At 39.2% G+C, this 72,089-nt stretch overlaps 1 pseudogene; it reads left to right on the top strand.

Annotated features, from left to right (window-relative positions):
* The first annotated feature begins 42,355 nt into the window (after nucleotides 1–42,355).
* On the top strand, nucleotides 42,356–43,725 carry LOC131506181 (heterogeneous nuclear ribonucleoprotein A1-like; annotated as a pseudogene).
* Nucleotides 43,726–72,089: the final 28,364 nt, after the last annotated feature.

Here is a 72,089-nt window from a genome sequence, read left to right as displayed (position 1 = left end):
AGGGTTCATATCCAAAATATATAAAAATCTCATACAACTCGGTATCAAAACACCAAACAATCCAATTAAAAAATGGGCAGAAGATCTGAAAGCCTTTACTCTAAAGGAGATATTCAAATGTCCAACAGACACATGAAAAGATGTTCATCATCACTAATCATCAAGACCCTGAAAAGTTTATGCCATGGCAGAATGGAACAGATAAGAACATGTCTTCTCCTTATAGATGGGAAGATCAGAGAGAGAGAAAGAGAGAGAGAGGAGCTGAAGTGTCTGCCACATCCTTCCCCAAAACTCATCAATCACAGGGTGGAATCCCCACCCCTCCAGCCAGGTGGAGGAGCTTCCACTTTTGGGGTAAGTGTTCCCTCTACTTTCCAAACTGTACATCTCATAACTTACCTTAGTCATCTCAACCAACTAAACTGCTTTTCAAGGCTTCTTACACTTTTTTTTGTCCTCTGAATTATTTTTCTGGGAACAAAAACAGTGACTTGTCTAAACTATTTCAGTTTTATAAAATAAATTGATTTTCAGCCCTGATCAACGATAGGCATAGTGGATGGTGTCCTGTACCACCCAGATATTTCTTCAGGAGTGAAATGTTGTTTCTCCACTGCTGAGTGCTTATCTGTAAGTCTTCACATCTTGCCTAAGAGGCACACCTTGCTTGAGAGCACAGCCCCTTCCCAAGACAGTCCACATTCAATGGTTGAGGGCTGATTATCCTCATTGAAGCCTCTGCTTTCTTGACCCAACTCAGAACAATGGTAAGGGATCCTCTCAGCTTCAGAGATTCCTGTGGGATCTGGCAAGGTCTGTTTAAAGTTTATGATATAGTCCAACTTCCCCTTATGCCGCATCCTGCTTTCTATCCATCCTTTCCATATGTGTTCACTTTAAGAGCAGGGCTCAGTCAGTAGAACATGTGACTCCTTTGACAGCATTGGCCTTCTTGGATCATTCCTGGCACTAAGATGGGACTCTGAAACTGGATTATCACCAATCAGCTGGTAATGAGGACCCTGTAGTGAATCAATAATACCCCCTAAAATTCATGCCTACCCAAAACCTCAAGATGTGATCCTATTTGGAAATAGTGTTTTTGTATATGTAATTACTTCAGCATCAAAATGAGATTATACTCGAGTAGGGTGAGCCCTAAATTCAATAACTGGTGTCTTTATAAGAAGAGGAGACAGATGTACAGAGGAAAAGGCCATGTGAAGGTGGAGGCAGAGATTGGAGTGATGCTGCCACAATCCAAGGAACTTCAGGAGCTACCAGAAGTTGGAAGAAGCAAGGAAGGATTCTTTTATAGAACCTTCAGAAGGAGTACAGACCTGCTGACACACTTGATTTTCAACTTTTGGCTTCCATAATTGTGAAAGAATAAATTTCTGTAATTTTAGGCCCCTCAGTCTATGGTAATTTGTTGTGACACCCTAGGAAACCAGTACAGACCCCATCAATGATGGTAGGCAGTGTACTGATATCTCCTGGCACAAGGCTAAATTATTAACGGACTAAAATTGTTAAAGTGTTCACTGGTGGTGAACTAGAAGGAAATGAACTAGCAGGTACACTATACCAAGCATTTCTGAAACATGAGAAATACAACATAACTACAGTGGAATGAGGTTACTCTTGCTAAGGACAATCGGCACCTTGGACAAATAAAAGTTAAGAGTGTTTAATCAGTAATTAAAAGCTAAGTGTGAAAGCCAAAGACCTTCTTGATAGCATTTAAAGAGGCTCTTATCTCCTACAGCCAGAGGGCAGAGGACCAGACCCTGGATTCAATCATAAGAATAGCAGAGCTATTGTGACACCTAGGTGTCTCAGTCGGTTAATCTGACTTTGGCTCAGGTCATGATACTACGGTTAATGGGTTTGAGCCCCATGTCAGGCTCTGTGCTGACAGCTCAGAGCCTGGAGCCTGCTTTGGATTCTGTGTCTTCCTCTCTTTCTGCCCCTTCCCTGCTTGTGCTCTGTTTCTCTCTGTCTCCCATAAACAAATAAACGTTAAAACAAAAATAATAAAAGGAGTAGCAAAGCTGCAAAGAAGGTTTAATTCTCAATGAGGTTTAATTCTCAATAAGGCAAATGTTGCATGTCAACATCTGTTTGGGACAGAATGGGGTCACTTTCAAATCCCCAGATCCCCCAGAACCCAGGCACCAACAGAACTGATCCAGTCTTCCCTATTAAAGATTAGTTGTCTCCTTGTTCATGACAATGTAGACCCCCCACCCCTGCCACCATATGTACACTCAGTCAATAACTAGATTTTAGTCACAACATAACCCAGCTAAGGATGTGCTAGGCTGATTAGGGAGGAAAGGGACTCTACCCCAAGGGAGCTGAGGAGGTTTTGGGGTGGGAAAGAGGACATGTGGAGTTCATGCAAGCCTCAATGGGAGAATCACAATGCAGACTGCCAGGGTTCTAAAGCAAGGTCATTTGCAGCAGAGAATTATACACTGTTTGCAAAACGGCTTCTGACCTGCTGTTTGAGCCTTGCTGCAGACGAAACATCTGAACATGGTATGCCAAGTGACTTCGAAGCCTTCATAAATTGGGTTAAATCAGAACCCACAAATCTTTAGATTGGGTGGTCTCAGTAATAATTCTTCATTAGATGTAATGTTACAACCAGAGTCAAGCATGAGCAAGGCTGGAGGACAAAACAGCAAAGCATATAGCCCAGACCTCCAGGTCATTTACCACTGTTGCACTTGTATCTTTCCTCAGGCTGCAGTGGGGTACCTCCTAACTGGATAATGAAATGGAACTTCTGAAGGGTTCCAGCTGACCTAAACTGCTCCATAGGAAGGCATGGAGGAGACATTGTCTAGCAAAGAGTGAGTAATGTGCTAATGAGAGAAGCATTATCATAATGAAGCAGTTCAGTGGTGTCTGTCTTCTCTGTGCCAGAGCTGACAGTAGAAACTGACACTGCAGAACTGGAGCCACTGAAAGCAAAGGGAATGATCAGATTCTGAAACTGTAGAGGCAAGTGACAGTGGATGACCATTAGAAGCCAAGTGGGCACAACCATTATAATCAGCAGTGAGATCAGAATGGCAGCCAGAGGGTGGCAATCTTGTTGAAAGAGATCTGAACCATGAGGTGACAAGCGTCCATTATATCAATGACATCATGGTGATCTGACTAGATGAGCAAAAAGTGGCTAATATTTTGGAGGCCTGTGTAAGGCACATGCATATGGATGAGGGTAAGAGGTAAATTCTGAAAAGTCAAAGGTTTACTGCATCAATAAAAATTTTAGGGTTTTAGTGCTATTGGATATTCCAGCATGTCCACTTCCCTTGGCTTCTATATTCCTTCCTCTACCTAAAAGCAACTTGGGCTTTTCTCACTTCATTGGGAAAGCCAACCACCTTTTCTAGGCTTCTAATTACTATCTCAGCAGAGTGTGCGCTCCATCCCCTGGGGTCCTTGCCAGTGTCTTGAGAGCGTACCCTGAAATCAATGAATTCTTGGTTTCCCAGGCTTATATTATAGCCCCACTCTTGATTAGGCACCCTTGAAATCCAAACCTAAGTGTATTCTCCTGACCCCGGATGGTATGTGCTAGCTACTTCTTGCAACGGATGAATAGTTTTCTCCTCTCTTATCAGGCCTAACACACCCCCAGTTGGGTTATGCTGAGATTTAACTCTAATTACCACCCTACAAGGCAGGAAAGGAAATGGGTTTAGCTCCAGGGGAGAAGGTGTTGTCTTGCGGAGGAGAGACTCCTGCAGCATCTTCCAGCCCAGGGAAAGTTCTAGCTCTCCCTAGGGAAGTTGGGCTACCTCTGCAAACTCAGAGGGTTTTATAGAGCCAAGATCTTCAGGGGTATCCATCCATATATCCAGTTGCGATGTTTTCAAGTTCCAGGTTTTACCCACCAGGGTCTTGATCTTTGCTTAACAAAAATACCTTGGCTAAGCATTCCAGTGTCTCTAGAGCTCTGTGATAGTAATAACTTAGGTTTGAGATTGTTGTTTAGTTATGCTTGCCCTTCCACTGCAGAAGCTCAGGCCTCTTTGTAAGTGACCACAGAGGCCCTGTGAATCACATTTACCCAGAAACTGCTTGTTAACAACCCAGTCTCTCCTTTATCTGCTGCAGGGCATCAGTGCAACTCTGAAATCATCAACTCTGCTGTCTTTGTAGGTTTTCTCCCTCTGTATTTTCAAAGCCTGCATCATTGCACTTGTAGCATTCCCTTTCGGCAGGGCATTTTTCAAGCTTCCTTTGGTGAAATCTTTATCAATTAAGCCAGTATCTTGTGACAGGTTCTATTCATGCTCAGTCTACCAAGTATGGGATCCTCTTTACCTATTAGGCAATGGATGAGCACATTCCAAATCCCCCCATTATCATATTTTTCCTCAGATGACTCATGGTATCACATGAGAAGCAGATGCCAAGATAGACAGGATTAAAAATGTAGAAAATATATTAGAGAAAATACCTATGACATGGAGAGGAAGCCAGGTGATGCATGTCTACTGTAGTGCATGTCTAACCTCTGATGGAAAGAAGTAAGGTTGTAGGAAACTTCTTAGACTAAGTGCAATTCTGATAAAAGTTTGGCAAAATCACTAGAGTCCTTGAGCTACTTCACTTCCTTGCTTGTCCTGCTAGAATGCCCAGTGTGAGGAAGACCAAGGGTTATGTGTCCCAGATAGTAAGAACAAGATGACAGCTCCACTATGGATTTGGCTTTGGAGGAATTCCAGTTCCATACCTATGTATATTTTGAGAGCACATTAGTTTGGTTGCCAATTCATTAGATGGTGGGGGATTGCTTTTAATCATCATCTGGCATACCTTTAAATCTAGTGGCTTGTTTGGGATTTAATCAGGCAATAAAAAATTTTTGATAAAAATTACATCCCAAGTTGTTGTTTTATGTTACAAACTTGAGATATTAGAGTGATTTGAGGTAAACTAAAGTTGAGCAGTATTCTTTTGAATGAGCTCTATGAATCAGATGTATTTTATAATTATTGTTTATTTGATTATTAAGCCCTAAGGGTACGTTTAAGATTTTAATTTTCTGGGAAATGTATGCCAAAGCTTGACATTGGGAAGATTGCTATAAAACACAAAGGATATCTAAATGATGGTGCTAACACAACTGACCAGTTCATAAATAATATTTGTATGATTTTATAGGCTGCCCGCCAATAATTATGTTAGTTACCCTTGCTAAGGAAATATCTCATTCCAAGATACTAAAGTTAGGCTTTACTGCAGAAAATTCATAAATATCATCATAAATGTATAGGATTTTAATAAAAACTCTTAATCAAATTGTATAGACACGTGGAATGATGATACCCTCTGGTGAGGGGCAGGTCATGGTGGTCAAGACTATGAAGGAGACTGATAATGTTCATTCTTGTGTTAGAATTTATTTACTATGTCAATGTAACAAATTTAATAATTATTAATTAAATCGAAGTTACAAATCATAGTATAGTCATCATTCTGAAATCACACAGTATTTGGATACTATGATATATTGACTGTAAGAAGTATTAACATAGATTTACATATGAACATGCTTACATACTATGGGTTCCATTCTGTTAGGACCCTGACCCTTTATAGGATGACAACCTGACCTTAGCCAACATGGAATGACCTAGATTTGGAGAAATATACCAAAGTACCACTAATATCACAAGACCACACTATAGTAATCTACACCACGAATCCTGGAAACTGGGAAAAGACACCTCCACATTAATTCTAGAGTAAGAAATAATAGGCATTTTGGGACTAGGGAGAGTGAGGAGGCTCAGCATAGTTTTGTTCATGGGGTTAATTCCATGTGGAGACAGGAGTGAAAGGGAGCACCCAATCTCCTCTTTGTTGAACCATGTCACTGTAGAACCACCCCTTTCTGAGAAGTTGGGATTCAGGATGGCAGCTTCTAGGGCAAGCCTCCAAACTCAAGGGGGCAGGTCTACATTCCAGTCCTGCTATTTAGTGGCAAGGCTGACATTTTGGAAGTGTAGTTATAAGTCTTGTCTTCCTGAATTTGAGAGGGGGACATCAATGAGGGTCACTACTAGAAAGAGCTGTGTGAGCTCATCAGGATGAGTAACAGAGAGAAGCAGCTTATAATGGCCAGGAAAGAAAGTTGTAGTAGGAAAATCTGAGACAGTCATTCCAGGGTACATGTAAAATTGTACCTTTGCAAATATCTAGAAATCAATGTCCCCTTCCTACCTGATTTGAACAAAACAACCCTGTGAGGTTTAATTTGGCCTTTAAAGGAAGTGTAACAATAGCTACAAGTTAGGGACCTCAGTGGATTACCCTGTAGAAGCTCTAAGTTTAGCAAAGTCAGAAGCTGGCAGATAAAGCTTCATCCAAAAAACTCAATGCTGGCCATTTACTTCAGAAGCTCCCTACCTGGGTGGCTCAGTCTGTTAAGTGCTCGACTTGGCTTTGGCTCAGGTTATGATCTCATGGATTGTGAGTTTGAGCCCTGCATCAGGCTTCACACTGACAGTACAGAGCCTGCTTGGGATTCTTTCTCTTTCTCTCTGCCCCTCTTTCACGCATTCTCTCTCTCTCTCAAAATAAATAATAAACTTAAAAAATTTAGAAACACATCGAAGCCACATGGACTGAGATTTCATTCTGGGTAGCCTGGGACTGCCTCTTCTGGGTCTGGGATCTCCACCCCCATCTAGGAAACAATTCCATCAGCTCTAGATGAGCTATGTCCTCCCAGTGGAGCCTGAATCTCTGACCTTTGAATATGGTTCTAAGTACCTGATAGGCAAAGTACCAGAAAAGACAGTTACTATACTCTTATCAACTAAGAAAAAATTAGGCTGTTGCTCAAGGGATATAAAGCCTTTCCTAGCAGCCAACTTTGTCAGAAAATTTTCATGAGGGGCTTTCTAGAGCAAAAGCTGAAGGATGTAGTGGCCAATGTCTTCCATGTTCCTAGAACAAAGTGAATAGTGGATTTCATTAACCTGTTTGTTTGTTTTTTAATAGCATCCCTGATGAAAGCTGAAAGCATAACACCAAAACATAGCACAGCAAATGTGATTGTGTGTGAGTCCAAGAAAATATTGTCCAAATAATTGAGGGTCCTATTCAATCTGAGTGTGAAATGTGGAATAACAAGAATTGTATGTGTTGTATGAGCTCAAATCAGTTCTTCTCAAACATGAATTAATCTTTGGAAAGAGGCAGCAGATGATTTGAAATTAATCTCTATTAAGGGTTTAGAAAATTGTTTTGCTTGTCCAAACTTAACACAATACTTTAAAAAAATTAAATGACTATGTGGACTAAAGTTAATATACAACATTACAGTAATGAAGCAGCTTAACCAAGGCTTTTGATCCAGATGAATTTCCATCTCTCTTTTGTTTGGGGGTAACTTTGAAAGTTCACAAAGGCAAAACTAGATGTTTTTAATGTCCCAAGTCTACTGAATACCCAGTTATAAGCTGAAGCCTAGTTCCTACACACTTAGATGTTAGGCTACAGGCTCTTTTTACCCATTTTTAAAAACCTACCTCTGGCAGTTTCTTTCAACCCCTAAAGGCCTGGTTGGTTTCAGGGCCTATACTTGCACTCTGGTATCTGATATCTGGCCAGAGGAGCAGATTGTTCTCTTTTGTGATCCTGAAGGAATTCCTAAAGCAAAGCTGGTTATTTCATAGGCCCCGGCAAATTTTGCAGGTAAGAGCCAGCTCCACCCAAGAGGATCTTGTGTGCCATTAGGATCTGGGGATGAGGAATGGAAGGGGATACTATCCACAAGGTCAGCTGGTTTAGAATTTAGACTAGAATGGGTAACTCCTTAGCTTTGATAGAAATGTTGAATACATCATTTGGGAAAATAGGCTCTTTATGCCTGCTGGAGTTCATCTACCAAAGATTAGTAACTCAACAGGACATTTTTATATTTATAGGGAGCTCAGGGTGCCTCAGTCAGTTAAGTGTCCAACTTCAGCTTAGGTCATAATCTCATGGCATATGAGTTTGAGCCCTTCATTGGGCTCTGTGCTGATAGCTCAGAGCCTGTAGCCTACTTCAAATTCTGTCTCTCTCTCTCTCTCTCTCTCTCTGACCCTCCCCTACTCATGCTCTGTCTCCATCTCTCAAAAATGAACATTTAAAAAATTTTTAAAAACCCAGAAATCTGTAGGGATAGGAGGATCATACCTCAAGATCACAAAAGCCATATATGAAAGACCCACCACTAATATCATCTTCAATGGGGAGAAACTAAGAGCTTTCCCCCTAAGGTCAGGAACAAGAAACGGATCTCCACTCTCACCACTGTTATTGAACATAGTATTGGAAGTCTTAGCCTCAGCAATCAGGCAACACAAAGAGATAAAATGGATCCAAATCAGCCAGGAGGAGGTCAAACTTCACTCTTGGCAGATGACATGATACTCTATATGGAAAACACAAAAGTTTCCACCAAAAAACTGCTAGAACTGATTCATTAATTCAGCAAAATAGGATGTAAAATCAATGCACAAAAATTGGTTGCATTCCTATACACCAATAATGAAGCGACAGAGAAATCAAGGAATTGATCCCATTTATAGTTGCACCAAAACCTATAAAATACCTAGGAATAAATCTAACCAAGTAGGTGAAAAACCTATATGCTGAAACTATAGAAAGAAATTGAAGAAGACACACACAAAAAAGGGAAAGATATTCAATGCTCCTTGATAGGAAGAAAAATATTGTTAAAATGTCAGTACTACCCAAAACAACCTACATATTCAATGCAATCCCTACCAAAATAACACCAGAATTCTTCACAGAGCTAGAACAAACAATCCTAAAATTTGTATGGACCCAGAAAAGACTCCAAATAGCCAAAGCAATCTTGAAAAAGAAACCAAAACAGGCATCACAGTTCGGGACTTCAAGCTGTATTACAAAGCTGTAATCGTCAAGACAGTATGGTACTGGCACAAAAACAGACACTCAGATCAATGGAACAAAGTAGAGAACCCAGAAATGGACTCGTAAATGTATAGCCAACTAATCTTTGACAAAGCAGGAAAGAATATCCAATGGAATAAAGACAGTTTCTTCAGCAAGTGGTGCTGGGAAAACTGGACAGTGACATGCAGAAAAGTGAACCTGGACTACTTTCTTACACCATACACAAAAATAAACTCAAAATGGATGAAAGAGTTCAATGTAAGACAGGAAGCCATCAAAATCCTCCAGGAGAAAGCAGGCAAAAACCTCTTTGATCTTGGCCGCAGCAACTTCTTACTCAACATGGCTCTGGAGGCAAGGGAAACAAAAGCAAAAATGAACTATTGGGGCCTCATCAAAATAAAAGCTTCTTCCCAGTGAAGGAAACAATAGGCAAAATTAAAAGGCAACCGATGGAATGAGAGAAGATATTTGCAAACGACATATCAGATAAAGGGTTAGTATCAAAAATCTATAAAGAACTTTTTGAACTTAACACCCAAAAAACAAATAATCCAGTGAAAAAATGGGCAAAAGACATGAATAGACACTTCTCCAAAGAAGACATCCAGATGGCCAACCGACACATGAAAAAATGCTCAATATCACTCATCAAGGAAATACAAATCAAACCACAATGAGATACCACCTTACCCCTGTCAGAATGGCTAACATTAACAACTCAGGCAACAACAGATGCTGGCAAGGATGCAGAGAAAGAGAATGTCTTTTGCATTGCCAGTGGGAATGCAAACTGGTGCAGCCACTCTGGAAAAGAGTATGGAGTTTCCTCAAAAAATTAAAAATAGAACTACCCTATGACCCAGCAATTGCACTACTAGGTATTTACGCAAGGGATACAGGTGTGCTGTTTTGAAAGGACACATGTACCCCTATGTTTATAGCAGCACTATCAACAATAGCCAAATTGTGGAAAAAGCCTAAATGTCCATCAACTGATGAATGGATAAAGAAATTGTGGTTTATATACACAATGGAGTACTACGTGGCAATGAGAAAGAATGAAATATGGCCCTTTGTAGCAACGTGGTTGGAACTGAAGAGTGTTATACTAAGTAAAATAAGCCATACAGAGAAAGACAGATACCATATGGTTTCACTCTTATGTGGATCCTGAGAAACTTAACAGAAATCCACGGGGGAGGGGAAGGAAAAAATGAAAAAAAAAAAAAAGAGGTTAGAGTGGGAGAGAGAGCCAAAACATAAGAGACTGTTAAAAACTGAGAACAAACTGAGGGTTGATGGGGGGTGGGAGGGAGGGGAGGGTAGGTGATGGGCATTAAAGAGGGCATCTTTTGGGATGAGCACTGGGTGTTGTATGGAAACTAATTTGACAATAAATTTCATATAAAAAAAACAATAGCCAAAGTATGTAAAGAGCCCAAATGTCCATCGATGGAGGAATGGATAAAGAAGATGTGTTATATATATACAATGGAGTATTACTCGGCAATCAAAGAGAATGAAATCTTTTCATTTGCAACTACATGGATGGAACTAGAGGGTATTATGCTAAGTGAAATTAGTCAGAGAAAGACAAAAATCATATGACTTCACTCATATGGGGACTTTAAGATACAAAACAGATGAACATAAGGCAAGGGAAGCAAAAATAATATAAAAACAGGGAAGGGGACACAACGTAAGAGACCCTTAAATATGGAGAACAAATAGAGGGTTACTAGAGAGGTTATGGGAGGGGGATTGGCTAAATGGGTAGGGGGCATTACGGAATCTACTCCTGAAACCATTGTTGCACTATATGCTAACTTGGATGTAAATTTTAAAAATTAAAATTAAAAAAAATAAAAGATATTCCATTTGTTAGGACTATGACATTATCGAGGCTGAGTGGTCTCTGTAGGTTTTATTTTTTTCATCTTGAACTGACTCCAACTGACTTGTAAGAACTAATTTTGTGAACCTCTTCTAAACTCTGATTTCAGTGACATTTTGGAAACTGGAATCAGCCATGATGGGAATATTTCACCATAAAAATGAACAATTATCCTAAAAAAAACAATAGCCAAAGTCTGGAAAGAGCCCAAATGTCCATCGATGGTTGAATGGATAAAGAAGATGTGGTAAGTTCCGGAAGATGGCGGCGTAGGAGGACGCTGGGCTCACCGCGCGTCCTGCTGATCACTTAGATTCCACCTACACCTGCCTAAAGAACCCAGAAAACCACCAGAAGACTAGCAGAACGGAGTCTCCAGAGCCAAGCGCAGAAGAGAGGCCCACGGAAGAGGGTAGGAAGGGCGGCGAGGCGGTGCACGCTCCACGGACTGGCGGGAGGGAGCCGGGGTGGAGGGGCGGCCCGCCGGCCAAGCAGAGCCCCCGAGTCTGGCTGGCAAAAGCGGAGGGGCGGACGGACTGTGTTCTGACAGCAAGCGCGACTTAGCCTCTGGGAGGTCATAAGTTAACAGCTCTGCTCAGAAAGCGGGAAGGCTGGAGGACAAAGGGAGGGAGAGCTGCTGAGCCCCCGGACGGCAGAGCTCAGCTTGGCGTGGAACAAAGGCGCTCGCCAGCGCCATCTCCCCTGCCCATCCCCCAGCCAGAATCCCAAAGGGAACCAGTTCCTGCCAGGGAACTTGCTCGCTCCGCACAAACACCCAACTCTGTGCTTCTGCGGAGCCAAACCTCTGGCAGCGGATCTGACTCCCTCCCGCTGCCACAGGGCCCCTCCTGAAGTGGATCACCTAAGGAGAAGCGAGCTAAGCCTGCCCCTCCTGCCCCCGTGCACCTTGCCTACCCACCCCAGCTAATACGCCAGATCCCCAGCACCACAAGCCTGGCAGTGTGCAAGTAGCCCAGAGGGCCACGCCACCCCACAGTGAATCCCGCCCCTAGGAGAGGGGAAGAGAAGGCACACACCAGTCTGACTGTGGCCCCAGCGGTGGGCTGGGGGCAGACATCAGGTCGGACTGCAGCCCCGCCCACCAACTCCAGTTATACACCACAGCACGGGGGAAGTGCCCTGCAGGTCCTCACCACTCCAGGGACTATCCAAAATGACCAAACGGAAGAATTCCCCTCAGAAGAATCTCCAGGAAATAACAACAGCTAATGAACTGATCAAAAAGGATTTAAATAATATAACAGAAAGTGAATTTAGAATAATAGTCATAAAATTAATCGCTGGGCTTGAAAACAGTGTACAGGACAGCAGAGAATCTCTTGCCACAGAGATCAAGGGACTAAGGAACAGTCACGAGGAGCTGAAAAACGCTTTAAACGAAATGCAAAACAAAATGGAAACCACGACGGCTCGGATTGAAGAGGCAGAGGAGAGAATAGGTGAACTAGAAGATAAAGTTATGGAGAAAGAGGAAGCTGAAAGAAAGAGAGATAAAAAAATCCAGGAGTATGAGGGGAAAATTAGAGAACTAAGTGATACACTAAAAAGAAATAATATACGCATAATTGGTATCCCAGAGGAGGAAGAGAGAGGGAAAGGTGCTGAAGGGGTACTTGAAGAAATTATAGCTGAGAACTTCCCTGAACTGGGGAAGGAAAAAGGCATTGAAATCCAAGAGGCACAGAGAACTCCCTTCAGACGTAACTTGAATCGATCTTCTGCACGACATATCATAGTGAAACTGGCAAAATACAAGGATAAAGGGAAAATTCTGAAAGCAGCAAGGGATAAACGTGCCCTCACATATAAAGGGAGACCTATAAGACTCGTGACTGATCTCTCCTTTGAAACTTGGCAGGCCAGAAAGGCTTGGCACGATATCTTCAGTGTGCTAAACAGAAAAAATATGCAGCCGAGAATCCTTTATCCAGCAAGTCTGTCATTTAGAATAGAAGGAGAGATAAAGGTCTTCCCAAACAAACAAAAACTGAAGGAATTTGTTACCACGAAACCAGCCCTACAAGAGATCCTAAGGGTGATCCTGTGAGACAAAGTACCAGAGACATCACTACAAGCATAAAACATACAGACATCACAATGACTCTGAACCCGTATCTTTCTATAATAACACTGAATGTAAATGGATTAAATGCGCCAACCAAAAGACATAGGGTATCAGAATGGATAAAAAAACAAGACCCATCTATTTGCTGTCTACAAGAGACTCATTTTAGATCTGAGGACACCTTTACATTGAGAGTGAGGGGATGGAGAACTATTTATCATGCTACTGGAAGCCAAAAGAAAGCTGGAGTAGCCATACTTATATCAGACAAACTAGACTTTAAATTAAAGGCTGTAACAAGAGATGGAGAAGGGCATTATATAATAATTACAGGGTCTATCCATCAGGAAGAGCTAACAATTATAAATGTCTATGCGCCAAATACCAGAGCCCCCAGATATATAAAACAATTACTCATAAACATAAGCAACCTTATTGATAAGAATGTGGTCATTGCAGGGGACTTTAACACCCCACTTACAGAAATGGATAGATCATCTAGACACACAGTCAATAAAGAAACAAGGGCCCTGAATGATACATTGGATCAGATGGACTTGACAGATATATTTAGAACTCTGCATCCCAAAGCAACAGAATATACTTTCTTCTCGAGTGCACATGGAACATTCTCCAAGATAGATCATATACTGGGTCACAAAACAGCCCTTCATAAGTTTACAAGAATTGAAATTATACCATGCATACTTTCAGACCACAATGCTATGAAGCTTGAAATCAACCACAGGAAAAAGTCTGGAAAACCCCCAAAAGCATGGAGGTTAAAGAACACCCTACTAATGAATGAGTGGGTCAACCAGGCAATTAGAGAAGAAATTTAAAAATATATGGAAACAAACGAAAATGAAAATACAACAATCCAAACGCTTTGGGATGCAGCGAAGGCAGTCCTGAGAGGAAAATACATTGCAATCCAGGCCTATCTCAAGAAACAAGAAAAATCCCAAATACAAAATCTAACAGCACACCTAAAGGAAATAGAAGCAGAACAGCAAAGGCAGCCTAAACCCAGCAGAAGAAGAGAAATCATAAAGATCAGAGCAGAAATAAACAATATAGAATCTAAAAAAACTGTAGAGCAGATCAACGAAACCAAGAGTTGGTTTTTTGAAAAAATAAACAAAATTGACAAACCTCTAGCCAGGCTTCTCAAAAAGAAAAGGGAGATGACCCAAATAGATAAAATCATGAATGAAAATGGAATGATTACAACCAATCCCTCAGAGATACAAACAATTATCAGGGAATACTATGAAAAATTATATGCCAACAAATTGGACAACCTGGAAGAAATGGACAAATTCCTAAACACCCACACTCTTCCAAAACTCAATCAGGAGGAAATAGAAAGCTTGAACAGACCCATAACCAGCGAAGAAAATGAATTGCTTATCAAAAATCTCCCAACAAATAAGAGTCCAGGACCAGATGGCTTCCCAGGGGAGTTCTACCAGATGTTTAAAGCAGAGATAATACCTATCCTTCTCAAGCTATTCCAAGAAATAGAAAGGGAAGGAAAACTTCCAGACTCATTCTATGAAGCCAGCATTACTTTGATTCCTAAACCAGACAGAGACCCAGTAAAAAAAAGAGAACTACAGGCCAATATCCCTGATGAATATGGATGCAAAAATTCTCAATAAGATACTAGCAAATCGAATTCAACAGCATATAAAAAGAATTATTCACCATGATCAAGTGGGATTCATTCCTGGGATGCAGGGCTGGTTCAACATTCGCAAATCGATCAACGTGATACATCACATTAACAAAAAAAAAGAGAAGAACCATATGATCCTGTCAATCGATGCAGAAAAGGCCTTTGACAAAATCCAGCACCCTTTCTTAATAAAAACGCTGGAGAAAGTCGGGATAGAAGGAACATACTTAAAGATCATAAAAGCCATTTATGAAAAGCCCGCAGCTAACATCATCCTCAACGGGGAAAAACTGAGAGCTTTTTCCCTGAGATCAGGAACACGACAGGGATGCCCACTCTCACCGCTGTTGTTTAATATAGTGCTGGAAGTGCTAGCATCAGCAATCAGACAACAAAAGGAAATCAAAGGCATCAAAATTGGCAAAGATGAAGTCAAGCTTTCGCTTTTTGCAGATGACATGATATTATACATGGAAAATCCGATAGACTCCACCAAAAGTCTGCTAGAACTGATACGTGAATTCAGCAAAGTTGCAGGATACAAAATCAATGTACAGAAATCAGTTGCATTCTTATACACTAACAATGAAGCAACAGAAAGACAAATAAAGAAACTGATCCCATTCACAACTGCACCAAGAAGCATAAAATACCTAGGAATAAATCTAACCAAAGATGTAAAAGATCTGTATGCTGAAAACTATAGAAAGCTTATGCAGGTAATTGAAGAAGATATAAAGAAATGGAAAGACATTCCCTGCTCATGGATTGGAAGAATAAATATTGTCAAAATGTCAATACTACCCAAAGCTATCTACACATTCAATGCAATCCCAATCAAAATTGCACCAGCATTCTTCTCGAAACTAGAACAAGCAATCCTAAAATTCATATGGAACCACAAAAGGCCCCGAATAGCCAAAGTAATTTTGAAGAAGAAGACCAAAGCAGGAGGCATCACAATCCCAGACTTTAGCCTCTACTACAAAGCTGTCATCATCAAGACAGCATGGTATTGGCATAAAAACAGACACATAGACCAATGGAATAGAATAGAAACCCCAGAACTAGACCCACAAATGTATGGCCAACTCATCTTTGACAAAGCAGGAAAGAACATCCAATGGAAAAAAGACAGTCTCTTTAACAAATGGTGCTGGGAGAACTGGACAGCAACATGCAGAAGGTTGAAACTAGACCACTTTCTCACACCATTCACAAAAATAAACTCAAAATGGATAAAGGACCTGAATGTGAGACAGGAAACCATCAAAACCTTAGAGGAGAAAGCAGGAAAAGACCTCTCTGACCTCAGCCGTAGCAATCTCTTACTCGGCACATCCCCAAAGTCAAGGGAATTAAAAGCAAAAGTGAATTACTGGGACCTTATGAAGGTAAAAAGCTTCTGCACAGCAAAGGAAACAACCAACAAAACTAAAAGGCAACCAAAGGAATGGGAAAAGATATTTGCAAATGACACATCGGACAAAGGGCTAGTATCCAAAATCTATAAAGAGCTCATCAAACTCCACACCCGAAAAACAAATAACCCAGTGAAGAAATGGGCAGAAAACATGAATAGACACTTCTCTAAAGAAGACATCCGGATGGCCAACAGGCACATGAAAAGATGTTCAACGTCGCTCCTTATCAGGGAAATACAAATCAAAACCACACTCAGATACCACCTCACGCCAGTCAGAGTGGCCAAAATGAAGAAATCAGGAGACTATAGATGCTGGCGAGGATGTGGAGAAACAGGAACCCTCTTGCACTGTTGGTGGGAATGCAAATTGGTGCAGCTGCTCTGGAAAGCAGTGTGGAGGTTCCTCAGAAAATTAAAAATAGACCTACCCTATGACCCAGCAATAGCACTGCTAGGAATTTATCCAAGGGATACAGGAGTACTGATGCATAGGGGCACTTGTACCCCAATGTTTATAGCAGCACTCTCAACAATAGCCAAATTATGGAAAGAGCCTAAATGTCCATCAACTGATGAATGGATAAAGAAATTGTGGTTTATATACACAATGGAATACTACGTGGCAATGAGAAAAAATGAAATATGGCCATTTCTAGCAACGTGGATGGAACTGGAGAGTGTGATGCTAAGTGAAATAAGCCATACAGAGAAAGATAGATACCATATGGTTTCACTCTTATGTGGATCCTGAGAAACATAACAGAAACCCATGGGGGAGGGGAAGGAAAAAAAAAAAAAGGTTAGAGTGGGAAAGAGCCAAAGCATAAGAGACTGTTAAAAACTGAGAACAAACTGAGGGTTGATGGGGGGTGGGAGGGAGGGCAGGGTGGGTGATGGGTATTGAGGAGGGCACCTTTTGGGATGAGCACTGGGTGTTGTATGGAAACCAATTTGACATAAATTTCATATATTAAAAAATAAAAAAAAAAAAGAAGATGTGGTATATACATACAATGGAGTATTACTCAGCGATCAAAAAGAATGTAATTTTGCCATTTGCAACTACCTGGATGGAACTAGAGGCTATTATTCTAAGTGAAATTAGTCAGAGAAAGACAAATATCATATGACTTCACTCATATGAGGATTTTAAGATACAAAACAGATGAACATAAGGGAAGGGAAGCAAAGATAATATAAAAACAGGGAGGAGACGAAACATAAGAGACTCTTAAATATGGAGGACAAACAGGGTTGCTGGAACGTGGATGGAACTGGAGAGTGTGATGCTAAGTGAAATAAGCCATACAGAGAAAGACAGATACCATATGGTTTCACTCTTATGTGGATCCTGAGAAACGTAACAGAAACCCATGGGGGAGGGGAAGGGAAAAAAAAAAAAAAAAGAGGTTAGAGTGGGAGAGAGCCAAAGCCTAAGAGACTGTTAAAAACTGAGAACAAACTGAGGGTTGATGGGGGGTGGGTATTGAGGAGGGCACCTTTTGGGATGAGCACTGGGTGTTGAATGGAAACCAATTTGACAATAAATTTCATATATTAAAAAATAAATAAATAAATTAAAAAATAATAATAAACAAACAAACAAACAAAAACAGGGTTGCTGGAAGGGTTGTGAGAAGGGAGATGGGCTAAATGGGTAAGGGGCATTAAGGAATCTCCTGAAATCATTTTTGCACCATATGCTAACTAGGATGTAAATTAAAAAATATTAATAAAAAATTAGAAATAAGCATTAAAATATGCAGGAAATAAAAAAGAAACCTGCTAAGGGAGTATATCTTGAAATTTCTCATACACAAGGAAAAAACTTTTTGCAACTTTGTGTGAGGACTAATGGTAGCTAGACTTATTATGATAATCACTTCACAATGTATACAATATCAAATCATTATGTTGTACACCTGAAACTAATATATGTCAATTATATTTCAATAAAAGAATCTTTAAGAATGAAAGAAAAAATCTAACTCCAAAAGCTACTGTATAGAAACCCTGCTTAACTTGGTTACTAGGTAACTGCTTAGAAGTCCATGTGAAGACAAGTATGCACCCCAAATTAAGACATAACTTTTTAAGATCTCTTTTAGATGACTCACTTGACCAGCTAGGTTGAAGACAAAATAATGAAGTCCAGGATCTAGAGTTGATTTCATTCTGTGGAGAAGATGCATTTATGCTCTGAAGGAGGTGTAGTCTTTAGATGAGTTCACAGGGAAGTGCTAGCAATTAATTCTCTAAGTTCTATGCCGTATAAGATGTGGGGGAAGGACAGGGGGGCAGTCAGGAGTACCTCTCCAATACTGACTAGCAGTGTAGATGGGTATCATACACAATTAAGCCCAAGGGTGAACTGCTGGGGCAGATCAGCTGGGACCAAGTTCAGTGCTTTGACCAGGAGATGGCAGTGTCTAATCACACAGCAGAGCTCACTGAACCCTGAGGCATCTTGGCTAGATGGAGCTATTACTGAATAGCTTCTGAGAGGCCTTTCTGGGAAGAAATTATCAGCAGTGACTGACTCAAGCAGTATTAGAAGGACATCTGGGTTCCACAACTGTGGGTAAAGATAGTTCTTGGGAGGAGAATGGCTAAGCTAACTGACCTAGTCAGAGGCTGACTAGCAGAAAGAGAACCCCAAGAAGGGGAGGAGATGCTGAAAGTCTAAAGCAGAGCAAAGACAAAACTAGTGGAGAGCAAGAGTTGGACCAACAGGTGTAGATCTCAGAAGAGAACCAATCCCAGAGGGGCCAGAGGAAAAAGACTAGTTCTATTGGCAGAAGAATTGTGGAGACTGCATTTCAAAGCACTATTGTTCTAGTGCTCATGGCTCTCTTGACCCATTCTCCTTCACTATACAAATAATACTTCCAACATGTACTGAGCTAGCAAAGCAGGCAGCAGGTGAGCAAGACAGATGGTACCTGCTCTCTTTGATCTCTGTTTTCTGGTTAAGGTACCTGACATCTTCCACCTATCTTGGGAGCAGTGTTCCTCACAGTGGTTCACGATCCCACTTATGTTGGTCCCTCCTCTTTGGAGGCTGCTCTCTTGCCAAAAGAATGATGGTTCTTGGTCTATATGCACTGCTTTGGAGTCTACTAGAATGAAAGTGATGGTGATAGGGATAAGGCTTTTAGGAGATGAGATACTATGTGCCACAGAAAGAAAATAAACTGTCAGTATTACCATAGCAACTTTGGCTCTAAAATATAAAGCCAGTGAACTTCAGTGATGCCTAGGAGCTAAAATATCTAAGAAAATAACTTAATAGAATTGTGGTTTATACTTATAAAACAGTGGTCTTAAATACTTATTAAATATACTTTTACTTATTAAAAACTAATACTTTATGGCCTTGTGTTTCAATTATTTTGTCCTATGGTCATATTAATACACTGCTGATGCTAATACTTATTTGATGTAGTTGTTCATACTTATTAAAAAGTTTTTATATAATTTCATAAGGCAATCAGTGTCTTACTTGGGCCTATTCTATTATTGATGACTTCATAGGGAGTATATGAGTAAATTAATTGCCTAAGATAATCTGGTCCTGAATCCCAGGGCTCCTACTTTAGTCCAGTGAACTTTGTTCGTGATAAAATCTAGTTTATGTAAGCAGAAATTGCACCTATATACTCTTTTAGGTCCCATAGTTTCACATATTAAGGTGTACAAGTTTTGAACATTAGTAAATCCTCTGGAGCACTCATGATAAGATACCTGATGGTGATCAGGGAACCAAGGTAAAGAGACCTGCTCTGTCACTTCCATATACAACCTTGATCAGGGGGTGGGGACAGAGAAATTGGTGCTCCCTGTCCCCCATCATCTTGGTTCTGAAACAAGAATCCTTCCAGACACCCAACTGCAGAATATGAATCATATTTTTTAAAGTTTATTTATTCTGAGAAAGACAGTGACAGCATGAGCATGGGAGGGCTAGAGAGAGGAGACAGAGAATCCCAAGAAGGCTCTGCACTGATGGTGAAGAACCTGACACAGGGCTCAAACCCACAAAACCATGAGATCATGACCTGAGCAGAAACCAAGAGTCTGACACTCAACCAACTGAGCTACCCAGGTGCCCCTGAATATGAATCATTTTAAAAGTCTGTCCAAAATATTGTGATGCCCTTTGTGGGCACTGTTTTCTCCTAAGAAGCAAGGCCAATGTTAGCTTTCTTAGATATTTGTGTTTTAGAGCCAGATGGATAACAGAGAAACAGAAAAACCCCTGGTGGAGAAGCCAGCACCAGGCAGGGAGCCAGACTATGGGACAAAATAATCAGCCCCCAAGGCCATAAGACACTTCAGTTGTCACGGAATAAATGATGAGAGGGGTCTTTGGTGGTAACCCCAGAAAGCCCTATGGTGGGGCCAAATCTGGGTAAAACATGCTATCAAGAGTCTTAAATTTAGTGGCAACCCTCGTGTGCATGCACCATTGTGCTTTGTTTAAATAGGATGGCTATAATCCAAAGGAATGACTTATTTTGTCTTTGGGTCAAATGGGCCATAACATTCGCCAAATACCTATGGTGTATCCTTTCAGCCACCTATGGTTTCATTCATATCTGTAGGGAATATTTATATCTCGTTCCTATTAGCGTGTTCTCCAGGTTCTCATTGGACCTCTACTGATGAGCTTGGCATTTGCTAATCCAAGGCTTTTTGTTTGTGCAGCCTGGAAGAGCTGAGGTGTTAGTCCTGGAGGCAAGTCTAAGAGGTATACAGATCCTTCCACAAAAGTGGAAAGCTGAAGTGTAGACTTAAATACTACATCTCACCTTAGCTTTTTCACCTACCTCTTATCCTCCCCTATCTCAAGTTTCCCCTTTCCCTCTCCCTGTTTCCTGGGTATGGGCAGTTTATTTAGGAGATGATTCTACGAACTTATCTCAGGCTCTGCTTTTAGGAAAACCCAAACTAAGATACAGGCCCTAGGTTTGGAAGATTTGGGTCACTCAGAATAAAAAAAAAACCTATAATTCAAACAACTGAGTGAGGGAAAAATACATCATAAGCTATAAAACCACAGTAAGGTACCATTCAACAGTGAAAGAAAAGACCAGAAGTGAAGATAATTCTTGACAGAACATCTTGTTTTAAGTTTTTAAGTTTGTTTCATGTTTTAAGTTTCCTCCATTAGAGAAGAAATAGAAAAATTCAGCTCTAACATGATTTCCACACTTTATGCTATTTGAGCCTTGCTGGGATCCCTCAGTTGGTAGTCTTTTTCTGATCTTTCTTTTTAATCTTGTAGGAGCCAATGAATCTTGTTGCCTATTCTGTCTTTGGTGCTCTCTAGAAGTAGTTTTTCTTATTCTTTAAAAAGGCAACTTTTGCCTCAGTTGTAAGGGAGATTTAAGATTATCTGTTGATTCCGATTAAGAGACTGAGAGGGAGACTACTTAAGGAACTGGCACCCTGCGCAGAAGGTTCCAGTTCAAGATGGTGACATAGGAAGCTCCTGAACTCACCTCTTCCTATGGACACACTGAATCTATAGCCGCACAGAGAAGAATTCCCCTTAAAAGAAATCCAGATGAGAAAAAAAAAAAAAACAAAAACCAAATGGGTAGGACAGGCTGAGACATACTTTCACCATATACCCTATCCTGGCATGGTGCCATAAAATGGGACAGTAACTCCCAACTCCCAGCTTCTCCCTGAGGAGTGAAGAATTTGGGCCCATCACCTAGTGCCCGAACTTTTAAAATTTCCACCTGGGGGATGGGGCCCCCCAAACACCTAGTTCTGAAGGCCAAGGGGACTTGTATCCACAAGACCCACCAAACTATAAAAAACAAAGAATGGTTCTTAACAGGCTCCTGAGGACTCTTCATGGCTATCCCTCCAGCACAGAGGCAGAAGTCAAATGCCCATCTCACAATCCTTTCACTGAAAAGAGTCCTATTTGCATACTTTAAAAGATGAAGCCTGAGAATCAGGCTCTTAATTTAGCATGCAACTAGAAGAGACTACTATTCCTACAAGAGACCAGGGAGGCTCTCTCAGGAGCCAACTCCACATTCTCCCTATCTTGCTACAGGTCACTTGTATCTCCCTGAAAGGAGCTTGTGCGCATGTCTGGAAACTGGCTTTTGTGGCTGCTGCACAAAGAATGCACCCCTTGATACACATAGCTCTGGTAGCCAGCAGGACTTATATCTGCAGGTCTCATAGGACTGGAGTCAATAAAGAATCAGTTTTTTGCTTTTTGTTTTGTTTTGTTTTTTGAGAGAGAGAGAGAGAGAAAGAGGAGGGAGGGGCAGAAGGAGAGAGAGAATCTTAAGCAGGCTCCACGCCCAGCATGGAACCTGATGTGAGGCTCAATCTTATGACCATGAGATCATGACCTGAGCTGAAATCAAGAGTCAGACACTTAATTGAATGAGCCACCCAGGAGCCTCAAGAATAAGTTACCTCTGAGAAACTTAACAGAAGACCATGGGGGAGGGGAAGGAAAAAAAAAAGGTTAGAGAGGGAGGGAGCCAAAACACAAGAGACTGTTAAAAACTGAGAACAAACTGAGGGTTGATGGCAGGTAGGAGGGAGGGAGGGTGGGTGATGGGTATTGAGGAGGGCACTTGTTGGGATGAGCACTGGGTGTTGTATGGAAACCAATTTGACAATAAATTTCATATTAAAAAAAAAAACAGAGTGCTGAAAGGAAAAAAAGCTGCCCACACTTTACCTGAAGAAACTGTCCTTCAGAATTGAAGGAGAGACAGTTTTACAGACAAACAAAAGCTGAAAAAGTTTATCACCACTAAACCAGACTTATGAGAAATATTAAAGGACTTCTTTGAATTGAAATGAAAGGGCACTATTAGTAACAGGAAAACATATGGAAGTATAAATCTCACTGGTAAAGGTAAATATACAGTTAAATTCAGAATACTCTAATGTTGTAATGTTGGGAGTAAATCACCTATAGATCTAGCATAAAGATTAAAACACAATAGTAAAAATAACTATAACCACATAATTTGTTAGTAGATACTCAAGGAAAAAATATGTAAATTATGTCATCAAAAACATAAAATGTGACAGGAAGGAAAGTAAAAATAGAGAGTATGTATTTTACTTTAGTATGCATTTGAACTTAAGTTGTTGTCAGCTTAAAATTGTTATAGATGTAAGATCCTTTATATAAACCTTTGGTAACCATAAGCAAAAACCTATAGTAAATACACAAATGATAAAGAGAAAGGAATCTAAGCATACCACAACGGAGAATCATCAAATTACATAGGAAGACAAAAAGAAGAAACAAAAGCATTATAAATAACGAGAAACAATAAAATGACAATAAGTCCATATCTATCTGTAAGTATTTTATTTTATTTTTTTAAATATGAAATTTATTGTCAAATTGGTTTCCATACAACACCCAGTGCTCATCCCAACAAGTGCCCTCCTCAATACCCATCACCCTCCCTCCCCTCCCACCCGCCATCAACCCTCAGTTTGTTCTCAGTTTTTAAGAGTCTCTTATGTTTTGGCTCCCTCCCTCTCTAACCGTTTTTTTTTTCCTCCCCGCCTCCCCCCCTCCCCCATGGTCTTCAGTTAAATTTCTCAGGATCCACATAGGAGTGAAAGCATATGGTATCTGTCTTTCTCTGTATGATCTATTTCACTTAGCATAACACTATCCAGCTCCATCCACGTTGCTACAAAACGCCATATTTCATTCTTTCTTACTGCCACATAGTATCCATGAGTATTTTAAATGTAAATGGAATGAACTCTCCAATCAAAAGACACAAAGTAGCTGAAGGGACAAGAAAGATACAACTATGCTGCCTACAAAACACTTGCTTCAAATTTAAGAACACACAAAGACTGAAAGTTAAGTAACAGAAAAAGGTATTCCATGCTAATGGAAACCCAAAGAAAGCAGGGGTAGCTATATTTATTATGTCAGACAAAATAGATGTTATAAAAAAAGAAGGTCATTATATAATGATAAAGGAGTCAATCTAACAAGAGGATATAAAATTTATAATATTTATGCATACAATATAGGAATACTTACATATATAAAGAGACATTAATGAGCCTAGAGGGAAAAATAGACAGCAATAGTATAATAGCAGGAGACTTCAATGTCCCACTCACAACAATGCATAAGTTACCCAGACGAAAAATCAAGAAGGAAACATTGGATTTAAACATGTTACCTAGATATCCTTAACAGACTTTTATGGAATATTATATCCAAAGTAGAATATACATTCTTCTGAAGCACACATGGAATATTCTTCAGGATAGATCATATGTTACTCCACAAAACAAGTCTTAATAAATTTAAGAAGACTGAAATCATATCAAGCATATTTTCTGACCATAGTGAGATGAACTAGAAATCAATTACAAAAAGAAAACTGAACAATTCATAAAAATGTGGAAATTAAACTACATGCTACTTAACAACCAATGGTCAAAGAAGAGATAAAAAAATATCTTCAGACAAATGAAAATGGAAATACAACATTTCAAAACTTAAGGTATGCAGTAAAAGCTATTGTAACAGGAACGTTCATAGTGATAAATGACTTGGTTAAGAAACAAGAGAGATCTCTAATGACCAACCTAACTTTACACCTCAATGACCAGAAAAAGTACAAACTAAGCCTGAAGTTAATAAAAGGAAGGCAATAACAAAGATGAGAGAAAAAATAAATAAAATAGAGGTTGAAAAGACAATAGAAAAGATCAATGAAACTAAAGCCATTTGTTTTGAAAAGCTAAGCAGATAGACAAATTTTTACCAAGAAAAAAAAAAGAGTACTCAAATAAAATTATAAATGAAAGAGGAGATGTTACAACTAATACCACAGAAATACAAAAGATCATAAGAGAATACTACAAACAATTACATGCCAACAAATTGGACAACTTAGAAAAATGGATGCATTCCTTGAAACATAAACCTACCAAGACCAAATCATTAATAAAAAAATCTGAACAGACCAATAACTAGTAAAGAGATCAAATCCATAATAAAAAGTATTCCAACAATAGAAAAGCCCAGGAACAGATGGCTTCACTATAAATTCTATAAAATATTCAAAGAAAACTTAATATCAATTCTTCTCAAACTATTCTAAAACATAAATCAAACTATTCTAAACTATTCCAAAACATAGACCAAACATTTCCAAGCTCATTTTATAAGGTCAGCTCTACCCTGATATCAAAACCAGACAAGGGCACTGCTCAAAAAGAAAATCATAAGCCAAAATAGATAATAGAAATGCAATAAATGCATAAATGTAGACTCAAATATTTTCACAAAATGTTAGCAAGCCAACTGCAATAGCACATTAAAAGGATCATGCTCCATAATCAAGTGGGATTTATTTCAGGGATGCAAGGATGGTTAAACATCCTCAAATCAATCAATGTGACACACCACATTACAAAGTAAAGGTTAAAAATTATATGGTCATTTCAATAGATGCAGAAAAAGAATTTTTAAAATTCAACCTCCATTCATGTTAAAAATTCTCAAAAAACTGGGGCACCTGAGTGGCTCAGTCAGTTAAGTGTCTGACTTCAGCTCAGGTCATGATCTCAGGGTCCATAAGTTCGAGCCCCACATTGGGCTTTGTGCTGTCAGTTCAGAGCCTGGAGCTTGCTTTGGATTCTGTCTCCCTCTGTCTCTGCCCCTCCCCCGCTCACACTCTGTCTCTCAAAAAATGAATAAACATTAAAAAATTTTTTTAAAAATTCTCAAAAAACTGGGTACAAAGGGAATGTGCCTCAAGATAAAACAGATCATCTATGATAAGCCCACAGTTAACATCATACTCAGTAGTAAAAATTTGAGTTTCCTCTAAGATCAAGAAAAATGCAAGGATGCCCACTCTTGCCACTTTTATTCAACATAGCATTGGAAATCCTAGTTATAACAATTAGGCAAGAAAAAGATAATAAAAATATAAAATAAAAGACATCCAAAATTGGAAAGAAAGAGGTAAAACTGTCTCTATTTGCAGAAGACATATTTTGTATATAAAACCCTAAAGACTCCACCAAGAAAACTGTTGAAATTAATAAAATTTTAGAATAAAAAATTAATATATAAAAATAAGTTGCATTTCTATACACTGACAACAAACTATCAGAGAGAGAAATTAAGAAAACAGTCCCATTTACAATTTCATCAAAAAGAATAAAATACTTAGAATAAATTTCATCAAGGAGGTGAAAGATCAGTTTACTGAATACTTATAAGACAGTGTTGAAAGAAACTAAAGATGACACAAATAAATGAAAATATATTCCATACTTGTAGATTGGAAGAATACTGTTAAAATGCCCATACTATCCAAAGCCATTTATAGATTCATTACAACTTTTATCAAAATTCCATTGGCATTTTTCACAGAAATAGAAAAAACAATCCTAAAATTTGTATACAACCATAAAAGACCTTGAATAGCCAAAGCAGTCTTGAGAAGAAGGACAGAACTAGTAGAATCACACTTCCTAACTTAAAATTATATCACAAAATTATAATAATTCAAACAGTGTGGTGTTAGGATAAAAGTAGATATGTAGATCAAAGGAACAAAATAGAGAGCCCTAAAATCCATTTAAAATGGTCAATTAATTTATGACAAAGAAATCAAGAATATAATAGTGCTGGCAAAACTGGACAACCACATGAAAAAGAATGACATTAGACCTCTATCTTACATCATACAAGAAAATCAACTCAAACAGATCAAAGACTTGAACATAAGACCTAAAACTATAAAACTCATAGAAGAAAACATAGGAGGTAAGCTCCTTAACATTGATCTAGGCAATGATTCTTCTTACATATGACACCAAAAGTACAGGCAACAAAAGAAAAAATAAACAAGTAGGACATGAAATGGAAAATGCTCCTGCAGAGCAAAGGGAACCATTGACAAAATGGAAATACAATCTGCAGAATGGGAGAGAATATTTGCAAGTCATATAGCTATTAAGGGATAATATCCAAAATATATAAAGAGCCATAAGATTGAATGGCAAAAACAATATGATTTAAAAATGGACAGAGGAACTGGATAGACATTGTCCAAAGAAGACTTCAAAATAACCAATGGGTATGTGAAAAAGTTGTCAATGTTACTATCAGGGAAATGCAGGTATCACCTTACATCTATTAGAATGCCTATCATCAAAAAGACAAGAGAAATAAGTGTTGGCAAATATGTAAAAAAAAGGGAACCCTTGTGCAGTTTAGGTGAGAATGTAAATTGGTAGAGTCAGGAAAACTGAATGGAGACTGCTAAAAATTATAAATAGAATTACAATATGATTCATCAATTCCACTTCTAGGTATATATGTAAAGAAAATGATATCACTGTATCAAAGAGACATCTTCACTCTCATATTCATTGCAGCATTATTCACAATAACCAAGACATGGAAACAATCTAAGTGTCCATGAAAGGATGAATGGATAAAGGTGATGTGGAACACACACACACACACACACACCCCGAGGAATATTATTAAGCCATACAAGAGGGAAATTCTGCCTTTTGTAAAAACATGGATGGACCTGAAGGCATTATTCTAGGTGAAATAAGTCAGATAAAGACAAATACTATATGATCTCATTTATACATGGAATCCCAAAACACATATAGAAACAGAGAACAGATTGGTGGTTACCAGAGTTGGGGGGTGGGCACGGATAGGGTAAAAAAATGGGTGAAAGTTGGTCCAAAGTACAAACTTTCAGTTATAAGACAAATTTGCCCTAGGGATGTAACATATAATATGGTGACTACAATTAACAGTACTGTACTGCATATTTGAAACTTGCCAAGAAAGTAGATCTTAAAAGTTCTCATCACAGGAAAAAACTTGTAACTATGAGATGGTGGGTGTTAAACTTATTGTGGTAGTCATTTTGCACTACATATATATACACCAAATTATTGTTGTACACCTTAAACAAATATAAGGCTATAAGTCAACTATATCTCTCAATAGAACTGGAAAAAAAAAAGAAAAAAAAAGAAACTGGCACCCTGGGCTGCCATGGAGATACTCCATTCAGATCTCCTTTTGAGAAAGAATTTACTATGGACCTCTGAGGAGAGCAGTTGCTGACACCCTCTCTCTGCAGTGCCTTTGGGATCCAATCCAGTATCATAGTAGCTCCCAGCCAATGAGTTAACACAGTGATGGTACTAGGGCCTGTCTGGCCATTGCTGACCAACCAGAAACCTCTCTGGTGGGTAATCTTTGCTCCAGAGCCTCCTTGAGTTATTCAAGATATTGTCAGTTATATAACTGGGCCAAAACCTTTTCCTGCCCAATCCTGCATCTTTCCCTTTTATTTTTTATAGGTGCTTCTCTCCCCTTAAGTCTCTTACACTCCTAATTTGATGTCAGCATCTGTTTCCTGGAGGACTCAAACTAATACAATTGGTTGCAAGAGTGGTCTGAGACAGCAAGATAGGGTTGGGGGACTGGGCCATTCATTTACAGGTGGCAAAGAAGACCCCGTCCAGGATGTTATATGAGGCATGAATAACCTGTGGATTTGTGTGTGTGTATGTGGGGAGAGTGGAGGGACCAACAAAGCCCAAGGTCCAAGTATTACCTGCCACCTGATTTTGTTGCTGTTGTTTTAATTTGTATGGAAAAGTGTTTATTTTACCTTCAGTTTTTAAGAATATTAAAAAATATTAGACTTTTTAAAGAAGTCATTGATTTACAGAAAAAATAAGCAGAAAAACTCTTGTCCACCTTCCCCCACGGTTCCCTATTATTAACACCTTGCATTAGTGTAGTACATTTGTTACAATTGATGAGTACAATATTTTTAACTAAAGGCAGTAGTTTACATTATGGATCACCTTTTGTGTTGTACACAAATGGCTTTTATACACAATGGCTTCTGTACACAAATGGCTTTTGACAAATGTACAATGACATGTATCTATATTATAGTGTCATACAAAATCAATTCACTGTCGTAAAAATTCAAGCTCCACCTACTCATTCCTGAGTCCCTTGAAACCACTGACACTTTTACTGTCTCCATAGTTTTGCATTTCCAGAGTCATATAGTTGGAATCATACAAGCACCTGCTTTTTTTAAAGTTTTATTGGATCACAGCCATATGCATTCATTTATATATTGTGTATTTTTGGAGTATGGGAGTTGAGTAGTTGCTACAACTACCTAATAATAGACAAAATATTGTCTATTTCTCCTAATTTGCACTACAACAAAGGGGTTGAGTAGTTGCTACAAAGACTGTTTGGTCCACAAAACCAAAAAATATTTATTATCTGGCCATTTACAGGAAATTTGTTGAGCCCTGGTCTATGGAACAAGGTGGCAGCCCAATCACCAAAATTTTCTCCAATTGAGAGAAGATTCCAGTGAAGGAGAACTCCTCGGCCAAAGCAATCATTCAATCTCTTCAGAAGTATGAGTGAATGTGGAAGAACATGTAGACAAGGACAATAGAATTGGCTAGCTGGTAGTAAATTGCATTGATCCATTACAGAGAGATAATGAAAAGCTGAGGCAGTTAACAAACCTTTGAAGAGTAAGTGTGAATTCCAGAAAGCTTCTTTAAGAAGCTTCCAAAAAGCTCTTGTTCCCTGAAGAGCAAAAGAAATAGAAGACCAAACTCCAGATTAATAGTTGCTGTGATGCAAAATTGATTGAATGCACAACCGAGACAAGTCTCTTATACCAAGGTCAGGGCCTGGTTGGACAAACCTGGGATTCTTAGTATGGTATTGAATTATGTTACTTCCCATACTCCTCTGAATTGTTAGACTGCAGACAGGGCAAGCACACCCTTCTTTTCCTATGAAGAGATGGTCACCTCTTGTCCCACCTCCAACACCTCACTATAGTAGCCCCTTCCCTACAAGGCAACAGGGGTTCCACATAACATCTGACCCTGATTTTCTCTGGCATCTAGTCTGCTAGCTGGGGGTAAGCATAACCAGTCATGGAGATTACTGGGCCTGATAAGAAAAAGGAACCTTACCTCCGAGGACCTGTAAAGATTAGCCATCATGAGTTGGCAGGGGCCAGGATAGCACCTCTGGATTTGGATTTTGAGTGTACTTGATCAAGGGGACCAGACCATTAGACTAGATAATGGACAGATTATTGACTTGAGTCATTACCTTTGGATATTAGATTTAACATCCTGGCAAAGGCTTCAGGGGTTGGGGCAAATTTACTGCTAGGGAGACTCCCAGAAATCCAGAAATTGCAAGGGCCCATGCTGAGCCAAGTTGAAATAATTTCATTTCAATGATAAAAGAGGAAGGAAGTAAAAGTCTAAGGATATAGACACGCTGGATTAAATGTATCTTATGAATTATGTTCCATAGGGCAGCCCAAAACGCACCCATTCACCAAATCCATTAGGAATGCACTGGCAAGAGGGCACCAGCATTAGTAAGAAGTAGTCATCATAAGAAGTAGACAGTAGGAGGTGCAGTTAAGGGTGTTAGCTTTTTTCTAACGATGGGATGATAGGGTTCCTGAAGCAAAAGAGTCCAGGTGGTAGACTTCAACTACTAAAAGCCAGCATGTTATGATTATTATAATGCCAGGCCAGGCTAGAATGGCAGCCAGCAGGGAATGACCTTCAGAGCTAATAAAGATGTGTAATAGAACACACATCTGAAGAAGCAAACTACATGAGAGAATCAGTTAAGGGTACTGATTAATACTTATGATGAGAAGAATGAACAAATGGCTGAGAAGCCTAGGAGTAGTTATTTTAATAAAAAGTCATCATTTCTTACTCTGTCACCAGACTGAGCCAAAATTACTCTGCCAGTTGTTATTTGTCAGCCTTTATCATCTTGCCCAGGAATGGCATGATGGACACACAGGCAGAGGGTCCACAGTGGCAGAGATGGAGGCTAGGTTTGGGCCCAACAATGTGGATTCGCATTCAACAAGGCCAATCTAGCTATTGCTGCTTCTGAATGTCCAACATGCGCATAACAGAGACCAACACTGAGCCCTTGCCTGTGTGCCCTTTTCAAGGAGACCAACCAGCTATGTGGAGATTAAGTACATTGAGACACTTCCATCCCAGAAAGACTAGTGAATCAAACTCACAGGATTAGAAACTTCTGGTATGGATTTACCTTCTTTATAAGATGCCCTCAGAACCTTATTCAGTATCACTATCTAGAGGATTACAAAGCTTCTAATCCACACAACACAGCATCTGACCAAAGCCTCTCATTGTGGTCAAGGAGTTATGAGAGTAAGCCATGACCATAGGATTTCCTGGTGATATCACATACTGCACTACCCAGAATCATCTGGTCTCAGATGGTTTTGGAAAGGCTTGCTGAAGGCAAAGCTGAAGCTTGCATTCAGACAGGGTACAAACTTACAGAATGCATTGTGTGTACTATTGAGAAATTTCTAGATGGCAGAGTGACTCCAGTAGGGAGCACCTTTGGACCAGGAACCAGGTTGAGAAGCTGGAATGGCTTTGCTCACCATCATTCCCAATATCTCACTAGGGGAACATTGTATTTCTCATTCCCACAAAGATGGGCTCTATAGTATTAGACGTCCTGGTCTTCAAAGAAGAAACATTCTTGCCTGGTGACACAAAGGATCCCAATGAACTATAAACTATTAACTATGGTCACCACCAGGGGATGAAATTTCTCCTTGGAATTACTCTCCAGTTACCCACGGCAGTAGCTGGCTTGATAATATGCACATTAGTGGCTACTTTGTTTCCCCACTCTTCTATCAGGGTTCCTTCTAACTCTCAAATCAACTGTTTGCATTCATACCTCTTGGTCTACTTTTGAGGGAACCCAAACTAAGGCACAGGTCTAGGGAACATAAGAGATACTAATTCTTGCTCCTAATATTCTGTTTGACTAAAATCATTTTAAACCTAAACAAATCTAATAAATCTATACTATATGAACCCTGAAACAAGAATCCCCTAGTCACTGTTATTTACAAGTGGTTCTTCTTTGGAATACTAATGTGCAATAGTCAAAATAAGATGTCATTCAAGTGGTGCTTGATGATCTTACCTGATGGTACATAGATCATTCCACTGATGGTACAGAGGAACATAGGAGATTCAAACTCAAGACAATTGAAGTTTACAGAGGCCATTAACAAGATGGGATCCATAGCCAAGAATCTTTCTGCCCATAAGATGGGCTAAAGTAGTAGCTAGCTTGGAGCAAGGTTTATTCTTTACCACTTTTTGTGCATTGCATGGCCAAGGTGGGGAGAGACAAGCTCCTCTGCAACCCTCTGAAGCAGGGACTGAGTGGTGATAAAATTTTAATGAAGCCAGATAAATTAAGGGAAATACTGTGAAAATATTGAGGCTCTGGGACACCATTCAGACAGGAATAAGGTTGACAGTGTTAGAATGGAAGACAGCAAGGAAGCAGTCATACTCACAGGATGCTGCTGTAACCAAGTTTGTTATGGGAGTGGGTTAGTTATTCATTTTATGGACCACTACTCTTCAGTTTCCCATTTCAGTAAATGAGCTTATACTCTGCCGCACCAGCATCTCTTAAATCTATCTTTGTATTACAGAAGGGATAAGTCTCCCCTGAGGAAGTTGAAAAACAGCAAAAGCAGGATTTGAACCATGTCTTCAGGGATGATTACCTTTGCCCGGAATGATATTCTGTCATTCTCCTATAGGACAGAGGTCATGGAGATCACTGTCCAAGACCATTCTTGCCCAGAGCTGCAGGCCTGTGTCTGGGGGACATTTGGAGGAATAGGGAAGCTAGTGCTCAATTCTCCTCTGCTGTGTAATGGTGCCTCCCTTTACTAAATCCAAAAAATGAATTCTGAGCTCTCTGGTACCTTGCACAAAGGAGGAATTGAGAGAACTCCATGGTAGACCAAGTTGCTCTCTTTCCAGGATATGGGTGTATATAAGGAGAACCTCAAGCCACCTAGTTACTTTCTGGTGCCCTGCATCTAACTGGTTCAGGATACTTAAACTTTCAGGAATAGGAGATGCAGGATCATATTAATGCAGCTGGTAAAGAATGTTGTTGGAGGATTTTATGGTTTGCATATCACTCTCAAAACTGACTGCCCACTGTAATTTGTTCTTGTGGATGGAGGCAAATTAACATTCTCTGCATCCAATGTGCTTTAAACTATGCAGAATAAGTTTTGCCTGTGGCTAGATCTAAGCAACTTCCTTTATCTTTAAATACATGCTTAAATCTCTTGAAAGACAGTATTGTATAGAGGTGGGTAAAAGCAAGAGCTCTGCATTTAGATTGCACGAATTCAAATCCTAGCATCAACCTTTCCTATTGTGTGACCTTATGCAAATGACTTAAATTCTCAGTAATTTATTTGCCTGTAAGTAGAAATAATAATAACTTTCTATTTCTGTGTGACATTGTAAAGATTCAATGAGCTAATGCCTGTGCTTGGCCCTCTCTATATAAAAGGCACTATTCTAAGATTATAAAAATGACTCATAATTTTACTGTCTAACTGTCAAAGAAAAGCCCATTTAAAGAAAAACTGCCCCTCCACTGAGAAGAAGGCACATATGTCCAGGGCTTAGGGCCCAGCTGGAGTCTAGGCCAACGATCCCAGATCTCAGGTTGGGGCAGGATCACCTGCTTACAAGTCATGGGGAGTGAGAATCCACAGAGACTGTACCTACATGGTGCAGGCCTTCAACTCCTTTGTCCCATGAAACAACACAAATGCCTTTGGCTTTGACCCTGAAATTTTCTTCCCTGATGAATGAAGAAGGAGGCAGTTGAAACTCACTGCCTGGAGCAGGCCCTGGTGTTAGCATGGAAGTTCCAACCAGAACTCTGTAGGCTGTGTGAGGGAAAAGAGAGGAGCAGAAGGAACTAGTTGTTTCCACAAGCAGAAGCTTTATGGACACAAAAATCCGTGAGTATAATACTCTGTGAGTATAATAGCACCAAGTGGGAAGTCATAGGATGTCTGGGAAGTTGTCCACTGAAATGATTTTGGGTATGGTGGGAAGCCAATCTTCCAGGCCACATCCTGAGTGTTGACAAACTCTCTTCTCTCATGGACCTTCCCTATTAGTGCTTGACAACCCCCTCATATATGATGAACACCTTTTTCATGTTCTACTTTAGGGGTCCCAAACTCAGACATCCCTGGGGGCCTAGGAGTTAACATAAATGAGTGATGTCTCAGTGAGTAAGACTGAGGAGTTTGGGGGGGCAGGAATGACATGGTGAAAACATATCCTGTGTAAGGAAGCAACTGTTATTCCCTTTTATTGCATTGTTGCCAGGTGGGACTTCTCAAAAGAAGTCAGAGTTTCTGTAAAAACTTCAGATAAAAAAATAATAATCCTGCATGGGACAAACCAGCACATCTGTAGACCAGATCTGTCCCACTGACCATTATTGTGGACCTCTGTTCTGTTGTCTATAAAGTACATTCACATTCTTCTCCAATTTTCCCCAAAAGCCCTGGAGGTCTTTTCATTTTCCAGAGGAGGAAATGACTCTGAAGCGTGGTCTTATCATCATCACTCAGTTGTGGATGATACAGCTAGATCTCAGACCTGCTTTCCTCTGTAAATGAGTCCTTGTATTTTCAATCACACAATGTTCTTCTTCCCCCCATTTTTTAAAGTTTATTTATTTATTTTAAGAGAGAGAGAGAGAGAGAGAGACAAGGGCAGAGAGAGAGGAAGGGAGATAGATGCCCAAGGAGGCTTTGCACCATCAGTGCGGGGCCCAGTGTGGGGCTCCAACTCATGAACTGTGAGATCATGACCTGAGCTGACATTAAGAGTTGATGTTCAACTGAGCCACTCAGGCACCCACCCTTCTTCCCTTCTAATGGGAGTATGAAGTACTTGAGCTAAAAATAATATACTGAAAATTTGACAATGATTTTACAAAAGGCCTGTTTTTTTTAGGAGCAGTCAGTGCTACTCCAGTTAGAAATGGCTGAAAGAAATACTAGTGAAGAGAAGCTTTAAGGGCTTCCATGTGGGGGGAGTGGAGAATTTCTAGGAAAAGGAGGTTCTTAGGGATGTGGTGGGGGATTTAAAACATTTTAAACATTAAACATTTTTAAAAATTGTTTTCACTAAATGTGCAATAATTGAATAAATCCTGCAATTAAGACAAAGGTGGCCAGATTCTGGTACTGGTTTACAAATGGGCCACCCAAAGCAGGATTCGAACATGAGAGTAAGAACCATCCTTCATTTTTCTGCTTTGGGCAGTTACTCCCTGTGTCAGTTCAGGTCTCCAAGAATCAGATACCAGGATGGATTAGATATTCAAGATGTGGGGAGATGCCTATGTAAGGGAGAAAGGAGCAGGAGAAGGCAGAGGCAGACTTCTGACCACAGTGCAGATCTGACATTTGTGAAAGGAGAATGGGAAGGAAGGGCTGATTAGGAAGAGACTCACCCTTCATGCAGTGCAATTCTGAGAAAGATGTGACTAGGCATCTGGGAATCCGTGAGACAAAGTTGTCTGTTAGATGAAACCTGCATCTGGCAGGACTGTTTTAGCTAGAACTAATGTGGTCAATCATCAGCTGGGAGAGCCCCAGTCCCACCAGCCTCTGACTGAATGCCACAGTGGGGCCAGAAGGCAGAAGCTGGGGTTGCCAGTCAACTATGCTCCCTGCAGCTGGTTTCTTAGTGGAACATCTGAGCGGGACATCTCCATATCCACCACCCTCTCCTTGCTTAGATACAACACAGGAGACCTCACAACAGAGCTAGAGCTTATCTAGGTGAGTGAAGGGTTTTGGTAGAAACTAACGAATTCTTTTCTTTCCTGCCTGAGTTCTTAAACAATATAAACACAAGATGAAAATCAGTAAATGGTAGATAAAATACTGTCTTTCCTACTGATAAATATCTGCAGGCCAGTGGCCTTCTCAAAACCAAGCCCCAGGATTAAACACTTAGCCAGTCCCTCCACACTGACCTCTAGAGGACTCTACATCATTATCTGTCTCTGGAAAACTTACAGCATGTAGGAATGGGGAGAAAGCATGTTTCCTTTGTGCAGCCTCACTCCCAAAAGGAAAGAGGAACGAGCTGCACTACACATCCCAGTTTACCCTTTCAGGGAGGAGGAAAGGATTGATGAGAGGAAAGCCAAGAGTTATCTAAAAGGAAACACTAGAAATGAGGAAGAACCATTTTTCTTTTTTTTAACTAATTTTTTTTAATATGATTTATTGTCAAGTTGGCTAACATACAGTGTATACAGTGTGCTCTTAGTTTTGGGTGTAGATTCCCATGATTCATTGCTTACATACAACACCCTTTTCCTCTTTCCTTCTGGTTCTAGCTTGAGTCCTCTCCATACGGTTGAAGACTTGAGTGCAAGAGGTTCATTTGTGGTCTCAGTGGGAAAAACTGAAGGAGCTGGGAGAGCAACATGGGTAAGAAGGTTACTCTTTCTAGAAACAGATTCTAGGCAGAGTTTGGGGTACAGATATTTTTTAGGTATCAACACCTGTGAAAGGAGGGAGGAGGAATCGGGATTGGGTATCCTGTACTATGATGCAGACTGGAAAATCCTCAACCAGGCTGGCAGGGGCCTCTGGAGCAAATATTGCTCATCAGCATCATCCTACAAGGGACACAGATAGCCAAACCGTTGAATCTTAATCTTACATAGTCACCAGATGTGGGCTGTCCAAAAACCTGACCTCAGGTAAGATCACTCTAAAATTAAGGTAGACCCAGGGGCGCCTGGGTGGTGCAGTCGGTTAAGCGTCCGACTTCAGCCAGGTCACTATCTCGCGGTCTGTGAGTTCGAGACCCGCGTCAGGCTCTGGGCTGATGGCTCAGAGCCTGGAGCCTGTTTCCGATTCTGTGTCTCCCTCTCTCTCTGCCCCTCCCCCATTCATGCTCTGTCTCTCTCTGTCCCAAAAATAAATAAAAAACGTTGAAAAAAAAATTTAAAAAAAAAAAATAAAAAATAAAAAATAAAATAAAATTAAGGTAGACCCTGAAGGAGCTGACATCTGGAGCTTCTGGGCACATTCTCTGAATGGGGATAGTACATCTTCTGTCTACTATAGGAAGAAAGCCAATACAGAATGTTGAGCAGGATACTTCTGTGGGAAAGTAAGTCTCAGTTTTCTTGGGGAATCTCTGAGAATCCACTGAGAATATGCCTCAAGACTGTCCTATTAAGGGATGGGGAGGCTGAAGTATTTATCCAGTAATCTCTACCTGCCATTGATTGGGGGATACTCCTAGCAGCATTTAATGCCAAGCACCACCAGGCAAATGCCTTTAGCACCAAAGAAAATCCTTAGGCAGAGAAGCTCAGATAGATGCTTGAGGTGGAAGGTTGTCCATTGCAGCTGCAGACCAGTTCAGAAATGACCAGGGATGTGTAGAGTGGGATCAATAGCATCTGCCACACCCCTGAATTTGCCTAGGAATGTCATCTGTTTAAAGGTAAAGTAAGTAGCAATTCTGAGTTTCTGCTGCACTTTTAGATTGTGACCAGCAGGTAAATAATTCTGTGATTGGTCTAGTTCTAGCAAATGTGAGCTTCAGTCTTCTCTCTGGGAGCAGAGAATGAATAGAGTATGGATGATGACTGTAGGGCTATAAGCAATGTGAGACATTAACCCATAGAGGCAGGAACTGGTGTAATTCAGGTTGCATTTAGAATAATCTTTGATTCTCAGTAGGGATATAGAGCCTACTTTGTAAATAGGCTGGCAATGTTTGGCAGTGGGAGGTGTTTGAGCCTCTTTCTAGTCATCCAGTATTTCAATATTAACCATTCTGCACCACACACAGTGGGGAAATCTTGAAAAGTACAAGGGCACTTGCAGTGCCCTAGTTTACTGGGGGTTGTCCTGCTGAAGCCCACCTCCAACCTCCCCACCTCTGGTATGATCTACAGAAATCTACACAAATGAATCCCTAAAAACAGATTTCTAGAAGCTGAGCTACTTGTATGGTCTGCCACTCCTAAGTCTAAGACTCTAGAATTTCTACCCTCGTTTAATATGAATCTAATAATTGCTGTCCTAAAGCTGATGCCAGAAAGACTGTTGTTTTCCCTAGTGTTTACAAGGGAGCTATTCCCCTCTTGGGTGTAATCAGGATGCCATGGGTCCAGTGAAGAGGGAGACTTAAAGAGTTGGCTGGGAGAAAGCAGATTGCTAGAAGTACTTCTGTGTTTTGTCCGGAAAGCAATGGCGTCTGGACTATTCTCCAGTGTTCCTCTGTCCTGAAGGGTTAATGTACAAACCATCTGTTCTCTCCCTCAGATAGCCTGTGCTGTGTAGGAAGCTGACTCTTCCTCCTCCTTCATGAAAAGAACATGGGTCAATTTGTAATTACTTCTCCCTTTTTGGACTATACACTTCCAGTAGTCTGTGTGATACAATTTGGCTAGGAGTCAAGATAATTACAATTTGCCACTATTTTTGTCCTTAAGAGATTGTAATTACATAACAAAATGAATTTAGTGAAGACAGTAGTGTCTTGTCACTATGCCTAGGAGTATGACAAATAAAAACATCAGTACATGACTCCCCAGCTTATTTACCTCCCCAACTTGTGAACAGAATTCTGCCGATGTCCAGTGAGCTCTAACATCCCACCTACCTCAACCTGTCCAAAAGTACCTGGATCCATCAGCAAGCCCTGTGGAATTTAACTCTAAACTCTGGAATCAACCCATTCCTACCTCTTCATTACCACCCTTTTTACTTTCATCTCTTTGTAAATGGGCTCCGTGCATCCATTATTGTTCCTTTCATATAATTTTATTCAAAGCAGCCAGCATAATTTTTTTAGACATTTAGATTTATTCATGCTATCCCTCTATTTAAAACATATCTTGACTTCCCATTGCCCTTAGAATTAAATGCAAGCTTTTTAGGTATCACAAAACCCCACGCCATCCAGCTCCTACCTACTTCTCCACTTTGTCTCATTTTATTTCCCCTCCTTCACTGAATTGTAGCCACAATGAACTTAGACTTAAATGGGATTCTCCTGAAAGCAGACTCTAAGACAAGGATTTCTATGTTTTAGTTTATAGACTAATATGAATGTTCTGCCAACTGTTAAATATATCCATATCAATTATGCACTCAGGGGCCAGGGAACTGACCACAAGATAGTTTTATGGACTAACTGGACCAACTATGAAATAGATGTGACATTTTGAGTCCCCTGATGTCACTGTACTAAAACCCTGCATTCAGTGACTTTCAAAGTATCTGGGTATTCCTTTTTGACCAGTGTATAGTTACTTTGATAAATAGCCATAGGAAACTTTGGGGAAGAATTGGAAGAATCATTACTATATGTACTTGCTGTGGTGTTTCAAGTTCTTTGCTCCAGGATACTTGGCCTTTTCTTCAGTGATTCAACTTGTGTCTGAGAAATGATTGGGGTCTGGAACACTGATAAGGAATTGTGATTTTTCACTGTGACAACTGACACCAGATTTCTTTTTGTCTGCTTTTGGTATTTTCTTTGAGGCAGGTAGTGTTTATATATGTCAAGTAATATTCATGTTGGCTGCCTATCTATTTTTCCAAAAGAACATTATTGCCATTTGTCCTTGCAGGTAAGAGCTTCAAGTTGCCATTTTTGAGCCATTCTGTTCTTTATAGCAATTATTTCCACCTTGCATCTCATGACTAAATAACATCATTTGGCCTCTGATATTTCCAGAAGCCATTTATCTCTTTTGACCCTATGGAGCCCAATTCTAGAGTAACTTTCCCTACCATCAGCTGTCACCTACAGAGGATGTTTACCACTGTTTGTGTCTTTATGATGCCAGAGGACCCCTCACTGAGATGCCTTATTTTTGTAAGATGCCTTATTTTCCCCCTCATGGAACATGGTCTTTAATCTGATGGGTTTTCTGATCTTCTATGATAGTTCTTTACTAGCATGCTCATCTAAGACTTTTGACTCCTTCCTAGAAGTAGTCTGGTGTCTCTACTTCAATTACTTTGGCCATCACTATTTTCAAGCTTCCATAAGCCATTGAAGCAGTGAATTCAGATTTAGAGTTTAGGGAAGGATATGTAGAACTGGTCCTGAGTCATATCCACTCATACTCAGTCTTCCTGTCTTTTCCCTGGAGAGTCCAATTCCAGCATCCCCCAGGTTCACTCCCAGCCATATTCTCTCCATTCCTGTCAGTACATATTAACCAGGTTCCAAAACTGTTTTGGTGATTTTTTTCTATGAAAGCATGGATGGTACTTCCTTAATTGGGTCATGGTGGCTCTTGATCCTCACTATTGGTCTAGAAGCCATGAGGAAAGATGAGGTCATATATTTAGAAGGGAAAACAACATCTTGCAAGGCTTTGGCCTCAGGTGAGACCTTTGCATGTTTCCAAGTAGTAGGAGGTGGCATTAGCAAGGAGATATGGGGCATTTCTGTAATCTCCAGAGTGTTCAAGGGAATGTGGACATTTAGACTTCTTAAGTGTGTTCCTTTATGTGTTTCTAACACAGGCCTTTATTCACAGGGCCAAACTTTAACATAGATTTACTGAGAATGAGAATTCAGCCTTATTTATAATTCTGCTATTATAAAACCAAGTACTGAGATTGATTTTCAGCATAGTCTGCCCTTAAGCTGCAGGAAATTAGCTATTTCAATGCTGCTGGGAGGCTCTCAAGCTTTTATATTGTGACTGAATTGGTAGTTAGCTAACCTGAACCTGTCATTTTCTTCCTTAAGAGCATCATTGGTGCTTAGTAACCAACCAGCTCCATGGTTCCTAAACTTATAATTGTCCTTATATCTCTGTAAATTGCATAAGCTGGTGCATTCCCTTCTACTTCTATCCCAGCCCAACTCACCACAGATGAGAGCCTTAGTAATGCTAAGCACACTCATCCCATTTAAGATAAGGAATGAGGTTAAAAATCAAAGGCAAAACTATCTAAATCTGTACTTTACTTTTAATTTTATAGGTTTAGAAACTGAGGCACAAAGTGATCAAAGTTATCCTCCAGGTAGTTAGTAGCAGAGCTTAGCCTAAAGTAAGTCCCTTGACTTACTCTAGCAGTCCTTCTGGCAGTCCAAGTAGAATATAAATTTCCCATTTTTGTCATACAGATCATTTCTTGAAAGTATTTCTAAGTGGTATTCTTGTTGCTCTTGGTGCTCCACTCAGATCTCTTCTACCAGCTGGTGCACTCATGCCCCAGATGTTCTAAATGTTATCTAGTAACAACTCATGCTGCTCCTTCTCCAGAGAGGTAGCTCTTGGCCAAAGGAGGAGGAGGAGGAGAAGGAGAAGGAGAAGAAGGAGAAGAGGAAGAAGAAAACAACCTGTGGGAGGTTGCACTACACCTCACCTCTTTCCTCTCACCTGCTCACCTGGGCCAGACCTTGGCCATTAAGTGGCTCAAGGCATAAGGGGCCAGGCCCCTTTGAGGTACAACTACTTTTATTGTACAATTTATGTTTCAGAATTATCATGTAATCAGACTAAAGTGAATACATTTTTGTTTAGCCTTTTCATCTGTTCTATCCTGCCTCCCTCATTCTCTTTTTCCTAAGAATATTCACCCAATTAATCACTTAAGAATATCCATCTTAGATTTCTAGGGAACTCCAAATAAGACAGCTGGTAAAAGAAGAAGTCTCTAAGGATGGATTCTGAAGTTAGATTTCTCACCAGCTGTGTGGCCATGATTATGTAAAGTAATGATAGCCCCTGGCATGCTGGAACTATGTGATTGCTAAAACTAACTGAAATGAAGTACAGGTAGAAGATAAAGGTCTCGTTGGTACAGTGCCTTGGACACTTGGGAAGTATGGTAGAGGGAACAAGAAATATCCATTCCACAATTCTTATAGTTACTAACGTGCTATTGATGTATTAAAGAGAGAAGATTACACTTAGGTATATTAACCAATGATTTAAATCAAGGTTTAAGAGTCAGATGTCTTCTTTGACAATATTTTTAAAGACCCACATCTGGCATAGTGGTGGGAAATATGGTGGAGTAGGAAGATCCTGAGCTCACCTCCTCCCATGAATATACCAAGGCTGTAACTCCATGTAGAACAACTGTCCCTAGATAGTGACGTGAAGGCTAGCAGATTTCCATAGCTAAAGATTTAAAGAAAAATACACACTGAGAAGTGTAGGAAGGGCAGAATGTCCTCTCATCAGGAAGCAAACCCTCAGTGTGAAAACCCACAAGTGGGAGGGATATCACATTTACAGAGGTCTTCCCTGAAAAAGGAAGGTTTCAAACCCGATATGAGATAATCCATGCTCTGGGAAGACAAGCCTCCATAATGTCTGTTTTTCAAAATTAACAGAGCTTAATTCTGGGAGGGCCTGAGGGCTATAGGAAATAAAGACTCCACTCTTAAAGGGCCTACCCATAATCTCACACTCTCTGAAATTTAGAAGAGGCAGCAATTTAAAAAGGACCTGGGGCTTTCTGCCTGTGGACACCACTGAGTAAGCATCATTAAAGCCTCCCCTCCCACCACGTCTAAGTTGGAGTCTCCCAAAGAGCCTGAACAGTTGTGGAAGCTTTTCATCGGAGGTTTGAGCTTTGAAACAACTGATGAGAGTCTGAGGAGCCATTTTGAACAATGGGGAATGCTTAAGGACTGTGTGGTGATGAGAGATTTGAACACCAAGCACTCCAGAGGCTTTGGATTTGTCACCTATGCCACTGTGGAAGAGGTGGATGTAGCCATGAATGCCAGGCCACACAAGGTGGATGGAAGAGTTGTAGAACCAAAGAGTGCTGTCTCAAGAGAAGATTCTCAAAGACCTGGTGCCCACTTAACCGTGAAAAAGATTTTTGTCGGTGGCATTAAAGAAGACACTGAAGAATGCCATCTAAGAGATTTTTTTGAATAGTATGGGAAAATTGAAGTGATTGAAATCATGACTGACCGAGGCAGTGGCAAAAAGAGAGGCTTTGCTTTTGTAACATTTGACAACCACGACTCTGTAGACAAGATTGTCATTCAAAAATACCATACTGTGAATGGCCACAACTGTGAAGTAAGGAAAGCTTTATCTAAGCAAGAGATGGCTAGTGCTTCCTCCAGCCAAAGAGGTCAAACTTTGGCAGTGGTCATGGAGGTGGTTTTGGGGGGAATGACAACTTTGGCTGTGGAGGAAACTTCAGTGCCACTGTTGGTGGCAGTCAAGGTGGTGGTGGATACGGTGGCAGTGGGGATGGCTATGATGGATTTGGTAACAATGGAAGCAACTTTGGAGGTGGTGGAAGCTATAATGATTTTGGCAATTACAAAAATTAATCTTCAAATTTTGGACCCATGAAAAGAGGAAATTTTGGAGGCAGAAGCTCTGGCCCCTATGGTGGCAGACGCCAATATTTTGCCAAACCACGAAACTAAGGTGGCTATGGCAGTTCCAGCAGCAGCTGTAGCTATGGCAGTGGCAGAAGGTTTTAATTACTGCCAGGAAACAAAGCTTAGCAGGAGAGGAGAGCCAGAGAAGTGACAGGAAAGCTATAGGTTACAACAGATTTGTGAACTCAGCCAAGCACAGTGGTGGCAGGGCCTAGCTGCTACAAAGAAGACATGTTTTAGACAATACTCATGTGTATGGGCAAAAACCTCGAGGACAGGTTATTTTCATTTCTGTTCTGTGGAAACTGTAAAGCATTCCAACAAAGGGTTTTAATGTAGATTTTTTTTTTTGCACCCATGCTGTTGATTGCTAAATGTAATAGTCTGATCATTATGCTGGATAAATGTGTCTTTAAAAAAGAAATGCACCTGGGCCATAGATGAAAGAGATTTATTGATTAATTTTAGGGTGTGTGCCAGAGGGGCAGGGATCTGGAGGAACTTTCTCTGGGAATGTAAGCACAGGTGGGCTTGCCTTCTTTCAGCCTAGGTCATTCAGTTCTGACATTATCTACCTTGCTAACACTGCTTGCCTTGACCCAGCATTCCCATGTAGATTTGTTCCACCCAATCTGCTGACCCCTACAGGCACCCCTCCAAAGAGGCTACCACATGCCACATCTGGTGGGCAACCTCAGCTGGGACTGGTGCCCCTCAAGTGACTCTTGTCCTGGAAAGGGTAGGCCAGCCTAGCCTACCAGCACACCCACAGCAGCTACTGGGCTTCACAGCCAGCCACACCTGGGGCTAACCCCACTGACCATTATACCAGCAGCAGTTGCAACTGGGCCTGTCAGCTTGCCATTCTGGGGCTCATACTTACCCACCAGTGCCCCTGTAGCAGTTGCAGCTGGACATTGCATCCAGCCAGCCCAAAGGCCTGTCCCACCCACCATCACACCCACAGCAGTTGCAGCTCAATCATAACAGAAGGCCACAAACAGCTCACACAAGGCAAACCCCTAGGGCACCTAGTTCTGGTAAGAAGGAATATTGCATTTCTGGGCCCACAGAATGCCATCTACATAAGATCATAACCTCTAAGACCAAGAGATGGAGCTGACCTACCTAATATTTAGAAAAAAACAGACAGTCAGACAACATAAGGAGACAGAGGAATTCCAAATAAAAGAATATGAGAAAAACTCAAAAAAAGAATGAAATGAAACAGAGATAAGCAATCTACCTGCTAAAGAGTTCAAAGTAATGGTCATAAAGATGTTCATCAAATTTTGGAAAGAGTAAATGAAGTGAGAACTTCAACAATGAGATAGAAAATATAAAAAGAACCCAAAAGAGTTAAAGAATACAAGGACTACAATGAAAAATACACTAGAGGGAATCAACAGAAGATTAGAGGATGTAAAAAGATGGATCAATGATCTGAAAGAAGGGCAGTGGAAAACATCCACTGATAAGCAAAAAGAAAAAAATGAGGAGAGGTTAAGGGCCTCTAAGACATAAGTGATACTAACATTTGCATTATAAGGGTCCCAGAAGGTGAAAAGAGAAAGAGCAGAAAACTTATTTGAACAAATAGCTGAAAACTTTCCAAACTTGGGGAAGGAAACATACATCCTAGTCCAGAAAGTGAGAGATCCACAAACAAGATGAACCCAAAGGGATCTACACAAAGACACATAATTAAAATGTCAAAAATTAAAGATAATCTTAAAAGCAGCAAGAGAAAAGACACTAGATACCTACAAGATACACCCATAAAACTATCAGCTGATTTTTCAGCATTTTTCATGTCAGACCAAAAGAGAGTGGCATAATATATTTAAAGTGCCAAAAGGAAAAAAACAAACCTACAGCTGAGAATACTGTACCCAGAAATGTTATTCTGAATGAAGGAGAGATTAATTCCCTTGACAAACAAAAATTAAAGGAATTCATCACCACTAAACTGGCATTACAAGAAATGTTTAAGGGACTTCTTCAAGCAGAAAAGTTCATAACTACAGGTAAAGCAAACCTAAAGGTAGTAAATTAATCACTTATGCCTAGTATAAAGGTTAAAAAAACAAGTAGTAAAATCAACTATATCAACAATAAATATTAAGGGACAAAAAAATAAAAATATGTAAAATATGACATTAAATACATAAAATGTGGGTGCAGGGGAGTAAAATGTAGTGCTTTTAAAATGTGTTTGAACTTAAGAAACGCTTAACTTAAAGTAGATTGGTGTATACTTAGGGGATATATATAAACCTCATGGTAACCACAAACCAAAAACCTGTTACAGATGCACAAAAAATGACAAAGGAATCCAAACATAACAATAAAGAAAATTGTCAAATCTCAAGGGAAGAAAGCAAAAGAAGGAGGGCACAGAGAAGTGCAAAAAATAGCTAGAAAACAAACAAAATGGCAATAAGTACATAACTACCAATAATTACTGTAAATGTAAAAAGACTACATTCCAATAAAAAGGCATAGGTGATTGAATGGATAAAAAAATAAGACCCATTTATATGATGCCTACAAAACACTCCAGATTTAAAGACAGACTGAAAGTGAAAGGATGGAAAAAGATATCCTATGCAAATGGAAACAAACATAAAGCTGGAATAGCAATACTTATATCACACAAAATAGACTTAGAAAAGACTGTAATGAGAGACAAAGAAGGGCATATATAATGATAAAGAGGCCAATTCCACAAGGAGATATAACAATTGAAAATATATATGCACCAAACATAGGAGGACCTAAATATATAAAGCATATATTAATAAATATAAAGGAAGAAATTTACAGTAATACAATAGTTGGGACTTTAACACCCTATTTACATCAATGAATAGATCAATAAAGAAACAGTGACTTTGAACACACTAGACTAGGTGGTCTTAACAGATATGTATAGAACATTATATCCAAAAATAACAAAATATTCAAGTACAAATTGAACATTCTCCAGGTTATATCACATGTCATAATAAACTTAAGAAGATTGAAATCATATCAAGAAATTCTTTTGACCACAACAGTATAAAACCAGAAATCAATCACAAGAAAAGTGGAAAAAACACAAACAAATGGAAGATAAATAACATGCTACTAAACAATGGGTCAATGAAGAAATCAAAGAGGAAATTTAAAAATACCTTGAGACAAAAGAAAATGGAAACACAATGATCCAAAATTTGGGGGATGCAGCAAAAACTTTCATTATTATTATTATTTATGAATGAGAGAGACAGCACAAGCAAGAGAGGGACAGAGAGTGAGACAGAATCTCAGGCAGGCTCCATGCTGTTAGCACAGAGCCAGACATGGGGCTTGAACTCACAAGCCAGGAGATCATGACCTGAACCAAAATCCAGAGCCACTTAACTGACTGAGCCACCTAGGTGCCCCTCTTTCTAAGAGGAAAGTTTATAATGATACAGGCTTACCTCAAGAAGTAGGTAAATCTCAGTCTAACCTTACAACCAAAGGAACTATAAAAAGAAGAACAAACAAAGCCCAAAGAATGAAGTAAGGAAACAATAAAGATCAGAGTGGAAATAAGTGAAATAGAGACAGACAGACAGAAAGACAGAAGAAAGAAAAAAAAAATCTATACACTAAGAGCTGTTCTTTGAAAAGATAAATAAAATTGATAAACTTTTAACCAGACTCATTGAAAAAAAAAAAAGAGTGAGGATTTAAAAGAATAAAATCAGCAATTAAAGAAGGGAAGTTACTGGGGCGCCTGGGTGGCTCGGTCGGTTAAGCGTCTGACTCCGGCTCAGGTCATGATCTCACGGTCCGTTGGGTTCGAGCCCCGCATCGGGCTCTGTGCTGACAGCTCAGAGCCTGGAGCCTGCTTCAGATCCTGTGTCTCCCTCTCTCTGTGACCCTCCCCCATTCATGCTCTGTCTCTCTCTGTCTCAAAAATAAATAAACGTTAAAAAAATTTTTTTAAAAAAAAAGAAGGGAAGTTACAACCAACACCACAGAAATACAAAGGTTTACAGAAGACAACTACGAATATATATATATATATATATATATATATATATATGCCAACAAATTGGACAACCTAGAAAAATAATAAATTCCTAAGAATATCAGCTTCTGGGCAATGCACCCCAATATATATGGTAGCACTATCAACAATAGCCAAAATATGGAAAGAGCCCAAATGTCCATCGATGGATGAATACAGAAGATGTAGTATATATATACAATGGAGTATTACTTGGCAATCAAAAAGAATGAAATCTTGCCATTTGTAATTACCCAATAGAGGGTATTATGCCAAGTGAAATTAGTCATAGAAAGACAAATATCATATGCCTTCACTCATATGAGGACTCTAAGACACAGAACAGATGAACACAAGGGAAGGAAAGCAAAAAAAAAATATAAAAACAAGGAGGGGGACAAAACATGAGACTCTTAAATATGGAGAACAAACAGGATTACTGGAGGGGATGTGGGAGTGGGGATGGGCTAAATGGGTAAGTGGCATTAAGGAATCTACTCCTGAAATCATTGTTGCATTATGCCAACTAACTTGGATGTAAATTAAAGAATAAATTAAAAAAAAATAAACATTAAAATGTTTTTTAAAAAAGAGAGAAAAAAAGAAACTCCTGAATTTTGTGCACAGAATAATTGGAGGGTTGGGAAAGGCCAAAATGTCAGACAAAGAGAGACATGATTGAGCAAAGTGTTATGTTATATTGATGAAATATTATGCAGGTATTAAAATGATAACCATGAAAACTAAAATTAAAAAAAAGAATATACAGCTTCTAAGACTAAATCAGGAAGAAATGTAAAATGTGAAAAGACTGATTAGTAGTAATAAAATTGAATAAATAATTTAAAACACTCCCAATAAACCAAATTCCAGGACTGGATAGCTTCACAGATGAATCCTACCAAACATTTAAAGAAAAGTTATTAATACCTATCATTCTCAACTGTACCAAAAAAGCTTCCAAATTCATTTTACAAGGTCAGCATGACCTTGATATCAAAACCAGATAAAGACACTGCAAAAAAAAAATAATGCAAGCCAATATCACTGATGAACAGAGATGCAAAACTCCTCAGCAAAATATTAGCATATTGAATTCAACAATATATAAAATGGATTATTTACCATGATCAAATGGGATTTATTCCAGGGATGCAGTAATAGTTCAATATGTACAAATCTATCAATGTGATTATACTATTTTAACAAAAATAATCATTATATAATCATCTCATGAGGTGCAGAAAAAGCATTTGACACAATACAACCTTCATTCATAATAGAAACTCTCAGCAAAGTGGGTATAGACGGACCATACCTTAACATAATAAAGGCCATATATGACAAACTCACAACTAACATCATACTCAATGGTAAAAAGCTAAAAGCTTTACCTCTAAGATCAGAAACAAGAAAAGGATACCCATTCTCAACACTCTTATTCAACAACATACTGGAAGTTCTAGTCACATCAATCAGACAAGAAATAGATATAAAGTAGCCAAATTTGTAAGGAAATTGTAAAACTGTCATGATTTGCAGATTACATGATACTATATAGGAAACCCTAAAGATTCCAGCAAAAAACTATTAGAAATGATAAATGAATTCAGTAAAGTTGCAGGATACAAAATATACAGAAATATGTTGCATTTCTATAGACTAATAACAAAGTACCACAAAGAGAAACTAAGAAAACAATCCCATCTACAATTGCATCAAAAAGAAGAAAACACCTAAGATAAATTTAACCAAAGAGGTGAAAGACCTGTACTCTGAAAACTACAAGACATTAATGAAAGAAATTGAAGATGATACAAATGAATGGAATGATATATCACCCTCATGGATTGGAAAATTAATATTGTTAAAATTACCATCCTACCCAAGGCAATTTACATATTCAATCCAGTCTCTACCAAAATACCATTTTTCACAGAGCTAGAACAAATAATCCTAAAATTTATATGGAACCACAAAAGACCTTGAATAGCCAAAGCAATCTTGAGAAAGAAGAACCAAGCTGGAGGTATCACAATTCCAGGTTTCAAACTTTACTACAAAGCTATAGTAATCAAAACAGTCTGATATTAGAACAAAAATAGACACAGATCAATCAAACAGAATAGAGAGCCCAGAATTAAACTCACACTTATATTATCAACTAATCTATGAAAAAGGAGGTAAGAATATATAATGGAGAAAAGAGTCTCTTCAACAAATGGTGTTAGGAAAACTGGACAGTTGCCTGAAATAGAATGAAACTAGACAGCTTTTTTATACCACATACAAAAATAAACTCAATATGGATTAAATACCTGAACATAAGATCTGAAACCATAAAACTCCTAAAAGAAAATATAATCCTGGACATGAGTCTTGGCAATAATTTTTGGATATCTCTTTTCAGGCAAGGGCAACAAAAGAAAAATGAACAATTAAGACCACATCATAGCTTTTGCACATTGAAGGAAACCATTTACAAAATGAAAGGCAACCTACTGAATGAGAGAAGATATTTGAAAATGATAGGACCAAGGCATATAAAAACTCATACAACTTAACACCAAAAACCCCTCAATAATATGATTGATAGATTGATATTTTCAACATTTATTTATTTTTGAGAGAGCGAGAAACAAAGTGTGAGCAGGGGAAGGGGATGAGAGAGAGGGAGACACAGAATCTGAAGCAAGCTCCAGGCTCTGAGCTGTCAGCACAGAGCCCGATGCGGGACTTGAACTCAAACTGTGAGATCATGACCTGAGCTGAAGTTGGATGCTTAACTGACTGAGCCACCCAGGTGCCCCACAACAATATGATTTAAAGTGAGCAGAGAACCTGGGACACCTGGGTGTCTCAGTCAGTTGAACGTCTGACTCTTGATATCAGTTTAGTTCATGATCTTCCAGTTGTAGGATTGAGCCCTGTGGCATGGAGCCTGCTTGCGATTCTCTCACTCTTTCTATCTCTGCCCCTCAACCACTTGTGCTTTCTATCTCTTTCAAAATAAATAAACATTAAAATAAATGAACAGAGCAATCCCTATAAAAATAACGCCAGCATTTTTCACAAAGCTAAAACAAACAATTCTAAAATTTGTATGGAACCAGAAAAGACTCTGAATAGCCAAAGTAATGTTGAAAAAGAAAACCAAAACTGGAGGCATTATAATTCTGGACTTTAGGCTGTATTACAAAGCTATAATCATCAAGACAGTATAGTACTGGCACAAAAACAAACACATAGATCAATGGAACAGAAGAGAGAACCCAGAAATGGACCCACAGACATATGGCCAACTAATCCTTGACAAAGCAGGAAAGAATATCCAATGGAAAAAAGATAATCTCTTCAGCAAATGGTGTTGGAAAAAACTGGACCACTTTCTTATACCATACATAAAAACAAACTCAAAATGGATAAGACCTACATGTAAGACAGGAAGTCATCAAATTCGTAGAGGGGAAAACAGGCAAGGACTTCTTTGACCTCAGCTTCAGCAACTTCTTACTTGACATGTCTCTGGAAGTGAGGAAAACAAAAGCAAAAATAAACTGTTAGGACTTTTTCAAGCTACAAATCTTCTGCACAACAAAGGAAACAATCAACAAAGCTAAAAGGCAAATGATGGAATGGGAGAAAATATTTGCAAATGACATATCAGATAAAGGGTTAGTATCCAAAATCTATGAAGAACTTATCAAACTCAACACTCAAGAAACAAATAATCCAGTGAAGAAATGGGCACAAGACATGAATAGACACATTTCCAAAGAAAACATCCAGATGGCTGACACATGAAAAAATTGCTCAACATCACTCATCATCAGGAAAATACAAATCAAAACCACAATGAAATTCCACATCATACCTGTCAGAATGGCTAAAATGAACAACTCAGGCAACAACAGATGTTGGTGAGGATGAGGAGAAAGAGGAACACTTTTGCACTGCTGTTGGGAATACAAACTGCTGTAGCCACTCTGGAAAACAGTATGGAGGTTCCCCAAAAAATTAAAATAGAACTACCCTATGACCAAGCAATTGCACTTTTAGGTATCAGCCAAAGGATACAAAAATGCTGATTTGAAAGGGCACATGCACCCCAATGTTTATAGCAGCACTATAGACAATAGCCAAAGTATGGAAAGAGCCCAAATGTCCATTGACTGATGAATGGATAAAGAAGATGTGGTGTGTGTGTGTACATATATGTGTGTATATGTATATATGTGTGTGTGTATATATATATACACGTATATATACATATATATGTGTGTATATATACGTATATATTTGTGTGTGTATATATATACACGTATATATACGTATATATATATGTGTGTGTGTGTATATATATACGTATATATATGTGTGTATATATACGTATATATATGTGTGTATATATATGTATTATATATGTGTGTATATATATGTATATATACGTATATATACACACACACATATATACGTATATATATATACGTACACATATATACGTATATATATGTGTGTATATATATACGTATATATGTGTGTATATATATATACATATACACATATGTGTGTGTGTATATACATATATATATACACACATACATACACACATACACACAATGGAATATTACTCAGTGATCAAAAAGAATAAAATCTTGACATTTGCAACAATGTGGATGGAACTAGAGTGTATTATGCTAAGCAAAATAAGTCAGAGAAAGGCAAATATCATATGATTTTACCCATGTGGAATTTAAAAAACAAAACATATAAACAGGGGAAGGGAAATAAAAATAAGATAAAAACAGGGAAACAAACCATTAGAGACTCTTAACTACAGAACAAACTGAAGGTTGCTGGTGGCGTGTTGGATAGGGGGATGGGCTAAATGGGTAATGGGCATTAAGAAGGGCACTTGTTGGGATGAGCACTAGGTGTTTCATATAAGTGATAAATCACTAAATTCTATTCTTGCAATCATTATTACACTAATGTTAACTAACTTGGATTTAAATTAATGAATGAATGAATAATAAAAATTAAAAATTAAAATTAAAAAAATGAGCAGAGAACCTGAATAGACATTTTTCCAAAGAAGACATACAGATGGCAATCAGACACATGAAAAGATACTCAACATCACTAATCATCAGGTAAATGCAATCCACAACTACAGTCAGATATCATCTCACATATGTCAGAATGGCTAGTATTAAAAAGACAAGAGGGGCGCCTGGGTGGCTCAGTCGGTTAAGCGTCCAACTTCAACTCAGGTAATGATCTCGCGGTCCGTGAGTCTGAGCCCTGCGTTGGGCTCTGGGCTGATGGCTCAGAGCCTGGAGACTGCTTCGGATTCTGTGTCTCCCTGTCTCTCTGCCCCTCCCCCATTCATGCTCTGTTTCTCTCTGTCTCAAAAATAAATAAACGTTAAAAAAATTTAAAAATAAAATAAAAAGACAAGAAAAAGAAGACAAGAATTAACAACTGTTGCCAAGGATGTGGTATAAAGGAAACCCGTGTACACTATTGGTGGGAATTTAAATTGGTGAAGCCACTGTGGAAAACAGTGTGGAGTTCCTCAAAAAATTAATAGAACTACAAACAATCCAGCAATTCCACTTCTGGGTATTTACCTAAAGAAAATAAAAAAAAAACTAACTTGAAAAAATAGATTCGCCCTTATGTTTATTGAAGCATTATTTACAATAGCTAAAATATGGAAGCAACCTAAGTGTCCATTGGTATATGAATGAATAAAGAATTGCGGTATGTAGGGGCACCTGGGTGGCTCAGTTGGTTGAGTGTCTGACTTTGGCTCAGGTCATGATCTTGTGGCTCTTGAGTTTAAGCTCTGTGTCTGGCTCTGTGCTGGGAGCTCAGAGGCTAGAGCCTGCTTCAGATTCTGTCTCCATCTCTCTCTGCCCCTCCCCTCCCTGCACTCTCTCTCTCTCTTTCTCAAATATAAATAAATATTAAAAATTATAAAAAAGAATCACAGCATATATATGTACAATAGAATATTATTCAACCATAAAAAAGTATGAAATCTTGCCAATTGCAACAACATGTATGGACATAGAAGATATTATTCTGAGTGAAATAAGTCAGAGTAAGAGAAATACTGTATGATTTCACTTCTAGGTAGTATCTAAAAAAAAAAAAAGCAAACAAACGATATAAAACATAAGGAGACTCATAAATGCAGAGAACAACCTAGTGGTTTCCAGAGAGGAGGGGGTAAGAAAGAGGGGCCAAATAGGTGAAGGGAATTAAGAGGTACAAATTTCCAGTTGCAAAATAAAAAATATAACAGGGATGTAATACATTGCATAGGGAGTATAGTCAATAATATCATTTTTCATGGTGACAGATGGCAGTTACCCTTACCATGGTAAGCATTTTGTCATGTCAAATCACTATGTTGAACACCTGAAACTAATATAATATTGTAGGTCAATTACACTTCAATTTTAAAAAGTGAAAATAAAAGACCCATATCTTCTGCAAATGAAAGGCAGAAACAGCAGAACAGGGTCAGGGCTAGGGTGAAGCAAATGAAGCGGCTAGGGCACCAAATTTTAGGAGGCACTTTAACTTGTGGTTCTGTTAGTACAAGGTCAATGCTTGTAAGATCCTGAGAACAAGCACCTCCTTAAATTTTGTACCCTAGCTGTTTCATTTGCCTCACTGTAGTGTTGAACCTACACCTGAAGACCAGGTAAAGGAGTTAACTTTAACAGAGGCATAACTTCAGAGAAGACTGGATTTCCAGTCTGGTCAAAAATCCCACACCAAAGTTCTGGCCCTATTGGAAGGAGTAATCCCTTGAGATTTGGAATAGTGGTATCTGGGGAGATGGACTTAAGAAACTTGAAATCTCCTGATCTTCTGAGCTCTCTGAGTTTGCAGAAGTTGTTTGCACTTTTTGTTGGAAGAGCTCTCTCTCTTCCTTGAAGACTATGCAGAAGCTTCAAATGAGACTCATGCCTGTTAAGACATGCGCCTTCCTCAGCATCTGTACCTCAATCTCCTATCCAGTAGCCTGTAATTAGTGTCAAAACTTAGCAGAGCCTTCCTAAGTGCTACATCTGCTAAGGTAGGTGAGATATGTCAAAGGGGTTGCAGGACCTGGCTAACAAGCAGTGAAGAACCAGGAAAGCATACCTGGGAATGGACCCTGAGGGTGCTGGGCCTGCTGGGGGAGAAATATGAATCCAGATGATAGGGAGTTTGTCATAAAGAGGGCACATTCCTTTGAGACAGGAGTTAAGTCCCTCGGAAGGACCCTGAGTGACAGTTCTGGGGTGGCTTTTAGAAGCTTAGTAATAGTGATGGTCCACATAAAATGAAGTAGAGATGCCAGAACTGCCCAGACAGACTATTGAGGAGGGAATCATACTAGAATGGATGTACTGTGTTAAGACTTGACCACAGTCTACTCTATGAGAGCTAATCATGGTCCTCGGACACTGTTTAACAAGGTGTTAAAGAAAGCTCTGGTGAGAGGGCACTAGCATTGATGACAAGCTATCCTCTTTGAGCTGGAACTGCTAGTAAGGGAAGCTGCTGTGGAACTGGGCTCCCTGGAAGCAATGGGGATGATGGTATCCCAGAAGAGCAGAAGCTAAAGGGTTACATTTAACCCTCTGAACAAGGTGGGCATAATGATGATAATGGGCAAAAAGGTTGGATGATCACCAGGGAGGCCTGACCCACAGTCATTTATGGAAGTGGTTCATATAAAATGTCATTCCTAGAACAGCCTACAAGTATAATTCATAATACAGATAACATAAAGTGATCAAGAATGCAAAACATGAGCAAAAAGTATGATATCAGTTGCCCCAGTGGGAAATTATGATCTCTTGCTATCATTTTCATGATTTAATATTCTGGGACCACTTATACCCTGGTTTAGTAGTTAAGTTTGTTACCCCAAATAATACTTTTTCTTCCAAGTAGGACAGTGGTTTCATCCCTTATGTCAGGGATATACACTTGCTCCTAGAAGAACGCTTTCATGTTTGGATGTGTCCATATACCTACCACCATATTTATATAAATCCACTAAAGTCTTTTTCTGGTTGCCTGGGTATTACCAATCAACTTTTCTTCACAGACTTTCCAAATCTGTGAAACTAATTCTAATCTCCCACTAGTTTGGAAGCATATTTATTTCCTTGCTGTTCTCCCATAAGTTTTTGGGCAGATAGACAATACTCAGAGTGATATGCAGTAGAAACAAAGGTTCTCTTAATGTAATTTTCGATGTTTAGCGATTTAAACAAGATTTCTTTTAGAAATATATGATCTGACTCATTGCATCTCCTTTTTGATGCTTATCACATTTTTTTTTGATGAGGATATACTCCCTTGGTTGGCAAAGAGGTGGCAATGATTGAGGCAGAAGTTCAACTGTACAACTTGCATTTCATAGGCCATCAACTGGGCATGCTTGTATAATCCAAAATTTAAGGTCATTTCCTTTATTTTTCTTACCAGAAAGTGAATTAGGCTTCCTGCTAACGGGTACCTCCAAGAGTCCCATTCCTGCTGGCAGACAGAAGGCATCCAGGGCCTGATTCAGCACATTTGTGGTAAGAACTTTGAACCAAATTAAGAGTCTCCTTTTGAAATGGGGGCCAGAGGGGACTTCCAAATGCCTTCCTTGAAGTTGCTCAGTGTCCTCAGCTAATTATACCGTCCTCCCAAATATGTAAAAGAGGAACAAGGTTCATGCAAAAAGAGTGGGATTCCCCTTTTGGCTCACAGTGGATTTTAAGACCTTTATTCTAAACATAATATTCATTCTTCTCCAATTCTGCTGCTTTAATCCTTCCTGCCTCTTTCCTCTTTTAAAATAAGGCATGATTGCATGGGCCCATCCCTGTCCAGTGATTAGATCATTCACTAACCATCTTGGTGGGTACAGTGTCTATCATCCATGTCCCCACTGCTTCAGGTGCTACAAGGGAGCTAAGATGGTAGGGGATGAGATAAGAGCATCCTGAGGAGTTTTTCTATGTGGCCCTATAGCACTTGTTTGAACCGAATACTCTCAGAGAGGACCATATTTCTGGCTAGTAGACTAGTCAGAGAATTGCAGAATGTTCTGTCGGCCTGGACTGTTCAATAGTTCAAGCTCTGTCTTCCCAAACTGTCGCATCATTTAAACAAAGACCCTATATTCTTGACTTTAAATTTAACGTAAGAAATGGGGGTGGCTTTATCCTGAGGGGGCTCAAGGGGCTTGCTTGATGAAACCCAATTATCTCCTAGCAGAGCTGAAAGTTGCAAGCAGATTTCCTGCAAGGTTCTTTCTTGCAGATTGCAAGCCTGTTTGTGTTTGGATGTTCCTGTAGTGGCCTTGCTGACCTCTAGATCAAACAGATGTACACCCAAACAAAAAGTCCCTGAGTACTTATTTCTAGGACATCACCCTCCCAAAACAGGCTTCCGAGCATAGTGTGTTCAGGCACATTGAGTAAGGGCTTTTCTACTCCTTTTCTCCACCCCCAAAGTCCAGTCTTTGGGGCAGAATTCTCTATATCCAAAGTAACAGGCTGCTCTGTGAGGTCTTTAGACTTTTGACCAAGGCTTTGTGCTTCCATAAATCCTGCAAAGAGGCCTGCCTGATGATTAAGGAATATGCTTCTTATACAGGAAAGTTTCAGAGCTGATATCTATCCTGAATGAGACTGGCCCTGAACTTTTAGTACTCACCATCCATTTACATTTTCCCAGCACCCAAGGCATTTAGTTGCTATAGGAGTGACTATTAGCTAAGGGAAAAGATTTCCCCTCTCATCCATTATATGAACACTTCTCCTCCAATCTCTGGGTCAATACTGACAATTTGCATTGAGTTCATCTGTTTCGCACCAACTATTATGCTAATTAAATTGATCCTCACAACCATGTGAAATTATAAGTCAAAAAGATCTTAATATCTCTGCCATTAGTTTCTTTATTAAAAAACATAAGTGTTGGGGGATGGGCTAAATGGGTGATGGACATTAAGGAGGGCACTTGTTGGGATGAGCACTGGGTGTTATATGTAAGTGATGAATCACTAAATTCTACTCCTGAAACCATTACTACACTATATGTTAACTACCTTGGACTTAAATAAAATTAAAAATAAAATAAAATTTTTGCAAAGAAAAAAAGTGCTTGCTCAACATAACAAGTTGTGCAGCTAGAATTCTAAGTCTGGCATATTATATTTCAAATTCAGGGTTCTTTCAACTATTTTATGCTATCGTACCTGATCTAGAGGACCGCTTCCAAGGTGTTTATTTTTTTGTTTTTAATTTAAAATTAAAAGATTTTTTCCCTATGGTATTTATTAAAAATACCTTCAAGATACAGGAGTGCTGATGCATAGGAGCACTTGTACCCCAATGTTTATAGCAGCACTCTCAACAATAGCCAAATTATGGAAAGAGCCTAAATGTCCATCAACTGAGGAATGGATAAAGAAATCGTGGTTTATATACATGATGGAATACTATGTGGCAATGAGAAAGAATGAAATATGGCCTTTTGTAGCAACGTGGATGGAATTGGAGAGTGTTATGCTAAGTGAAATAAGTCATACAGAGAAAGACAGAAATATGTTTTCACTCTTATGTGGATCCTGAGAAACTTAACAGAAGTCCATGGGGGGAAGGGAAGAAAAAAAACAACAGGTTAGAGAGGGAGAGAGCCAAAGCATAAGAGACTCTTAAAAACTGAGAACAAACTGAGGGTTGATGGGGGGGTGGGAGGGGAGGGTGGGTGATGGGTATTGAGGAGGGCACCTGTTGGGATGAGCACTGGGTGTTGTATGGAAACCAATTTGACAATAAATTTCATATTAAAAAAATACAAATTAAAAAAAATTAAAAAAAAATACTTTCAAAATTATGGAGTCAGCTCGTGACCACTTCCAAAACACCATTTTCTGCCTTTAGCATATTTTGTGATCCTTGAGGGAAGATACACATATTCTTTTTCTGTGGTAACAGGACTTCCCAGTTATAGATCTTTGTTGGTGGTGGAAACCGTATCATCTCTGCTCTTGATGTTTGTGTGGTTCTTTCCTTCTTTCCAACCTCTCCTTTGCCTCTTTCACCCAAACATCTCTTCTATATAACATAGATGGCAAACTCTTGGGAGTTGGACTTGGCTTTCTATGTTCTATTTCTCCTTCTTTTAAAAAAAAATGTTTTATTTTATTTTTTAGAGAGACAGAGACAGAGTGTGAACAGGGGAGGGCAGAGAGAGAGGAAGACACAGAATCGGAAGCAGGCTCCAAACATTGAGTGCGTATGCACAGAGCCTGATGCAGGGCCTGAACCCACGAACCGTGAGATCATGACATGAGCCGAAGTTGGATGCTTAACCAACTGAGCCACCCAGGTGCCCCTTCTATTTCTCCTTCTAGGTTCACTCACTTGTACAAATTGAATGAAACATGAAATCTAATGTGAGGATAGGACTAAAGTTGCACCTGGAGACCAGAACCATACCAAGTGAGTCATACCAGACCAAATATCTCTGGCTTCACACTATAATAGATACCTGGGATATCTTCATAGCACATAATAATCCCCTTTTTTCCTGAAACTGTCTCTTTTTCCATTTTAGGGGTGAGCTCCTGGAAGCCATACTTATGTTACATAATTGTATCTCCACAGCATTAGTTGAGGCTGTGTAAACCCCATTTGATCCAAAAAGCATCAATCAGATGCTCTCCAAGGACATGGAATTAAGTCAGCATGTTAGTGAGTGGATGGAATTGTAACTTGTAAGCCTAAGAAGTGTGGAATGGCTGTATTCCATCAATAGCCTTGGAGAGCAGAGAAAAATTATCTGAATACATAGAAACAGAGATGGGACAGTTCTGGCAGTTTACCACTTAGATTCTTGTCATTTTCTGAGGCCCAGCTGACTTTTTACCCTTAGAGTCTGTTCAATATCCCCCACCTTTCAAAAAAAGTAGTCAAAATTGGTTTACTTACATTAGAAAGTCATAACTTACAAAGCTGGTTACATTTAACCATTAGCTTCCTCTTTATCTTGATTTCTCATTCTTTTGAATTTCTGCCAGGATCTGGAGTAGAAACCTTACAGGAAATTGATTTTTGCCCATGTGTTTATCCCAGTTTCCTTCCTGCCTCTTCTTTTACCCTGCAAGCCACATCTTCTTTTTGACATTATTTTTTCAACCACCTCCAGTGCCAACTGTAACTCCCATTTTTTGGTATAAACTTTCCCATATATTTCACAGCAAAATAGACTACCTCTATAGTTTCTTCCTCTAACTGAAATCTGGAAATAACTAATTTCTTGGTCACTCACTTGAGAAGAATCTGCCCATTATCCTAGAAGACTTTCAAATTTGTCATGGAACTCACTGGCAATGTCCTGGTTCTACCCCGTCCACAGACAGGATCTTCAGCCATTCTGATAGACTTATTCAGGTTCTTGTTATGTCTGTAATTATTGCTATCATCTTATGAAACCTCCTCCAAATTTTCAAATGTATACATATTCATTGAGGATTTGGGAACCTGGATATGTTCATACTCTTTGACTTGGCTCCTATAATCTTAAGTATATTCGTCATCCATGTCAATGTTCCATCCTCTATTTTCGTCTGTTTTTGACCATTCCCAAGGCCTTTAATACCACTTTGTGGAAAATATTGTTGGTTGTGTGCCCAGTGGGCACTCAGTTCCTTTATTGCTTCTTTTCTCAATTAAGTGAATATATCAGATACTCAGTTATCCAGTATCCTTGGCAACTAGCTATTGGTGGCTAAGGGACCCAGTTACGACCAAGGAGACATAAGAAAAATTTTGGGAAATGCTTTCTTAACTGATAAAAGAAGAAACGCCAGTGGAGGGACCTTGAACATACTTTTCTGCTTTTGGACTTTGTCATGTGAAGATGACTGAAGTCATCTCATAGCTCTGACAAATAGCTCTGACTGACACTGGAGGATGATAGAAAATACCAAAAACCCTACAGTTCTCAATGACATTTTGTTTGTTTGTTTTGATGTTTATTATTTATTTTTGAGAGAGAAACAGAGTCAGGGGGTGGGGAGAGGCAGAGACAGCGGGAGACAGAATCTGAATCAGTTCTCCAGACTCTGAGCTGTCAGCACAGAGTCCCATGCTGGGCTTGAACCCATGAACTGCAAGATCATGACGTGAGCTAAAGTTGGATGCTTAACCAACTGATCTACCAAGGTGCCCTTCAATGACATTCTTAAGCTACCAAACAAAGTCTGCAACCAGCTACTTCAGGATTTTGTGTTACTTGGGAAAAGTACACTGCAAATATTTGTCACTTTTAGATCAGTATCTCTGATACTTGTGGCTGAAAGCAACTTGACACACTACTAGGACACCAAGAAGCTTATTAGGAAATAAAGGAAAAGTAAGAGTCCTTGTCCTTGAGAAGTTTACTTTAGTGAGGAGGTAGTCATGCAAACTAAAAGTACATTGTATTTGATAGACTAGTGGTGAACTAGACTGTTCAATTCTAAAAGGACAGAGTGTGTGTCTGTTTTGTTGTTGTTGTTGCTGTTGTATCCATAAAGCTTACTGTGGCACAAGAATATGGCAGATGCTTAATAAAACTGAAGAAAAGTTGGAAGAAAATGAAAACTCAACTTGGTGTGCCTGTGTGTATAAGCATGCAAGAACTTTAGAAGGACCTTCAACTTTATAATTTATTTTGGGTAAGGGAAGATATACAATTGTGTTGAAATAGGAAAATCAATATTCTAGATTAAACCTCTTTAAGGAAGGTATGTGTATGAGTGATTGAGTGTGTGTATGTGTATGGAAGAGAAAGAGAGGGAGAGAGACAGAGAGAGAAAGAGAAAGAGAAAGAGAAAGAAAGGGAGAGAGGGGACAGAGGGAGGGAGACAGACCAACCCTCTGACCATTTTCTGCTGAATGAAACTGGTTTTTCAGGTGTGATACAATTTTCCAGTTGGTAATTAGGCTTTATCATAAACTCATTACAATTTTAAATGTTAACAAACATGAATGTTTCTAATATAAAAGTTTGAATTGAATGAAAGTATCACATTTTAGTGACAATTTTTATAAAATATTAAGCTAAATAAAATTAATACCACATATTCTTCGAGTCCCACATCTTAGGCAGATTTATATACCAATGATTTCAGCATTTTATATACTTTATTGTTGTATACTTTTAGTGCTATTTGACTTCACTTATACTAATGTATTGGATAAAAAGTTTAAAAAAGGAGAAAATAAGAATTAGTTATTATTCATATAAAATATTGAAGCACCATTCTTTTTGCCTAATTGTATGGGGGAAATATTTGTGTAGGGATAATATCTAGGTGTTTAAAATTATATTATATCCAGGGGCACCTGGGTGGCTGAGTGGGTTGGGTATCTAACTCTTGATTTCAGCTCAGGTCATGATCCCAACGTCACGGGACTGAGCCCTGTGTCAGGCTCCATGCCGAGTCTGAAGTCTGCTTAAGATTCTCTCTCTCTCTCTGCCCCTTTTTCCCTGCTCACATGTGCTCCCTTGCTAAAAAATAAAATCTTAAAAAAAAGTATAGCCATAAGTGGAACTGGAGTCTCAAATTCCAGTCTGGGTAATCATTCTCCTCGTTGCTCTCTAAACGCCAAAATTTTCACTATAGATACATATAGGACATATGCTCTTTCAGCTCAGTGTGCCATGGAACTCAAGTATGGCACATTTATGAAAAGAAAATAGCATCAAGAACACTAAAGTCTTAACCATAGAGGAGGTTAGAAATACAAATGTCAAAGTGCTAAGCTCCCAAAGTAACAATTTCTTTAATTTCATAAGAAAAACAATTATATACAAGCATAGTGATGTATAGCAACTCTACATATATGCCTCTTTACCAACTATTTGCAAATTGCAAAACACCATAAAACAGTGATTAACTAGGATGCACTAAGGGTTTATGACACAGGCACCAGAAGTCTCTGCTACTGGATTTTTTTTTGTTCCAGTTTATGCTGGGCTCTGAAGTTATCTATTACCTTGTTGGTCTCAGGATTCCCTTACATTCATACAAATTATTGAGGACTCCAAATAACTTTTTTTTATGTGGATTGTATCTACTGGTATTTCCTGTATTGAAATTGAAACTGTATCTGTTGATTAAGTGCAAACATTTGTGAAAGAAGGGCAGACAAGGTTATACTTTCTTCCATTCAAATTTATCAAACTCCCAAAGGGCTTCCCTAATTGAGGCTTCTATTCTTAGTTTGTAGGAGGAAACCAATAACGACTATATCTCAAAGAGAAGGACCCTATTATATACTGAAAAAGAACACTTCTCTCAAGCTACCACATCACAATTAGGATTTGAAAAGTAGTACTTTTGGTGGTGGAATGGCTTTAACCAAGGTCTAAGTACCCAAAGAACTTGAACTATCCCTTCCCTAATACCATGCACTGGGTATTCTCTCCATTCCCATCTTGAAGAAATCCAGTGTTAAAAAGTTGATGACCAAAATAAATTAATAAATAACTTGTATTTAGTTCAAACTTAAGGTGAACGCAGAAAGTATAAATGCCCTAGAAAACAGAATCTGAGGCAAAGCTTACATACAAACATGTGGTTAGAGTGTGCAATCCTAGGGCAGTAAGAGAGAAAGGGAAGTGAAGCAGGGAAATAGGAAAAGAAACACAAGGCGATACATTACCAAGCAAACTATAACTTCATAAAAACACACAGGGTTTTGCTTGGACACAAGGGACATCTCTGAAAAGTCCATATGAAGGGTGCCAATGGGTCTTGGAAACCTCTGGTAGGTGATCAGGAGAAAGGATGTTGAATTTGTTAGCTCTCTTTCACCTTCTATATTTTTTAAATTAAGTTTTTATTTAAAAACAAGTTAGTTAACAGTGTAATATTAATTTCAGATGTAGAATTTAGTGATTCAACACTTACATGTAACACCCAGTGCTCACCACAAGTGCCCTCCTTAATACCCATCACCTATTTAACACATCTCCCCACTCACTTCCCCTCTGGTAAGCATCAGTTTGCTCTATAGTTAAGAGTCTTGTTTCTTGGTTTCTCTCTCTCTCTCTCTCTCTCTCTCTCTCTCTCTCTCTCTCTGTAAAAATTTTCCTATGGAACAATAACACCCACATCCACATGTGGGTTATGTTACTTGGCCACACCAGAAACTTGCTGTATAACCCAGATATTCCATGGGGCCTGCTTAAATCGAACCTTGCAGTGGAGCTGCTGTAGCTGTGGCTATGATAGCTCCATGGAAGAGGATGTGTCCAGGAGAGGATGAGACAAGTGGTGGTATTTGGAGTTGAGGCTATCATGGCAGTGGCCATTGAACAAGGTTGAGAGTGAAGCTGAGCAAATCTGGAAAGATGCATAAACTGAGTCTGGCACACACACACAGGAGATTTCATGTACATATCTGGAATTAGATTAGTTATTAGAATCACACAGGAACAGTCAGACCAGGATGAACTGGTAACCTAACCAATATAATCATCTTTGCATGTCTCTTCAAAACTGCTGTACTTAATCCATTAGAAGACAACCTTGCTTATAAATGGTCTGAAGCCTATTTGTTGCCAAATAAGAGAAAAGCTTGTCATCGGTTTCCTCTAGTTTATTTTTTTGAGTCCTGTGATAACTGGTACTATTTGGAACATTGTTGGGTTAAAAAAATTAAAATGTTGGGTTAAAAAAAGTGGTTAAGAGATAATTCACTGCTTAGTTGGTGGTCCCTAGGGTACCTTTAGTTTGATGGATGATTCTTAATAGTGTTACATTGTGTAACTTAGAAATGGAGTTCAAAAATCCCCAAATGTCATAACACATCAGAATTTCAAGGCTTTTTCCATCTAGAGTCCAAAATATGGCACATAAAGCAGTGAGCTTTTTATGGATCTGGGATCCCAGGTAGCTGTGTGTTATCCTCATTGTAAACAGATAAAACTTGGGGGGAAAAGTTTGTTCTTTAAAATTCAGTGACATGCAAATTAGGAGTTTTTAAAAAATGTCAATCATCTGCCATTCCATTTCAGTTTAGTGCATATTATCTTTAAAGATCTGGATTCTAAATATAGTTTAGCCCCACCATCTGTCACCCTACAGTTTTGAATAGCAAAGAAGAGAAATGTATGATCAAATGCCCATTCCCATGAGGATATTTTTATCAGAGCTTTTAGTGTGTGTCATTTATCTCATTCTATACAGCCACTGCCTCCACATTTCCTGTCCATGCACTGCTTGATCCAATCATGCCCCCCCCTCGATGCTTCAAGAAGACATTTTATCAGATCAATTGTTCACCATGCATAAAAGCACATCATCTGGCATGTGTAAATGCCTAAATAGTACTCTTCAGCATTTTATTGGCACAAAGCCTGCTACTCATGCACAGAGATGGCCAACAGGCCCTGAATCTACAAGAGGAAGAGAAACTATCCGAGCACATGAACATTCAACAGCTCCAAGTCTGGAGGCTTACACTAGCAAGGATTATCTCTGATGATTTTTGAGGTCCCAAGGAAAGACAGCCTGTCCCCACTGTGCCAACCCCACTTCTACAACATACTATTCCCTGAGTAGGTAGCCTTGGTGACGGATTCCTAAAATCAGAGATGTCTTGTTTGGGGTAAGGGGTTGTCCTTTTCAAAGTGGAGGCTACTACGATTGCCTAGTGGGTTTATTAAGAATGGAACCTTTCATTCTCTTGTCAAAGTGCAAGTAGATGAAAAACCTAAATGCTCCTGGGAGAGACAGGGAAAGAGAAAATTGAGAGCAAGGAAAGTCAGCCCTGCTAGAGTGGGAAGTAGGATAAGTTTGCTCAGAGTTGGCACCCCTGTTTGGAGTTAGAAGGAGAGACGCCTGACCACCTTGCTCAGAATTATCCTGGGATGATTTATAAGACCGAGCATGGAAGGTAATACAGAACTACTCCAATTTTACCACTTCTTTCCCCCCATGAAATCCCTTTAATGCTTTCCACCAACTACAAAAGTCTCACTTCAAATACGCACACAGTTTATGGTAAGCAACTATAAGATGTTATAAGTAATAAGATAAATAATTAAAACCTCCAGCCATTTATTCTTGCTTAATAACTTTAACAATAATTTTGAACAGGATTACGTCCTCCTCTATTTGAGGATCATTCTTAGATAGGAGAGAGATGGTGAAAACTACCTAGCCTGCCTTTAGTTGCCCATGAACCACAGCCTATCTCATCCATGTCTACAGGATCATGTCCAAGCTCAATAGTATCCCTACAAGGCCTTTGGGGTCTGAGCTCAGCAATTTCTTCAACATCACTTCTAGTCACACCTCCATTCGTATTATTTGCTCCTGCTACACCAAAGGACCTTCTCTTTTCCCTAATATGCATTTCCTCGGACTAAAAACCCTACTCCAGTCCCTTAATTTAGGAATATTTGACGTATTTTTACACTAATAAAGTGTTATTGGTTTTAGAAAACAAGACTTTCCTGATAAGATCGTCTCTATGACCCCATCCTCACTTCTAGATACCCCTTCTTTTGGGTTCTGCTCATATGTTTACTTCCCTTATTAGTTCCTTGAGGTCTGAAACTGTCTTATTTTTTTCTGTATCCCCAATGTCTACCACACAGATAGATGTTCTTATTTGTTAATTAAGGAGATATAAACAACTTACATTGCATAAACATTTGTTCCTATAAGTTGCTCAGATTTCATTATCAAATACCTATTAAGCAACAAAATTTAAATGGCAGAGAGAAAACAATTGCATGCTCAGACTACTCCCACTTTTATTTTCTCCATTGTCTTTTCTTGGAATGACAATCTAGGTAATTGATTCCAGCCAAGTGAGTTGTTTGGATGTCCATGCTGCTTTAAATCAGAGGTCCACTCAGCTTTCTCTGTGCTTTGTAACTTAACAGCAATCTTATTGGTAACAAGAAATGGATTGTGACTTGATATGATTATAGTGAGCTATGTTTACTTCGTGTGTATACATTGGGCTGCTCAACTTGCTTAGACTCTGTTGCATGTCTGACAAGTTTTACATTATTTTCGCTTAGTGCCAAGTGAAGAATTACTTCTATATGAATGGAAAGGGAAAATATTTTAATTAAAAATGACTTTACCCAGGAGAAAGGATTCTAAGAACATAGCAGAGTAGGAAGCATCAGGAATATGTCTCCCTACCTAGACAACAATTGCACTGACAGAATCTGTTTGATGTAACTATTTTTGGAACTCTGGAGTCTGTTGAAAGTTTGCAACTTCCAGGGGAAGACTTGAAAAGTAAATTGTGATTAATTATGTTCAATTTCAGCTCTTAGTACAGTAGCAGCTGCCCAACCCCCACCCTCAGCCACATGGTAGGCAGCTATGCAGAAGCCAAGATAAGCAAAGGAGATTTTGTCTAGTTACACAGCTTGTAGGAGCTAGGATAAGCAAAGGGGATCTTGTCTTCCAAATATTAGGGAGCTGTGCTCTGACTTCTGATTGCTGCTTCTGATCACAGAGGTGCAGATAAAATTACTCCTTCTATATAATCACTTTAAATGTAAATGGATTAAACTTTCTAATCAGAAGACAGGGAATGGTGAATGGATAAAAACACATGTCTTGACACTATCAACAATAGCAAAAGTATGGAAAGAGCCCAAATGTCCATCAATGGATGAATTGATAAAGAAGATGTGAGATACACACACACACACACACACACACACACACACACACACACACAGACACACACACACACAATGGGGTATTACTCGACAATCAAAAAGAATGAAATCTTGCCATTTGCAACTACGTGGATGGAACTAGAGGGTATTATGCTAAGTGAAATTAATCAGAGAAAGATAAATATCATATAACTTCATTCATATGAGGACTTTAAAACACAGAACAGATGAACACAAGGGAAGGGAAGCAAAAATAACATAAAACAGGGAAGGGGACAAAACATAAGAGACTCTTAAATATGGAGAACAAACAGAGGGTTACTGGAGGGGTTGTGGGAGGGGGAATGGGCTAAATGGGTAAGGGACATTAAGGAATCTACTCCTGAAATCATTGTTGCACTATACACCAACTAACTTGGATGACAATTTAAAAAACAAAACACACGACTCGAGCATCTTTCCATGTGTCTGTTAGCCATCTGTATATTTTCTTTGAAAAAATGTCTACTCATGTCTTGTCCCCTTTTTTTAACTAGATTATTTGTTTTTTTTGTGAAATCATATGATATTTATCTTTCTCCAACTGACTGGTTTTGCTTAGCATGATACATTGTAGTTCCATCCACGTTGTTGCAAATGGCAAGATTTCATTCTTTTTGATCGCTGAGTATTATTAAAATATTGATGGACATTTGGGCTCTTTCCATAATTTAGCTATTATTGATAGTGCTGCTATAAACATTGGGGTGCATGTGTCCCTTCAAAGCAGCATTTTTGTATCCTTTGGATAAAGACCTAGTGGTGCAATTGCTGACTCATAGGTAGCTCTGTTTTTAGTTTTTTGAGGAACCTCCAAACTGTTTTTTTTTTAATTTTTTTTAACGTTTTTTATTTATTTTTGGGACAGAGAAAGACAGAGCATGAACACGGGAGGGGCAGAGAGAGAGGGAGACACAGAATCGGAAGCAGGCTCCAGGCTCTGAGCCATCAGCCCAGAGCCCAACGCGGGGCTCGAACTCACGGACCGCGAGTTCGTGACCTGAGCTGAAGTCGGACGCTTAACCGACTGAGCCACCCAGGCGCCCCACCTCCACACTGTTTTTACAGAGTGGCTACACCAGTTTGCATCCCACCAACAGTGTAAAAGCGTTTCCCTTTCTCCGCATCCTCATCAACATCAGTTGTGGTCTGAGTTGTTCATTTTAGCCATTCTGAGAAGTGTGAGGTGATATCTCATTGTGGTTTTTATTTCTATTTGCCTCATGATGAGCGATGTTGAGCATCTTTTCATGTGTCTGTTAGCTATCTGGATATTTTCTTTGGAAAAGTGTCTACTCATGTCTTTTGCCCATTTCTTCACTGGATTATTTGTTTTTTGGGTGTTGAGTTTGAATAGTTCTTTATAGATTTTGGATACTAGCCCTTTATCTGATATGTCATTTGCAAATACCTTCTCCCATTCTGTCATTTTCCTTTTAGCTTTGTTGATGGTTTCTTTTGTTGTGCAGAAGTTTTTTTTATCTTGATGAGGTCTCAGTAGTTCATTTTTGTTTTTGTCTCCCTTGCCTCTGGAGACACGTCTAGTAAGAAGTTGCTAATGCTGAGGTCAAAGAGGTTGCTGCCTGTGTTGTCCTCTAGGATTTTAATGGTTTCCTGTCTTACCTGTAGGTCTTTCATCTATTTTGAGTATGGTGTAAAAAAAGTGGTCCTGGGTTATTCTTCTGCATGTCACTGTCTAGTTTTCCTAACACCATTTGCTGAAGAGATGGGTTTTTTTCCATTGGATATTTTTTCCTACTTTGTTGAAGATGAGTTAACCATATAGTTGTGGGTTCATTTCTGGGTTCTCTTCTATTCTATTGATCTATGTGTCTGTTTTTGTGCCAATACCATACTGTATTGATGTAATCATCAATCATCAATCAGCTTTGTAATATAGCTTGAAGTCCAGAATTGTGATGCCTCCAGCTTTTTTTGTTTTGTTCTGTTTTAAAGAAACAGAAACAACTGTCTGTATGCTATAAATATTTCTTCATTGATTTCACACATCACTTTGACAACTATGCAATAAAACTGATCTGAGGATTTTTGACTGAATAATTTTTTTTTTAATCCATACGTGACTAACTTTATTTTTTTTTAATTTATTTAATACATGAAATTTACTGTCAAATTGGTTTCCATACAACACCCAGTGCTCATCCCAAAAGGTGCCCTCCTCAATACCCATCACCCACCCTGCCCTCCCTCCCACCCCCCATCAACCCTCAGTTTGTTCTCAGTTTTTAACAGTCTCTTATGCTTTGGCTCTCTCCCACTCTAACCTCTTTTTTTTTTTCCTTCCCCTCCCCCATGGGTTTCTGTTACGTTTCTCAGGATCCACATAAGAGTGAAACCATATGGTATCTGTCTTTCTCTGTATGGCTTATTTCACTTAGCATCACACTCTCCAGTTCCATCCATGTTGCTACAAAAGGCCATATTTCATTTTTTCTCATTGCCACGTAGTATTCCATTGTGTATATAAACCACAATTTCTTTATCCATTCATCAGTTGATGGACATTTAGGCTCTTTCCATAATTTGGCTATTGTTGAGAGTGCTGCTATAAACATTGGGGTACAAGTGCCCCTATGCATCAGTACTCCTGTATCCCTTGGGTAAATTCCTAGCAGTGCTATTGCTGGGTCATAGGGTAGGTCTATTTTTAATTTTCTGAGGAACCTCCACACTGCTTTCCAGAATGGCTGCACCAAGTTGCATTCCCACCAACAGTGCAAGAGGGTTCCTGTTTCTCCACATCCTCGCCAGCATCTATAGTCTCCTGATTTCTTCATTTTGGCCACTCTGACTGGCGTGAGGTGATACCTGAGTGTGGTTTTGATTTGTATTTCCCTGATGAGGAGCGACGTTGAACATCTTTTCATGTGCCTGTTGGCCATCCGGATGTCTTCTTTAGAGAAGTGTCTATTCATGTTTTCTGCCCATTTCTTCACTGGGTTATTTGTTTTTCGGGTGTGGAGTTTGATGAGCTCTTTATAGATTTTGGATACTAGCCCTTTGTCCGATATGTCATTTGCAAATATCTTTTCCCATTCCTTTGGTTGCCTTTTAGTTTTGTTGGTTGTTTCCTTTGCTGTGCAGAAGCTTTTTATCTTCATAAGGTCCCAGTAATTCACTTTTTCTTTTAATTCCCTTGCCTTTGGGGATGTGCCGAGTAAGAGATTGCTACGGCTGAGGTCAGAGAGGTCTTTTCCTGCTTTCTCCTCTAAGGTTTTGATGGTTTCCTGTCTCACATTCAGGTCCTTTATCCATTTTGAGTTTATTTTTGTGAATGGTGTGAGAAAGTGGTCTAGTTTCAATCTTCTGCATGTTGCTGTCCAGTTCTCCCAGCACCATTTGTTAAAGAGACTGTCTTTTTTCCATTGGATGTTCTTTCCTGCTTTGTCAAAGATGAGTTGGCCATACGTTTGTGGGTCTAGTTCTGGGGTTTCTATTCTATTCCATTGGTCTATGTGTCTGTTTTTATGCCAATACCATGCTGTCTTGATGATGACAGCTTTGTAGTAGAGGCTAAAGTCTGGGATTGTGATGCCTCCTGCTTTGGTCTTCTTCTTCCAAATTACTTTGGCTATTCGGGGCCTTTTGTGGTTCCATATGAATTTTAGGATTGCTTGTTCTAGTTTCGAGAAGAATGCTGGTGCAATTTTGATTGGGATTGCATTGAATGTGTAGATAGCTTTGGGTAGTATTGACATTTTGACAATATTTATTCTTCCAATCCATGAGCAGGGAATGTCTTTCCATTTCTTTATATCTTCTTCAATTACCTGCATAAGCTTTCTATAGTTTTCAGCATACAGATCTTTTACATCTTTGGTTAGGTTTATTCCTAGGTATTTTATGCTTCTTGGTGCAATTGTGAATGGGATCGGTTTCTTTATTTGTCTTTCTGTTGCTTCATTGTTAGTGTATAAGAATGCAACTGATTTCTGTACATTGATTTTGTATCCTGCAACTTTGCTGAATTCATGTATCAGTTCTAGCAGACTTTTGGTGGAGTCTATCGGATTTTCCATGTATAATATCATGTCATCTGCAAAAAGCGAAAGCTTGACTTCATCTTTGCCAATTTTGATGCCTTTGATTTCCTTTTGTTGTCTGATTGCTGATGCTAGCACTTCCAGCACTATATTAAACAACAGCGGTGAGAGTGGGCATCCCTGTCGTGTTCCTGATCTCAGGGAAAAAGCTCTCAGTTTTTCCCCGTTGAGGATGATGTTAGCTGTGGGCTTTTCATAAATGGCTTTTATGATTTTTAAGTATGTTCCTTCTATCCCGACTTTCTCCAGGGTTTTTATTAAGAAAGGGTGCTGGATTTTGTCAAAGGCCTTTTCTGCATCGATTGACAGGATCATATGGTTCTTCTCTTTTTTTTTGTTAATGTGATGTATCACGTTGATCGATTTGCGAATGTTGAACCAGCCCTGCATCCTAGGAATGAATCCCACTTGATCATGGTGAATAATTCTTTTTATATGCTGTTGAATTCGATTTGCTAGTATCTTATTGAGAATTTTTGCATCCATATTCATCAGGGATATTGGCCTGTAGTTCTCTTTTTTTGATGGGTCTCTGTCTGGTTTAGGAATCAAAGTAATGCTGGCTTCATAGAATGAGTCTGGAAGTTTTCCTTCCCTTTCTATTTCTTGGAATAGCTTGAGAAGGATAGGTATTATCTCTGCTTTCAACGTCTGGTAGAACTCCCCTGGGAAGCCATCTGGTCCTGGACTCTTATTTGTTGGGAGATTTTTGATAACCGATTCAATTTCTTCGCTGGTTATGGGTCTGTTCAAGCTTTCTATTTCCTCC

Source organism: Neofelis nebulosa, chromosome 3, assembly GCF_028018385.1.
Source record: "Neofelis nebulosa isolate mNeoNeb1 chromosome 3, mNeoNeb1.pri, whole genome shotgun sequence".
NCBI lineage: Eukaryota > Metazoa > Chordata > Mammalia > Carnivora > Felidae > Neofelis > Neofelis nebulosa.
This window is presented reverse-complemented; position numbering and strand designations above follow the sequence as displayed.